At 38.2% G+C, this 72,089-nt stretch overlaps 2 protein-coding genes across 3 annotated transcripts in view; both read right to left on the bottom strand.

The window, feature by feature from the left end:
• Window positions 1-23,014: 23,014 nt before the first annotated feature.
• Window positions 23,015-57,079, bottom strand: EPM2A (EPM2A glucan phosphatase, laforin). Its single transcript, XM_014893143.2, has 4 exons — window positions 56,818-57,079; window positions 45,361-45,535; window positions 26,310-26,551; window positions 23,015-24,878 (listed from the first exon to the last, which is right to left on the bottom strand). The coding sequence occupies exons 1-4, from the start codon at window positions 57,077-57,079 to the stop codon at window positions 24,598-24,600; spliced, it is 960 nt and encodes a 319-aa protein (XP_014748629.1). The 3' UTR covers window positions 23,015-24,597.
• A 13,985-nt stretch (window positions 57,080-71,064) lies between these two features.
• The window catches only part of FBXO30 (F-box protein 30), a 17,113-nt gene continuing 16,088 nt past the window's right edge, over window positions 71,065-72,089 (bottom strand). For both annotated transcript variants that reach the window (XM_014893142.2, XM_014893139.2), the window contains one exon: window positions 71,065-72,089. This exon is cut by the window's right edge and continues 1,896 nt beyond it. The gene's annotated coding sequence lies outside the window, so the exon portion shown is untranslated.

Below are 72,089 nucleotides of genomic sequence, written 5' to 3'. Positions count from 1 at the left end.
TGAAAAATATGTGTCCATGGGACACATACTTCCTATTAAATTTTAAAATTTTATTAAATTTTAACATGTAAGACTGAGGGGAAACAAAATCCCTTTTGATGATTAAGGACATTGTGGCATACAATTCTGCCCCTACCTTGGAAGCACCTTTTCACACTTCTTGTCAGAAGCAGTGGCTCTAACATGGGAATTGAATAGGTTTGGTAAATTATTAAAAAACCTTGGCTATTAACTAAGGGATATGGACGATTTTGCTTTAATATTTTTTAATGTAGCTATCAAAAGACTGAAATGGCTTTTGAGTTTTGGTTGGACTACAAAGTAGGCAGTGGCTCTCCCTTTAAACACATTATAAAATGCAGAGTTCACTTAGCTCACTATCTCAGCTCCTGCAGTGAAAGGGCAAATAAGGCAAGAAGCTTCCCTTTGCAGCTCTTCCAAACCTGTCTTGCAGAGTTTGTATCCAGGCCTTCATTTGGAATACAACTGGTCAAGCAAGACACCTAAGTTTTGCTGCTCTTGAGGTGTCACACCCACATAGTAGCACAGCCCGGATTTGGAAGGCTCCTCTTTGCGACTCAATGCTGTTCATTATTCCCTTATTGTCTGCCCAGCTCAGCATATACAAACTGCAAATAAACAATGAGACAAAAAGATGAATTCTGGGACCAAGAAATGTCTATTTTTCCAGAACTTATGGATTTTATCCAGCAGCAAGCTCTGAGGCTGCATGATCATTGTTCCCTTGAAACAGCAACACATAGTTCTTCACTCCTGCCTGATTTATTGCCCACAAATATGAGCCTGTGTACAGGTCTTGTCATCTGATACACTTGTTTTAGTAGTCCATATAATATGAATTGACTACCAGAAAATGCATATTTGTTTCACAGCCAAGATGAAATACAAAATATATTTCCAACTCCACCATTTTTTCCCCCTAAATATTATATTTATTAATATATTAAGCCAAATGCTATTACTCTTACTGAAGTCAGTGGGATTAGTTGGGCTAAGGAATGCTTTCATTTACATGAGGTTATCAATGTATGTTTTTGTGACCAGACTAAATTTAGGAGAGATATTTTAGCAGCATCAGACAGAGCAAAGCAAGAGATGAAAGATGACAGAAGGTGATGCTGCTGGGTGGCACAGAAGCAGCAGGAGGGGCAGAAAGCATGGGAGAGCTAAAGACCCTTAAAAACTATCCTTCAGGTGTCTCCCTAGGCCCCACATCACTCAGGCTTTAATGATCACCAGTTATTCTGGTCACTTCAACTACCTTTTCTGCAATATCCTGGCTGTAAATCAAGCATGACAACAGCAGTCCATTTTGGCTGGTTGTCATTACATCAAATGAATGATGCATTCAAATAATAGGATGAGCAACCCAAGAAGTCCACAAGGAAAACAACATTTCTCCCTTTAGCCCAGCACTTATGTGGAGTGAAGGAAGCAACAGAAGAAAAATACTAAGACCTTTCCTTTGAAAATGGAGTCAGAGACAGAGATTCAGGAGAATGCTGTGTTTGTCTCAGGGAAACTGATGTTCACAGGAGCTGTCACACCATGGTTGTCAGAAAACATCCAAAAGTATCAGCTGAGGACTGCTCAGAGCTTAGGAACAAGGCTGGTCTAAAAGTAAACTGGTCAGAAAGCTGAACCCCACTCAACCACCCCAACTCCCAGTTTGGAGTTACAATTTACTGAAGAGATTACAACAAATACATCAATACAGAAAAAAACCCTGATTTTAACCCCCAGCATCAGAGCACAACCTGGCTCCTGCTGGTCAGAATGATGGTCACACCCTGGGGAACATTCTGGTCCTCTAAATCCATCAAGGGGTGATGTCTCTAGTCCCCAAACCCAACGATTTATATATGCTTGTAGTCAGGTGGAAATGCTTAGTACCTTCCCCAGGGCAGAGAGTTCCACAATGGAGATGTAACACTGTGAATCATAAGATATTTTAGGAGTCCCTAATGGTGCTTGGATTAGACATGAGTTCTTCATGGTGGTGAACCAGCAACTAGTGAGAGACAAACTGACTCCCATCATAGTTGTTGAATGTATTAATGCTAAAGAGATCTTTGTTTCAAAAACATCAACATGCACAAAAGCAAGAATAAAAGAACCAACACCAAATCACCTGCTGCTCAGTTCCTCAGAAGTTAAAAGCCAGTAGCTGAAATTTTTAAATCTTTTGCACCAACATCTAATTAGTAAACGTCTCCGAGGCATTGATATGAATAACAATTTTAACTTCAAACACCAAACTATTTTTCTGTTGTTTGATTTCTGGAGGATGTAAAAGCCTGAGAGAGAGAGAGCACCAGGTAACACAGGGGAGCCAAGGTGCTGCTACAGTTCTGAGAACCTGAGGCTGAGATTAAGAAAAGAAAAAGAACAAGCTCACATGAAAGTGAGAACACATAGAAAAATGAGACATGTAGCTTTCAGTTTTAAAGAACACAAGCCTTGTTTCTGGCGCCAGCATTTTTGCTTTCTTTCCTGGGACACCCAGAGGTAGCCCTGACACAGGCAAATTTCTCTTAATTCTAGAAGGTGCCTTGTACAAGATTAAAATTTGAAGAGGTCTAAAATTTTAAAAACCATTTGTGCAAAGTTTGTTCTCTTTTGGGATCTGACCAGGTAAAAGATCTGGCCCAGCAATCAGGAAGGATCTGTTCCAAGGTATGTTTACAGACATTGTTGTGTTGGGTTTTTGTGTTGTATTTCTTTTACTGTTTGTTTGTTTGTTTGTTTTTTAAATGCCAGATATAATTGAAAAAATAGCAAATAACAGTAGGAGACACCTTCTTGATTTTAGTCTTCTCAGTTTTCCTTGTTTTAGGAGAGCAGAGGAACCATTTATCTCCAGGAGCCCTGTGTTCTGGCACCTATGGTTCCAGAGAATGCAATTTAGTAACCTACTGGTGCAGGACAAGTTATTGTACTGGTGTGAACAAATTAATAGAGAAAAATTTAAAGTCATTGCAGGGTACTTTTACTAAGAGAGTTATTGCATAGAGCAAGGAATTACATCATCCACTAGCAACAAGTAAAAAATTGGATGTAAATACATAGGAAATATGGTTTTGAATATATACACATATTTATATTTAACAAGGAAAGTGTTATATATGTAGCAGGGAAATTACACTACTATTTTTCCAACAAGAAAACCAAGCTCAGAGCCTACAAGAAGTTTATATTGTGTAGAGTTTTTATACTGTTATATATACTGTGAGAATAGAAGAACAATCACATTCCACAGGAAGGGTCCAAGCCAGTAGGTTGGTTGTGTGTTTATACTACCTAAGCCTCTATAGTTGGGGCATGCAAATGCTATAAAAATTTGCTGGAGTTTTAAATGCCTTGCTGAATAAAAATGAAAAAAGCTACAGAAAATCAAGCTCAACCTGCGAATGTTTCCCATAAACTTGTTGATAAAAGCCATTTGCTGGCAAAGCTGAAGAAAAATGTTTCTGCCTGGTTTAGGCAATCTGTGGGGAATTCAACAGTGAAGCTGAATGCCAGGTATTTACTTGAGGTCCTAAATTAGCACAGAAGTAGCAAGAGAAAATATTTGAATTTCAAATTCTGTTTTAAGCACCTAAAGTGTAGTCTTGATACCTGGGTGACAGATATAGCTGTCACTCTGGTGAGCTGGGAGTGATGAAGGACCACGTCCTTCTCTGTCATTGCACTGGCAAGAGTCAGGGTGATCATTTGTAGGACAGATACTGGGACTCAGGGAGCTTGGACAATTAGTTTTCCCTCTCATGGGTCCTGGCATCATCCCTCAATGCACCCACGAAGCAATCTGACTGCAAGGATGCCCAAACTATTAACATCTAGATAGTTTTAAAATCTCAGGTTCACCATCATCCCCTCTTGCATTTTATTTCTGTTGAATTTAAGGGGTTTTTCTCTCTTTCTTACCTTTTCCTTTTTTGTTTTTCTTTTTCCCGTTTCAAACTTAACAAAGACAGGCCAATCATTCATGATTCCTGATTAATCCAAGTGTTCACTAGGAAAGACTTTGCAGCAGCCTGATAGAGAAGGTGTGATGAATTAAGAGCCTATCTTTTGAAAAACTTCACTGAATCTGACACTAAAGAGAAAACTTTTTCCAAAGAAATTTTACTTTTCTTAATTTGTCTGTTTAACTTTCACCAGTATTCATATAGGTCTCTGGAAAAAGGAAGATGGAAAGTGATTGATGTCCCTGTGACGGGATGCCCAGATCCACAAGAACTTTGGATCTGATCTTGCATTGATCCCAGGTTGATTCCCTCTTGAGGTAAGGGAACAGGATTTTATTTTGTGTTCTATTTTCTTTTTTTCACTTTCCTTATTTTCTGGTGCAAAGAAGACAATATAATCTTTTCACAATCCTGAGAAGTTTCCTTCTTTCTAGGTGTTCTTATCTGCTATAAGCATTACGTGCTTACCTATGTCAACTTTTTATCATTTTAAATCGTGGTTTCAATTCAATGAAACACTCAAGTGTTGAAATGCCATCATGTGCTAATCAGCCAACCACTTGTGTTAGAAATTCCTTCACTGAACACTAGTAGCCAAACCAACAAACAGAAAATAAATTTTTGCTAAGGCAGTAAGTTGCTTTTCACCTTGCTATTAAAATACAGCTAAAAAGCAGTGGTAAAGAATGGTAATAAAATTACATTTTTCATAGTATTTCAGGATATTTATGCTGATAAATTTTAACTCTGAAATTTCAAGATGCTTGAAATTTTTCATTAAATCTTAGAGGACTGACAGTACCATCTTTTCACTTGGAATGGCCAAAATCAGAAAATGTTTCTGAAAGGTACTATTTAATTTATTTTCTTCTATTTTAATATTCCAGGTATCTCATTTCTATGGAAAGGACTTCAATTAAAAGTCTGTCTTCTTTCCTAATTATAAAAATAAAACGATCAAGAGCACAGAAAAATGCAGCCCTGAACCCTCTTGTTCAGTGGTGAGATACATGGTTTTTATTTGCCTTAACATTCTCAGCATGAATGGTTGGAGTCATTTAATGATGGTGATCAATGAAATACTTCTATCCACTTGATATTTGAAGGAATTAGGATGTGGAAATTAAAATTTACAGGAAATTAGAATTTATCAGAAATTTAGAATGAGAACAGAAATTAAACCAGACATATTCCAAGTTTTGTATCTCAAACTCACAAGCCCAGACAGAAAGAAAAGCATTCACAAGGAAATCACCATGCTAAGTCCCATTGTCTTGGTTTTACTCTGTGACACTGAGAAGATCAATTGCTCCCTGTTTCCAGCACACTTCCTCTCTTTCTACCTTGCCCCTTCTTCAGTCAGTATCTCCTGCCAGGTGCCACCCAAATAACATCCTCCATCTTCTTTAGCAACTTCCTTCCGGAAATAGAAGTAGATTGCAATAAAATACTAAGTCAAAAAGTGCTTAAAGGACTTTGGGTCACAAAGGACATGAAACAACTCTAACCTCACTTGTGTGAGTGATGCTTAAGAAATCAATAGCTCTCCACCAGAACAAAATAGATACCACTGAGGAAGACACTTAGTGATCCCCCTTTATCTTGCTCTTGCTGTGCATCAGTTAGCTATACAACCCCTGGCATCCACTTCTCTTTGCCCTTTTCAAGAGGAGCACAGATCTCAAGACACTTTTGAGAGGCATTATTAGCTCTGTTTCAAAAGAAATGGAAGAAATTAATTTTGGGTAGTTCTTGTTAGATTTATTAAATAGCTTGATTTTTTCCTTACACTGAATTTTTTTTAATAGCTTTCGTTTGCCCCCTTTTCCGAGCAGAGCAACTGAATTCATTCACAGTCCACTCACCTGAAGCAAAAAGCCTGGTTCTTTTCATAGCACTTTGTCTTGTTTTAAAGCCAATTGTTTGCTTCTGCCAACTTTTAATTGCACAGAAAACTTGACACCTGTGAGTGTGAAAGGAGGTTTTCTATCATTATGTGTGATGGCTGCTCTGCTCTGTTGGTGATTATTCATTTACCTCTGATGTTTGCGGCTCTTGGCGGCTGCTGCTACAAAACTTGCAGCAGTTCAGTCATTCACAGAATCATTTGTTTTCTGTTCTAGGAAAACATCAGCATCTTAATGCAATTTAGTTTTCTGATTAATGAGAGAAGTAAACCCATACGTTTTTCTAGTTTACATCTATTTTATTCAATAAGCTACAGTTGTAGGTATTCAAGAATATTTGAATTGAAAGCACACTGTGAAATTTTAATCCTCTTGTGGAAAAGAAAACATTTTAGCTGACTAGTCTCACTTTTTCCTATCATCTACTACAGGAAACAGAGATATTAGGGAAATAAATTTTGCAATAATCAAGTCAGCTAGGCAAAGCAGTGTTTTATTTCCATGTGCTCACAGTGACCCACAAGGAGGCAGCTGGTTTTTATCTGCCATGAGCAGTAGGTCTGTCATCGGGGAATATAAATCCTGATGTCCTCTTTGTGAATCCCAAGGCTATGCCCAAAACAGAGACTAAAATTCACATTTCCCAACTAGTCTTTTGTAAAAGTCCATTTAGACAAATAGTCTTTTTCTATAAAGACTTTGGAATTAAATTATCTCTTAGTTAAGTGTGAAACAGGTCAGAGTCAGTCCTAGTACTCACTGAGGCAGTGCCATGAATATAAGTGGATAGATACGTATTTACAGAATATGCATTTGATCCAGTCAGTACCAGTGAAAGGTATGAGACTGTAGTTAAACTGGGATCCTAACACTCTATGAACCTGGATGATGGTTTGAAGCTGTAAGAGGGACCCATCACCCCACCTTTGGTTTTAGCAGACAGCTTTTCACTTAAAGGGAAGATAATTTCTTTAAGCCTTAAAGACAATGCTTTTTGCTTGAATTTTTAGCAGGAAGAACTTAACTGCCTCTTATTGAATAAGTAATGATTCAATACATCTTAATCAGAGTATGTGTCCTTCAGAGACTGAAGGTGCTGGGAAATTTCACCCGCAGCCCACTTGTAACACCAGTTTAACGAAGTTCAGCATTTGTTTGGTACTGTAAAAAATGTAGATACATTTCATCATCATCTCCCTTATGCTTCCTCTGAAGGATATAGAGTTACCAGCCCAGACCTTTCTGGTAAAAATAGGTATCAAATGTATAATTTCTCACAGCCATTATTACTTACCATTTACCACCTCTCTTCTTGCATGGTCTGATACAGTGTGGGAATGGGTTTATATTGTCTTCCTACACAACTTTCATAGACCTTATCCTCTTTGACCCCGTTTTTCCATGGCAATGGAAATACCCATTCAAGTGCAAACTCTACTGCAAAGGTTTTAGAATTAGTGGTTGAAAGATAACTCAGTTTTCAATTATTTGTTTGTCTTGCTGTGAATGGTAGAAGATGTCAGGGTACCATGGATATGGTCACCATTAACTTCTGAGTCCAAAGTGCTGCAATAGAATCTGAGAGCTCAGCAGCCCAAAACTTTCTCTGAAAAATAGTTCTGTATAGTGAAGAAAAAAGGCTTGAGCTTCAGCTAGGGAGAGTAATACATTTGCTTCTGGGTGAAAATTTTCATCCTGTAAATTGTCCCCAGGACTAATTCTGTGAGTATGAATAAGAGGTTTAAAAATACAAATTTTGTCATGCAAGTGAATAATGTGTCACTGGCCTTCCATCAGCTTTACTGCTGTTAGCGGCCCTCATATGGGTCTTGCTGATATGCAATGTAAGGTTTGGGTGACTTTGAGTATAGTTTCCTAAAAGGCTAGATAATTTTGTGCAATCATTAACCACCTCTTGCTGCTTGGCACACTGAAATAATAAGGGTAATTGAATATCACACTTCTGGGTGTATGCTAATTGCCTGCAGGGCTCTGGAAGGATGTTTCATCCCTGTACACCACACAGCATAATTGGATAGGTAATAGGCTTTATGGGAGCCTTCCACCTTCCTCAAGAATATCAGTGCAGAAGACAAAATGTCAAGTTAGATGAACAGATGATTTAATACAGTCTGGCAAGCCCTCTGCTCCTATGGTGCTGTGGTGAGCAGCTGATTGCAGGATATGCATCTGCCATTGTGTAATGAGGTCCTGAGCATCCTAAGTCACTATTTTTAACCTGAAACATCAGCAACAGCCCCAAACTTCTCAACATGCTAATTTCGATGGAAAACTCCATTTAAAGCAATGCTCAGTTGTGAATTAAAATTTATTTGTGCTTAAATAAGAATGAGGAGTGACTGTTCCTGGTTTTATAAACACACCATCCCCTGAATCCTTTTAATCTTCTCTGTGTGCTGCTGGATGTCAGGTAATGGAGAGGCACAGTGTGAGTTCAATTAGTTTAAAATCTTATCATTGTAATTGGGAAGGATGAGCTGTACTATCTTGCCAAATAGGACTCGACACTTTGAAGTTATTTACTAATTTTTTATATTCTTCCAAATGCAATTAATTGCATAACCATCAGAAGTTAATATTAATTAATTAACAGGGTTCCTACATAATTGTATGTGATAGACATGCCCAAATGAGTCGTTTGAGATTACTGGAAAGTAGGGAGGGGGATTGCTACCATGAATACCAGATCTCCTTGGCAGACTTACTCACCTATAAATGATGCTCAGGTATGATTAGGAAAATTAGGCCTGTGCTGAAGATAACTCTAGAGAATGCACTGCCACACACATGGCCTCAACGTAGAGATGCAGCATATAATTAAATCAGAATAACCTTGGTGAAATCAGGACTCTCGAAAAACTGTCTACAAGAATGACCTCACTACTTTAATCTGCCTTAAACAGCATTTCACTGACTTCAACAAATTTCTGTCTTCAAACTCTTTTTTACTAGCTGAATATCCTTCCCTACAATTTCAGCTAACTGAGGCTGAAAACTTTCTATGTAACAAGGTATTTCCTCTGGAGTTGCTCACCAAGTACCCCTGCCTGTTCTTGCCAGCATGCTGTTGCTCTGCTTTCTTCCCTTCAACCACCAAAATAGCTACCTCCCAACAAAATCAGGGACATTGAAGCGGTGCTTCAGAGCTGCTGTGCTGGCTGTCGTGTTTTCTTGCAGACAACAATGTGGAAAATACATAAAATTATACCACTGACCATCCAGTTGCTGAATTAAAGTCCCAGAGCACTGTTGCTATTCTGCCGTTAGAAGTGCCACTGTTTATAGCAGCTCTAAACCCTGAATGCCTGTGCTTATCTCAGGTGCTGAACTGTGTTATTAGCTAGAAGAGGCTGTTATGATCCTGACCACTTTCCTGGCTTTGTGTTCATTGTGTGTTAGCAGAGTACTGCTGTAACGATCAAACTTTCCTGGAGCAGGAATTCATTTGATGCTCCTGACATGGGCTGTCTGGGGAGCCTGTGTTTCAGCAGGATGAGTGTGTGAATGGGGCTCCATCAATAGTGATTTTTTGCAAGGACATTGAGCACCTCTGAGAGTCAGAAAGCATGTACTACCAAAATGAATTCAGAATAAACTAGAAATTTGTGGGTTTTGATCAAAATACTAGCTATAGGGTATGACAGGCAGATCAGATACCTTGCACATGATAGCTGTAATACAAACAGGTTTGAAGCAGGTAAGGGATGAGCTGAAGTGAAATTTATTGTCAGAAAATTATTTCAGTTTAATATTCATTTTTTAGCTACACTTTCATGTGAAGGTCCCCTGCTGTTTCTGCTGGATTCTGCTTTGCTTCTGTCCTTCACAATGGGACAGGGTTGTTATACACAATTAAACACATAGTAAATTTGTGCTCCAGAGACTGTGGAAGCTGTACTTCAACAGAGGGTGAAGACAGAGCAGATGGACAGAAGGTGAAGTGCTGTCAGTTTGTTGGGTTTGAAGATGTCACAAAAATGCAAACAGGACCTGTAGTTTATAAGAGAAAATAATGTCCTGACAGCCTGATGAAAGACTAACTCAGAAACCCTCATTCCCCAAAAAGTTAAGATCAGCTAAGATTGATATGGCTGCACTGTCAAGTGTTTCGTCCTTTTTATCCTTTTTTTAAAATTTTTTTTTTATGAGAAACCAGACCAATCTAATCTGAATGAGCAAAGTCACCTTCCCTGGTGCTCCATTTAATTTTCCTCAAGCAATAGAAATGAAAATGAAAATTCCATTTCAAAAACATGAAAAGAGGAATATTCTCATGAAGGTAGAAAAAAATCTTCAACAGCCCCACAAGAAAAACTTTAAAACTGTCACTCACATCCCTAAAAAATGAAGCCCTACAAAACAGGATGTTCAAACCCATATGTGGGTGTCACATTTTTTTTCCTCACAGACCTCATAGAAACTGCAGTGGCTTAAAAATTCAATTAATGCATAGCAAGGGAACACTTGAGAATGGAAGGAGAGAAGGAAGACAGAGATGAAGTCAGGTTAATTTGGAAGACACTTCCAGAAAAGTATACAAACACTGTTCTGGAACTCCCGGTTCTGCACATTAGTCAGTAATGAAAGAAGGTGCTGATGCCCAGATCAGCATTTAAACCTGTAATACTTTTGACAAAGTCATTTTTTTAGATTTATTCTGTACTTACTGTTTTTCACACTGTATCTGTTTCACATGCACTTGTCCCTATTTCTTACAGACCAGATGTTGCACATCTGAAGCAGTGCCAAGTCCCATGAGATCAAATAAGCTTTTAACCTTAACCAAAAAGAAGGATATTGGTATGTTTTCGTGTGTTAATCTTTGAGATCACCTGTGGCAGGGTATGAATTTCCTAGTCCCAGTGGAAGTGACTCTTCACCTCACCAGTTCTAGCCCAGCCAGAAGCAATGAATTGTGTATCTGCTCCCCTGTCCATTTGCTGATCTGCCCTTTGTGTATATATTACAGCAAAGATTTCCAGTCAGCCAGCTCAATATTTTTCTATGAATTAACTATGAAATGATACAACTAAAGGGTAGTATGCCAAGGAATGACCAATTCAAGCACGGCAAATATTGACTGAAACAGAATATTTCAAAGTATGAGTAGCTCACTTTTTGGATTTTTACATAAGCACCTCAGACATACTCATCATTTACATTCTCAAAATTTCCACCTGCTTTACAGCCATGCCTCCACACCCAGCAGCAAGAGAAGTTCATACCACTGTCTGCTTTATAGATAGAGAACTGAAAAAATTGAACCTGCCCAAAATCATTGGAAAAAAAAATTGTTTCTACGGGTACATGTTTTTACCCAGATACAGAGAAGTAAAAGAAACAATGGAAATAAATCCTGCAGTGCTGAGATGAGTGACCTGAAATCTCCTGGGAGAGAGGATGAGCAAGGATGGAGGAAGCTGGTTCTCACACCACGAGGTGCCCTGAGGACACAGAGGACTGGCAGAGTCTGCTGCACTGTCAAGTGAGATCAAGACAAAGGCACTTTTAGGGGGATCTCTCAGGATCTTGCATCTCTCACAGCAAAGTATTTTCCCTGCAAATTGTTATTGGAGCTGCCTGAGGTCTCTTGTCAAAATGTCCCCATTAGAGGTTAATCATAGAAATTACGTGATATATGAGGTAAACTGTAGGGGAGGTTTGTCCTTCCCCCATTTCACAGAAACTTATGGATATCATAATGTGTGAAAGAATAGGATAAGAGAACGCACTTTTTTTTTGGAGTATCTTATGGGGAAGTAGAAGAAAATAAATTTTAAGAAAATTTGCCTGTTAGAGCACAGCTACATGCAGGGTAAATGCCTGCTTTTTACCAAGTGCAAAAGCATTATGATACAGGATAGAAGGACAGGCCCATGGAAAAGGCAAATTAATCACCAGAGAAGGCAGTATTAAAGGATCTGCTGTGGATTCCTATATTTCCATACATATTTCATGTATGTCTGTCAGTCAGCAAGACACAGAACAAAATAAAACCCCAATAAGCAGCAATCTCTGTTAGGCTCATGTGCGGACAGATTTTGATGAGTATGTGGGGGACTTTTTATTAGGATTCTTTGAACATTAGGGGCTGTAAATCTAGACTCTGTTTTTTCTCCTACTTTCTTGGGGATGATGGGAACATTTTGACAGAGTTGCTAAACCACACACACACACACACTCCTGAGTGTTCTCTTACAGTTTCTTCTCCCGGTGTATTTTGCCTCACTTTCCAGGTGTCTCATTTCCTTTCCAACCTGGTTTCTCCAGCTACCCTGTTTCTATACAATTAAACAGCAGTTGATCTTTGTGTTTTGCTCTGCCTGTCTGCCCAGATAGGTGGTGGGGCATCTGGCAGGCAGGCAGGAGGTCTGGGCTCTCCACGGCCCTCTGAATCATGCTGGCAGGTGGCTGAGCAGGACTTCAGCACAATGCCCCGATCACATTTTGTGGTAACTCTCAAAACCTTGCTCATATAAGGAGGCTATTGTGTGGGGTTTTTAAAGCATGAGTCTGTCTCTGTTTTTGTGCCCAGCTGCAAGAGCTGACATTGCTGTAAACTCTGCTGGAGGCTGATCCCCATAAGCCATGCTGTGCTGAGCCAGGGGCTCTCTGCCGTGGCTTTGCTCTGCTTTCCTCCCTTCCATTCCCCCTGAGCTGCCCCAGGCCAGGAGTCTGGATTGCCAGAATCCACACCACCACTGCGATGGGCACTGGCCAGCCCGGGCCCAGAGTACCTAAAAATTGTCCATAGCTCAGAGGGAGAGAGGCCAGTCTGCTCTAAGGCTGCCCTCAAACGTGATCCTCTCGCACACGGGCACTTCCCTGCAGCAGGGCACGTCCTATCTGTGCACAGCAGAGCTCTCCCAGATTGCACTGAACTCCCACAGCAACCAAAAAGGCATCCCTCACCTTGACACCCATTTTCAGGTCAAGATTATGTATGTCCCATTTTTCATTAATATATTTCCTGAGGGAATTCAGCCTAGTTCAGAATTCCCCCACTGTGGCACAAGCTGTTTGAGACTGGTAGGTGAAGGCTGTTGGAATGGCTGTAAAGGCACAAGTCCTTTCTCTTTCCTTTTCTTTTTTCCCCACAAAGATACCCTTGTTAGAAAACCACCAGTAAACTGGTGTTTTCTATGACTGCTCTCCAACCTAGCAAATAGTTTTTCTCATTAAATTATTATTTAAATGATTTTGCCACTTGGGGAAAAGAAGAAGAAGACAACAGGAAAATCAAATTCTTTACAATATAAATCTAAAGTGGTTCTCCATTCCAAGTACAGCTTTTGCTGGCAGTACATGGGTGTCTTATATGGGCTAAGAATGGGAAGAAAGTAAACAATGGGAAGAAATTAAACATTTCTCCTTTGGTGAGGGAGCACACAAACTTTCCTCTTTTTTTTTTTCACTAGAAAATGTCAGAAGTTGTTGAATAAAACAGTGATTGCACATACACACTTTTTTTTGTCTCTTACAATGGATGACAGCCAAAGAAGGAGCTGAGACCCAAAAACCTCCTTAGACTCTGGGGTGATGATGGTGGTGCCAGCATAGAGCATTTCCAGACCTTGTATACATCAGCTACCAGGGTGGGATTTACAGCATTGCAGATTCCTTAGTGAGTTGAGGCTTCAGGGTACAAATACTGAATGTTGGTCTCTTGGTGCTGATGCGAACATATGATACTTCTCTCATTTCTTCTGAAACACCTGATATTATAGTGGCATTTTTGTCATAATAACTTTCTTCTAAGAATGCTTTCTTTGGAAGTGAGCATAAAAATTGCTTTACCAATATGTTCTAGGCCAGGCTGCAGCATGGTGGGATCAAGTCACCCAATTCCGCCCAGCATGATGCCAGAATGCAGAACAGAATTCAAGTTTCATTGGGCCAGAGAGGGAAGGCACAACAGAAATGCTGATGGTGGGATCTGGAGACCAGGATGCTCATGGTTGACAAGGAGCCCAGTAGTGTCCTTCCTGCTCTCCAGGATGTTTTTGATTTGTTAAAGCCAACATAAATTCAAGAGAAATTTCCTTCACGTGCTATGCAGCTCAGCATCTAGGGGCAAATCCTGGGAGACATAGCTGTGAAACACTTTGGGCAGAAAAGTGGATTAAGCCTACAGTCCCATTTTCCAGGCCAGTATTTTAAGCCCTGAACAATTGCAATGAACACTACAGCTGTCACCCTTGTCCCACCAACAAACAATCAGGAGTCAGCAAATTCATTACAAATAAGACGTGTCTCCACCAGGGATGATGCTGTGCCCTATATCTCAGGCAGGTTGAGGTGTTTATCATAAGTTCTCCCATGTTAGGGACAAGTAACAGATTTGCCTCTGACCTCTGATTTTCTATTCAGTATCTCTGGTGACTCTGTCAGCATGCAGGTGGCATACAGGGGCTGAGACACCAAATAATATAGCTTCATCTGGTCCAGAAAAGCCTTAAATCTTATGTGGTTTGATGAAGTTTTTAGCTGGTAATTTAAATAAAAATTATTAATAAACTTTTTGATGTCTACTCTGTGGCTGGGCTGTAACAACTACAGGTGACACACTCAGAAGTAAATCCTTGGGGAAAGTGATGGGGAAAAGGACTTTATGAGGCATTAGTCATAAACATGAGGACCCTCTTCCCTTTAAGTTATCCTCCATTACTTCTAGGTCTTTCATCTGTGCATATATGCATCAGAATTTTTGCAAATAAAATAAATCACTAGAATTACATTAGCACAAGCACCAGCAGAGCCACACAAGCAATGCTAGTGTAATGATTGCTTCCACTTGGTTGTTTAAGTACCTAGAAACAGAATTTGGTGCTCACAGGAGTTTTACATCTTCAGACTCTGTGAGATGGCCAGAAGAGTGCAGGGACTCATTTCCTTCTTTGTGCTGGTAGTCTCTGACCATGGCAGAGAACACATGGAAAGCAAAGGTAAGGAAGAGTTAAAAGAATGAAAGTTATGTGGGAATGGAATGCACACCTCTTTAATAACGTAAGAAACCAGAGGGGTTTTGAGGCAGCAGGTAACAAATAGGGATAAGGGGGAAAAGTTTGTCCAAAGGAAAGCAGAGGTTTAGAAGGGACGTTTTAAACCTCTACACCTAAATGAAGGTTTGGAGCAGGGAGTTCTTTAAAGCAGAACAGAATTAGTGTAGCTCAGCTCCACAGCAATGCTGTCAGAGCTGTCAGGCTCAGCAAAGCATTTGCAGGTGAGATAGTGTTTAGGTTTGGGCCAAGGTTTTGTTAATTCCCAGTGGAGTTCATCAAGTGCTTAATTATTCAGTTATGTGTGTGCTTAATAGAGCACGTGTCCTCAGATGGAAAAAGTGGAGAACAGATTAATTACACTCTGACTCTTCCAGTATGAAAACTTGGGGATATGAAATGCACTGCAAAACAAACAAAATAATGTGGTTATTCATCCAGCATGTAGGAGACTTGTGGAGTTTCTTGCCAGGGGCTGCTGGAATACTTGAAGCTTATGCACCCTGAAGACAGCACAAGGACTTGAATAGAGATATATTCTAGATTATTGAACAGAGAAATTACATCAGCTCTGGAAATATCCTGAGTTACAAATGCTCAGAGCCTGGGGGCAGCAAAGTACCTTTGATGTTTGCTCTGGTCTGACCCTGCCCTCGGCTTTGCTTTCATCCACCCCACCATCTGAGTGGGGTGTTGGGCTGGGGGAATCATCAGTGTGACCTCATGTCACTGCTCTGTGCATCTGTAGCCTCTGGGAGAACAACTTCATTAGCCTGACTTTAGAAGGACTGATGAAAAATCCTGCTCAGGTGTAGGATCTAGATTCTTCAGTGGGGAGATTTCTATCTAATTGCTATTATTTCTGCAAACCTCTTGTAAGTGATTCAGAGCCATGAAGAATCCTCACATATTTTTGTGTTTCTCTCCACTGAATAAAAGCACTATGAAGAAACACAGGTGAAAAGAAGCAGCTGTGGCACCAAAATATATCTAGCATTGCTCTGTTTTCTGGCAAGCCTGGAATGAACAGTTGCCAAGATAGAGTACAGAAGCCCATGGAGAAAAAAAATGCCAAAAATAAAAAAAAATTTCCTCAAAATTTCTGTATTATAAGTTGTTTCAAGTGGGAGGAGTAGCAGGGGCAGAAAGTAAGCAGAAAAGTACAGAAGTAAATGTGTACAGACTAGAGAAAAATGATGCTCATGCAAAATACAACAGCAATATTGCTGAAAAATGCAGACCATCACCAAGACACTGCAGAGCTTAGTTGCATTTCCAGCCACTGTGTATCTGACATGCACATGTCCATCCTTTTAATTTGCAGTCTTGAAAACTGATCTTGGGTAGCTTTGCTCTTCATTTTATTTGTGTTCCAGGGAGGCATGTGGCACATGAACACAGATACTTGGAAAAGTCTGTTGGTGTGCATGACAGATATTGTTTGCATAAAGAAGTTCCAACATTTATTATCACCCAATATCTTGAAAAATGAAGTGATTTCACTTTGCCACCTTACACAGTTTGTTTGAGTCACAGACTCATGTAATGAGAGTGTCCTCATCCTCAAACTCGGCATTTTCTGGAGGCATTTTAGTTGCAGCAATGAATCAGTTTTTAATTTGTTCCATCAAACATCACAGTGGAGAATGCAACCAAGCTCTTGGGCACCAAGTGTAAAGTATTCAATTTGAAATGCCTGTGACTGTTCTGGTACTTAAATTTCCACAAGCTGTGTTTATTTTGTTAGATCAGTTTGTATCTAAAGGACGTGTGACCTGAACGAAGCCTTTCAGAGCACAGGAGGAGAATCAGCTGATCATCTGCCCAAGTCCAGTGCTGAAAAGGGAAAGATACACTGATATGTATAGGTATGTTTCCTCTTTGACTTTAACAAGTTTTTCTAAATGATTTTCTCTCCTGCCTTGCCAAATGAAAAACATAATAACAGATTCTGGTAACTACTGCATTTCTCGTCAAGGTTTGTTTTACAGATGTGGGGGTTTTAACAAAAAATTTTAACACAGTCAACCTTGGGTCTTCATAGCAACACAAAAATATTGCCTATATAATCTGTGCTATCCAAGAATATATTTTAATCACGAATATAAGACAGTTATAAGTATATAATATAGACAGTTGAGTGAAAAGGAGATAATTCTATGTTTAGTAATACCCCAATAAACCAGACTTAAAACCACAGAAATTACCTTATTGATATCATTTCCATCAATTTCTGATACAGTTTTTGGGTGAGTTGCTTTTTTTTTTTCTTTTTAAATCAGAATGTCACTGAAGGATACCTTGAAATTACAGCTATTCAGAAAAGCAAAATCAAACCGTGTTTATAGCTAAAATTAAATTACTGATTTTAGCTCCATAAGCAGGAATACACAAATGCCAGAGCTCAGCATTTTCTAAAGTGTACTCAAGTCATGTTCCCAGCAATCAAGAGAGACCTAATCAGATTTTTTCCTCTCGAAAATAATGATCTTGGCAGATTTTGTTAAACAGCTTGCCAGGCTTTGTCGTTCCCAAGGGTGTTGTGTGCTTGTGGTGATTGCTGGGTACTGAGATGCATTTCTGCCTCACTGCTGCATTTCCTCAGTCCCCGTGCCTGTGTCTTACAGCTGAATGAGGTATGAAATCAGAGTGAGGATGGGAGGCTGCGGCTCTGCTGCCCCCAGGGAATAGGCTCAGCCCTGAGCCTCTGCCCTGGAATGTGGCTCCTTCCCCCCACTCCCGGTTCACACAGATCTCCGTGTTCCCCCTCCCTGCCCCCAGCCTGTGTTGCCAGCCTCACTTTCTCTCCTGCTTCTTCTCAGGTGACATGAGAGCTCGGGAAGGAAGGAAAGCTACCTGGCCACTTATCCTAGTAGACTGCTCATTCCTTCAGTTCACACATTTTCCTACTCCAGTTTCTCCATCTTCCTCTGCTGGGCTAGTATATCTATTTTCTGCCTTACAAGACGTTTTGCACTCCAAAAATTGCTGCAAAACACTGCATTTATTTTACTGTATAGGAAGAGTGAAAGACTTCAGAAATTAAGAGCAGAACTTTCTGCTTTAGTTGCCCATAGCTGAATAGCTAAATTAAACTTAATTAAAAAACAAACAAACTAAAACCACCTCACAAATGAGTTTTTCAGTAGTTCTGAGGATATCCTACAATAATTATCTTCATCACTGTTTCAGGAGGACACTTGGATGGATAAGACATCAAAAGAACTACACCTAGATGACAGCATCTGTTCATGCATCCTTGTTCCAGGTGAGTAAGACACCTCAGGTGGGAAGAAGGCATCATCAGAGTCCTGGTTCTTATTGCTAGACCCTGAGCTGCCTGTGAGTGCCATCCAACTGCAATATTCACACATGTGACAGGAAAGTATATGGGGGTCATGGACATGTAACTCTCAGTGAAATTTAAGGTGGTCATTTAGACTGTGTTAACATGGAGTTCCAAAGTACCTGAAATACTGATGAGTCTGATCAAGTGCTTACAGCACCCCTCAGCCACTGGGAACAGCAGTTCTCCTGTTTAGCTACTGGTAGAGGACTGAGGTTAAGCATCCTTTTTGTCATGTTAAGAAACAGAAATAATTCAAGAAGAGAGATTAAATAATCCATTTCACCTCTAGAGTCCGGCTGGTGTCAGGATTTCCCATTCTGGCTCTCTGGCTATAAACACAGGTGTTGCAGGGTGGGAGATGTCTGAGAGGCTTGCCTATTTCAGCAAGACACATGTGAAGAGAAAGACTCAATCGAGATGTGTTTTTCTTTAGACTTCCATCTGGAGCTATAATTTAAGCATGTTTTAAGTGGTGCCCTTCCCATTAGCTCTTCTAAAGCATAGCCTCATCGATCCTATTTCCAAAGCACACGTCTCTACGGTAAGGATTTATGTGACTGCCAAACCACAGGGCACCAGCAACCATTTTTATGGTCAGGAAGCTTCACCAGCTTGAGAGCACTGCATGAGTTAATTGCCCAAGAGCAGATATCCAAGTGGTCTGTGTTCTTCAAAGCTTACTCTTCCACATTTCTTTTTTTATACAGTTAAATATTGCAAACTGCATTTTAAGCCTAAACACAGTCTTTCATTCTTAACCTCTGTGTTTTTGCATTTTATTGAATTTTTGAAGATTGGATTAATTTTCAGCATTTAATTTGTTGCAGTGACTTTGGGCTGGCTGCCCAACTTAACCATGGCTGCTACTCTTGGATGATGGCCTGACCATTAATTATTTCCCTGCTGAAACTGCATTACCACAAAATAAATTTTGTTATAATGACATTAACTAAAGGCCACAGAAACCTGTCCAGCATTAGAAATTTCTTCTTGGAAGTTCTTTTATGCTTTTTCCTCACATTATCTAAATCCAGAATGAGATAGCATTTAATATTTTACCAGCTTATGAATAAACAGGACTTCTATTCTTCTTGATGTAAATATAACAACACCAGCACTGAAGTAATTATCAAATCACAAACATTATCATGAAATCTTTGTAAATTCAATCTCCCGAATAAGACAACACATTTAAGCACAAAAAGATTGAATCATGTCAGATTAAGTTAGTTACCATCTTTAGTTTACAGTGTATAACAGTTCTTACTTCATAAGACAAGCCTCAGTATGTAAAAAGGGTTAGATAAAATACTCATTACTCATTCTTAAAAATATGGAAATTTTTAGCTACAAAATTAAAAAGTGAACCATTAGGACTGTAATGAAAGACCTTGAGGTGAAAGGAAGAGCAAGAGGAAAACATGTATTATTAAAAATGAGCACCCCATAGGTTCACTGTTAGCACAACTGAAATGCCAACTATGTATTTTGGTTACTTGTATCAAAATCCTGCAATTATGCTAATATATGGTAACTCATTGCCCTTGAAAATACTGCTTTCCTCTAATAATTTAGGAAGGAGATCAATTATGAAGTCATGTGGTTTAGTCTTACTGTTGTTGATGTCACTCAGTTGCTGAAAAACAAAAATTATTAATTCCTTTCCACTTCTACCATTCCTAGTCTGCTCCATCAGAACAGCCCATTACCCTTTACATTATATTCGTGTGGAAAATAAACCACAATTTTTTTCCAGCAGAATACGTTTAAAGAAATATCTGCAGAGGTGATTTACCACTGAGAATGTAAACAGAGTTGGAGACATTCAGCTGCATTAATCCAATCCCATTTTAGCTAACACCAGCCTGATGTTCATTATCTCTCCAGAAGGCAACTCTTGCTCGCCAAATATATGCTTTTCGAGCTTCTAAGTATTTTCTCATGGTTTTCTGCTGCACATTTTCTTTTTAAAGAATAATTTCTTTTTTAGCTTCATCATTGGTTTGAAACATCTCACTGCAATTTAATTATGAAGAATAAAAGGAGTAGCAGAGTAATACATGTACAGCAAATGTATTTGGCTACTTTAGATTTTTTTTTCCTTAAATACAGACCAGTAAATTCAGTGGGTTTTATAGATTAGAACTCAAAAAGGCCATCATGATAGGTAATGCAATAAGTCTTACTTTTTGCATTCTTGTTTTAAATAGGGAATTTTATTTCCTGCTCCTGAACAATTTAGTTTACCATTGCCCAAGTGGGCTTGACTGGCAGTCTCAAATTTTAATTTCATTCCAGAGCAGAGAGACTGTTTTGCACACGATTTTGTGCAGCACATACAACTCAGCTGCCAGGTTTGAGACTTTTCAACCATAGAGAACAGCCTGGTATAAAACCTGCAGCCAGAGCTTTGTTGTGCTTGATGCTGTACACAGAGGGAAAGATCATAAACTTACAACATAAGTAAAGGGACCAAAGTTCAAAGTGTAGAATAGCAAGTAAGGAGTAAGGGAGAAAGGAAGGTATTCAATAGTCACACCAGCCACACTAATTCCCTTTCATCAGCTTGCATCATAAATCGAAAAATGTCCTGCAGAAGACTGTCACTAATACTTTTGTGATGTCCAAAGGAAAAATATTCATGAAATTATATCCTCAAAGCCCAACCCATCCCTCAAGGGGCTGTGCTTCTTACAAAATTACTGGTGAGAGAAGTGCCAATCTCCTTCATGTGCATAGCCCTGGGAAAGAATATATACTATTGTTTGGCCTTATAATGATATTGAAATACTCTAACTACCTGGAGTTATAAATGTTCCTATTTCAAGCAGCAAATTCTACTTTTTTCTTTAATTCAATGGAGATAAAAACATGGCTCTAACAGGGCAGAGAACACTGATGCTCCCAGCATAACAGCCATGTTCCCCAACTGATGCTCTCCACTGATGAGTTATCAAAACATTTTTACCTGGTTCCCATTATCACAGGCTTCTTTGGCCCCCTCCAAAATAACCATTACTGTCTATCTGATTCTAATTCTTTTTATAGGAGCTGTTTTTCTCTAAATTTTGTAGTGCTTTAGGATTAAAGTAGCAAGGAAATTTACAAGACCCTGTCTTGATCCTTTCATTCTAATTACATCAAGAGGGTAGCTACTGTGGAAAGAGCTAATGATCCATAATGATCCAATCAGCAAAAAACACACTACAAATTGGAATTCTAATATATAATCTCTAGATGCAGATTTATTATCTAATTGTACATTGAAGAAATAAAATATTTTATGAGATTGATTTTTCTGTTGCTGTAGTCTCTTGCAATGATCACTTTAACATTTAAGTTCCTAGTTGCCTTCCACGGAAAAGGTTTTGAATGAATGTTGCTTGGCAGTGGCCTTCCTTGACAAAGGCAGGAAGGTAGCAATGAGGGAAAGAGAGGATGCTACAAACAGGTGCAAAGGGACTGCAAGCCCCAGGATCCTCCTGGGGTCTCTCTGCATTCTTTCCTAACATGATGTTGTCAAGTTGCTTTCATGCAGTTCATGAGCTAATGCAATCTCTATGATATGTAATCCCAAGCAGTTCAGCAGAGGAGAAAACTGAAGTGGCAATAAACAATGAATCAAAAACCCCTTGCTGAAATGACAGTAAACAATAAATTAACAGCCTGCTAGGGCATCACTGAATCTGTGACTCCTGTGTCGTATGAATTCCTGCCCTAAAAATGAAACATCAGTCTGCTTCCATCTTCCTTTCAGGAAAGGGAATGAAATCTTGAAACCAGAGGACAAAGTCTAACAAACCCACAGGAAAGGAGATACGATGGAAAAAAAAATTGCAATGGAAAAAATCCGGAAAATTTGGAAATGAAATGACTACAATGAAATGGACTGAGATGACAGGAGGGGCAGTGCAATGGACCAAAACTTGCTAAAAATACTCCAGATAAACTGCTAAATCACAGAAGAAAGGTAAAGAGTGTAGAGAAGATGCTAAGGAAAAGAAATGCAAAAAAAAAATAAAGGGAAAATTCCAAAATCAAGTGAAAACACTAATAGTGAATGGGATGACAAGAAGTGCAGGGAAATGCACCAAAGCTTGCCCCAGATAATCATCATTGAAAGAGCAAGATTTAATTCCCTTTCCTGAAAGGAAAAAAAAATATGTATATGTGTATATATATGTTACCTGTGGAACAAGAATCAAATCTACAAGTATTGGCCCCAGAATTTATTACAAGTTGCATCTGGAGGAAAGGGCTGTCTGTCAGGGATGCTTGGAAACACTTTTTAAGCTTGCAGTTTCAAATAAATGTCAGCAGGAATTTAAAACTTAAGCGAGTTGTATTCTCTACTTCTTATGCCATTCTCGTTCTCTCAGTGCCTGATTTTGAGGAGAACATGGTAGCAAAACCTCACCAATTTTACTTTAAACTCAGTCAAAAGGAGGTAACTCCTGGGCAGGCAGCTGTAGCCCAACAGCCAGACAGGAGCACTCACCTCCCTCTGCTTTCTGCACTGGGCTAGGAGAAGAAACACCTATTTTTGTCTTTGAGGGTACCAGAGGCGCCACATGATCCACACACCTTTGCTATGCTGTTTTTTGAGATTTCTTATCAAACTGACACAGCATACCAGACAAGACATGGGCTGTTACCATTAAAGTAATATACTTCTAGATAGAAATGCTGGTCATGACCCTTTTTGTTATTTGTGAAATTGAGAGACAAAGACACGACAAAATGGGCTGCTGGAATAGTAATTCTGTCTTTATTTAACAGAGAACTTTTCTCATCCATTTTCTAAACAGGCAGTGCTATTTCAAAAAATCAGAAATGAAGTCATGATCAAAACCACACACAGAATAACTTAAATAAATATTTTTCTTCTTAAGATGATTGAAGTATAGGATAAATAAAATGTATTATTTTGGACATTCTCCATAAACAGTTCATATGTAACAGTTTCTCCATTAAGTATTCAGAAAATCAATATTTAGCTCTTAAACTACTCTGTCACTGACTGCATCTTTAGAGGAACAAGTTGGCTGGAAAAAATGAGATTTCACTGAAGAATAAACCTATAGAAATCATGCTTCTTAATGTTTATGCATCCTTAATCTTCTCTTCTCTCTTGAACTCAACCTACAGCAAATTGGTTTTATCTGAGCGGGACTGGGAGCTGTTTGTGCTACTGCTTAGTTTAGCAAAGGGACCAAGCATCAATAGAAAACATTAGGAATCATCCACAAAGCTAACACTGAGGCTAAGCTCCTGACAAACCATCCTCTGCCGAGTTGCTCTCTGCTCTTATGAGGAATGTATTCATTCAGCCCAGAGACAGCCCAGCATTAGCTTCAATCAGCTAAACCTAACACACACTCACCGCTTGCACAAGGAGAGGCTTTTGCTGTATTGAAGATACTAAACTGGGTCAACAGTCCAGAGGCTGTGGTGCCAGTCATGCACATTGCTTATCACACAATTCCTTTAGGTCCTGTCTTAACCTTCTGTCTTACTATTCAGACTGACCTAAGGGAGCCCCTGTACAACAGTGCATGGACCAGAGCAGCAAAACACAGCTTCAACTCAGAGAACTCACTGCCTAGGATAGTGTAACAGTGGTCCTGCCCCACAACAAAGCAAGGCTGCCACAGCTGGAGCTGTGTCCTCTCTTCATATCACAGCCCAGCACAACCCCAATGTCATAAAATAATACAGCTGGAGCTCATATTATTTAACATTAACTAGATGGACAAAGAGCAAATCTTAGTTCACTGCATTAGGTATTAATTTTATGTTTTTAAACACTGAGTTGAAGAATCAGTTTCCTTCTGGTCTTTCTCATCAATACAACTTGACTACAGAATTACTACAAAACACTGAAACAATCTAATGTCCGCTTAAAATAACTGAGTAGCGTTGGTGAAGATCTCCTCCATCCTAACCTGAACTTTAATCCAGTCAATCTTTGTATTTTTTTCTTGTCGCTGAAATATTGCCAACTCTATTTAATCTCACATCTTATTTAGTGTCTACCCTAAAACCTCAGTTCCTGTAGGCAAGTAGTTAAAAGGAAAATCTGGTTTCACTTTGCTGAGTTTCTAGGTCTCAAAATTGCTCCAAAAGGCTTGAAAACAGGAATCATGTCATGTTTAAAGAAAGCAAATAAAAAACACTCTAAGGCACTTTTAAAACAAAATTCTCATCACTTTTACAAGAAGTTCATAATCTGAAGAGGTGAGGTGGGTGCCTGAGTCACAGAAATTTTTAACTCCTTGGGGTTGAAATGTAAGGATTCCTCTTCACCCTCCTTTCCCTCTTCTGCTTTTCTATTCTTGTATTTGGCACGAGGAACGAAGATGCCCAAACTTCTGGTAGAAATCATCTTCAGCACGATTCAGAGCTTCCTCGTCTATGTAGACAGCTGGTCTGCGGGCAGCCAAGAAGTACTGCACTTTGCGCAGGCTCCATCCCAGCACGTACTTCAGCCAGCCACTCACTGCGGCTGTGGACCTGCCCACGCCAGCATTGCAGTGAACATACACAGTGTGTCCATTCTGCAGCAGCCCGTGCAGGAGGCAGACAGCCTGTGGCAACATCTGTATTCTTCCTAAGGTTAAAAACAAGGCACGTTCATTTCCGCTGGACAAAGTTAGTTCATGGCTGCAATCCTGCCTGTACAGACTGATGAATTGTGAAATATAATGGCAAACCTGACATATTCCACGTTTTTCTTTCTTTTTTCAAACGACCTTCTAGGCTAACTTGTTTTTTTTCTAGTAATATAGAATCAGATTACACAAAACTGTAAAATGCCCCAAGTCTTCTCTAAATATACATTCTTATAACATCAGATGTGTGTGGCATGTTCATTTTCAAAGGAACTGAGACAACTCAGCACATTAAAGAGAACAGCACAAAGTGTTAAAGTTAGCAGCCAAAAATTATTTTTTTTTAAATATCAGAGGTTTGTGAAGGAATTTACATACTGCTGATTTCCAAAACATTGTAATGAAGGCCATCAATTCAGTAAGTGAGGGAGGAAGAGCAGAAGAACATTTTATTGTACACCTTAAAACTGTTATGATTTCATAGTGTACAAAGCATACAGGTAAACAACACAGAATAGCCTTTCTCACTCCCAAAAGGATGAATATATCATATTTTCTGACACTTTTCTTCTGGCTATCTTGGGAACCAGAGCTGCAAACAGCAGAGCCCAGGTCTTCCTCATGGCACATATAAACACTGACATTAAGTCCTTTGAAATCCCTGTTTTGAGGTCTCCTGTATTCCCTGATGTCCTATTGCTGATATGGCAGTTATCTATTTGGGGTAGTGGTATTTCACTGCATTGAAAACACTCTCTTCTGCTGGCAGGCTGCTCAGTTCAAAATACACTCCGTTTCTAACCTTCTGGCTGGAAACAAGACTTTGAACTGAGCATTCCAACCAAGGACTTAAAATACTAGTAATTGATGTTACAGTTCAGGTGCTGTGAATATTTTCAATTAATTGCAAACTATTATATAAATGTCTCTATGGAGTCTCTGTATCATCAGGCTGGGATATTACAGTAAAGAAATAAAATAAATAAAAATTTAAAGAAATAGTGTTTGCTGGGAAGGCAACAGCAGACACATAGCAGTGTCTCTCCATTTTTAATCAGCAAAGGTAGCAAGTTGTCCTGCTCTGCAAACTTGCAGTCTTCCACCTACACAGCATATTTTCATTATATAGGCTGAACTCAAGCTGAAAGTAAAAATAGTCAAGCAGTTAGTGATGTCAGATGGCTTTAAACTCTAATACACATAATATTGCCAGACACAAAGTACTTCAGATGGCCTCTCTGCCTACAAGAAAATATGAATAATTTGTTAAAGACAGCACACAAAGAAACTATACCTTGTGTGCCAACTATATTTTCATGCAAAATGTACACAGAATTCCTCCTCCCTCACCAACTGTCATGAAAGTGACATATTAGTAACTCCAAGTGTTTGTTGCTATTAATTTACTGCAAGAGTGGCATAAGCATTACCTTCAGTGCTCATGTCTGCAGTTGGCAGCCAGACATAGGCAAGACCCTCTTCCTTATACAGTTTCATGAGGATTTCGGGGCTCATGGGTTCTGGGTAGCGGTTGCAGCCCCAGGAATTTTGAACAATGTCAGATTCAGTCTGGAAGTTCATCACAGCTGTAACACCCAGCTCATGCTTCAGCTTGATTGTCACGTGCTCCACCTGCCGAGGGCAACTTCCCAGCCAGATGTTTGGCAGAATCCTAGCATTGAGAAAACATTGCAGTGGGATTGATTAAAATATCTTAAGGAGACTGCCAAGTTCATCAGTGTTCCAGTTCCAAACCTGCTGGACATCATCACACAAACACTGCTAAGCACAGACTTTTCATGTCAGGCAGTAACAAACTTCTTGTTTCATTACAACTTATTTTGTTACAGTTGAATTGGTGATGTCTGATGCTGGGGATCAAGCTCTTTACTACCACAAAGAGCCAGATGAACTGAGAAAAAATTTCAGAGCATAATTATAGCACAGGTCTCCAAGGCACCATTCACCGCCAAGCTTGCAGTAGAAGCTTACTAACATCAGGGATTAGAATAAGAAAACTGAAAACTTCAGAGTTTCTTCACTGTGAAGTGTGCAATTTGCACACACCCACACATCCCTACACACACAACCAGTACAAAAAAAAAAAAAAGAAAAAAAGAGAGAAATAAAACCAACCAACCAAAAAAAAACCCTAAAGAATTCACATGATCCAGAACTGCATTACTTTAGTAATAAGTCAAACATAAAGAAGTCTTCCAACTCTTTAGCTGCCACTATAATGAGGGAAGTAGGAAAAAAAGCATTTTGAACTACCCTTCTGTGATGCAACTTAAAAATTAATGAGTAATTTTCTTCTAATTTTTCTCTGATCTCTTTGAGTCTAGCGGGAATCAAATACAGAATTACAATACATGTTAGCTTCCCTCAAGGCCTCAAGGGCCAGAAATTTTTCAGGAAAACAAGAGGTTTATGTAGGATGGGAAAGTACCAGAAATATGGTTGTTTATCTAAATCAAACTTCAAGACTTCTATGGTTTTCCCATTGCTAATTATCATAAAACTATTGTATACTTCAACAGATGTTGACATTATAAACTGAGTATTAAGAACTAGTTTCAAATGAGAGGTTTTAATATGCACACACAATTAAAATGATGGCATCTACAATGGATTATTCAGATGCTCAAATTATTAGTGATCTCCTTTAATTTCTTGATGCTTCCATTAACTTAAATTTTGAATGGGCAATCCACAAACTAAACAAAATATCCCTGCATTTAACATAAACTTTGCAAATCTTATTAACTGCAAAAAATTTGTAACACTATTAACTGCAAACTTAGCAAACACTATTAAATGTAAATCTACAACAAAAGCAAGATCCTCAAAAATAAAATGTCTGCCATGAACGTCCTATGATCTTTTCCAGTTTAAACCTCAGCAACAAATAAGCTTCATGTTTTTTCAGGAGTCTATAAACCACTCTTAAATCATCAGGTAGCTATTTCCATTTTACTGTCACAATAATAAGTATTAAGTAATAAGCATTTAATTAAGACCTGAAATTGACTGTAATTATTAAATCCTGCTATAATAGTACTGCAATATTATCAAAAAAAGAAATTCAGATCCAGAAAGCACTAATTATTATTGTTTCCTGTTTGTAAGCTGCATCCATGGTGAGTTGCATACACAAACACAGCCTTGGCCTTAACAGCCCCTGTTTCAATGGGACAAAACACTTAATCTCAATATATGGTAACTGAGACCAATTTAAACAAATATATTACATCACAAATAACCATTTCAACCATATTCCAACAGTGAGATAACTTGAAAAGATTTGACTTAGTTGTTGTTTCACATACATGTTCAAGAATTGCCCCAAATCCAAAATAACCAGCTCAAGCATTCTCACTGATCAGAGGGAAGGGCAAAGGTGCACTGCAACAACTGCTTCATTGCCGCCCTTCCCAAGTACCAGCCCCATAGCAGCCCCCATCCTAGCCTGAGCAAGTGACTGCTGTCAGGATTCTGCCACAGGAACCTGCCACAATGATTAGAGCATTTCAGGGTGCTGAATGTAAGCTACAGTGCTCTAACAGATGCTGACAAATGGCTGGAGAGGAGCAACGCTCACAAAACTCCATTCCCAGGACAGAGAAATGGCAATATCACTAAAACCTTGTGACAATATGAGGATATTATTTCAAGAAGAACATTATTACCCTCCCTTGAAAGGCTTTCCTGGTGACTCATACATATGTAATTCACTTGATACTTTGTGAAACATCTAATGCACTAAATTACCTTGAAGGGAGAAGAAAATATGTGTTTTCTAGGATTTGATTGAATTAAAAGTGAATAAAGCATTCCTGAGATAAATAAAATTCTAGGTAGTACTCTTGCTTACTGATAAACAAATGCTTTATAATTTTTTCCTCCAATGATTTTTTAATGGGTGAACATCACAGCTCTGCTACCTGCAAGGCCCCTGGCATATAGACCATTTGTTTATTTTGTTCTTGCATCGTAGCAGGTCTTGTATATGACAAGACGTTTGTATTGCACAACACCAATTGCTTTTACTGAACAATCTGAAGAGTTTACCAAATTTTTATCACTTTCTTTCCCCATAATTAATTAAACTAATGGAGGCATACAGAGAATGACCTAAGAGATGTATTTAGGACAGGCAATTCTTGTGAATTAATTTTATGATCAGGTCCAAAGTTTAACCTTTGAGAGGATCAAGATGTAGCCTTGACCTTGGTCTACAAGCCCCTTATTTGCAATTCTTGGTCTTCCTGGCCAGGGCTTAACCACTCTTTTAGCATGCAGAAAACAGTACTGCAGAGCTGTCCTATCAGCCAATTTATGTAAAAGTTCTAGGATAATCCTACTGCATAGTACCTATATTTCTATTTGGCTTTATCCAGTTCAAACTTTACCTTCTGACATCAGAAGGAAGGAATAAAAGGGGTTAGTGCATGTGTGAGTACAGAGACTAATGGAGAGTTCAGCAGCTAGATTTTATATATTGATTTTTTTGATAGCCCTACTGAGGGCTTCATTATGCTGAGGATCAGGAAAACATACATATTGTACCAAGCAAGAATGTAGTAATTTCATTTTTTACATCTCTTTCTTTAATGATATAACTTTTAGTTTTCCTTTTCCATGTGGTCCTTCTTTAAGTTGCCACTGAACTTCAGTAGGTAGCCAGATTTTAGCCACAAGACTATTTGGCATGGAAAAGAGAGCTCTTTTACATTCCCCTCTAAATTGTCAAGTTATAGTGCTCTGAGCTCTCTGACAGCCACTGCTCTCCAGCTCACATGTGGGTGTATTCCAGCAGCAGATTATGTGATCCCTAACCACATCGAAAAACATTATGAAGTTATTAGTGATCAATAGACCCTTAATCTTTTCAGCCGAACCTCTTTGATGTTCCCAAAATATCAAAACAGGATGGTGTTTTAGCAAAATACTACTTGACTTTTTGCTTTAATATAAAAATGACACTTTTTAATTGTACATCTTTACTCTCTGCATCAAGGATAATAAACCATGTTTGGCTCCAGAAGACATGGTCAATTCAGTCAGAGACAGTTTATCAATGAAGAAATCACCTAGAGTGATTTAAACATCAATGATATTTTGCAATCTTCTGAGATTAAGACTTGTAGATTGTCTATAAACCCTTTCTTTATAGATACTTTCTGTCAGCTACTTTCAGCTTTCCCTACACTTCAGTTCTCCACCAGTGATATGGATACAATATTTACCTACCTTTTAGGGGTCCAACGGATGAATTAATGGGAGAAGCTTGAGGCTGTGGTAACAAGGACTAAATATTAGGCAAATGTTATTCCGTTTATTTTTACAGAGCCCAGACCGAAGGCTGACATATTTAAAACCTGCTTTTTGACTTATAAACTGAGAAAACCAACAATTATTTATCATTACCACAGAGTAAATATGGAACACCCTGCAAACACTTGTACGCTTCCAGCACACTTAAATTATTTTTAATGATCTAGACATATATTGTGTTTGTTGGCTTCCCCCCAGGACTCTGCACAGTCTAGATTAAAATATAACATTCAGAGTGAATGCATCTAAAATAGGAAATGCATTCCATTTAATCAATGCATATGCAAATGGTCTTCCCATCCCTAAGGAGAAAATGAGTCTGAGGCAATGAAAAATTAGCACTGTGAAACTTTAATGCTGCAGACTGATTTTCAGGCTGGTTCACAAAGCATGACACACGATACCTCTCAATCTTAGTACAGTACAAAATCAGGCCAGCAACTGCAACTGTAGGGATTTGATTCCCAGGGAAGGTGACCTGATCTAGGGGAAGACACCAGGTTACTGCATCAGGCAGTCAGTTCCTCCTTCATGACACCAATGTCTACTCTGCTTCTTCAGCAGCTCCTTTTTTACTTTTTCTAATACTGCTTTGAGACAAACAGATCCTAAAATGCTGAGCTGCAAGCTGGGATAACTCAGGTGCTGCTCCCAGATCTGAGCAATCATCAGTGTTCTAGGAGGAGGCATCTTAGAATCTACCCTAAAATCAATCAAACCTCTAAGGATCACAGTTCTTATAGAAAAGAATAGGATTTGGCACTTTAGGGACATATTTCATCAGAATATCTATCAGGTACTGACAGATGTCCTTTTATCCTGATAGTTGCCAGCTTTAATCAAAAGAGAGGACTTTGCCAACCTAAGGAAAAATAGAAGGGTGTTTGTCATTGGTTATTGGCAACAGTGATCCATCAACTATGCCATGTGTTTATATCAGTGATATTTTTGACCAAGGTTCAGTCTATTATTTTAAATGAAAAGTGATGGATTGAATCATCCCTCAGTACCAGGTCAAGGTGTAGCCTGTGTTAAAGCTTGGACTCCACTTTTCTACTTCCTTAGATACCATTAAGCATCTGAGGACAGTGACATAAGTACCAATATATACATATAAAAAACTAGAACAATTTAACTGAAACAGCAAACAAAATATTGATTAAATTGACTCTGTCCTCCCTCAGGTCTCTTATTTCCTAAAGGTTTAGTATGCAACCACAGCTACATGAAACTTGCAGTAAAACCTACTTTGCATTCCCAGAAGAGCAACATATATAATTCAGTCAATTTACCTTCAGCATTTTGTGTTGCTTCTAGGCATACAGAGTGGTTTTTTGCACCAATGTAGTGCTATTACCCTGGTACCAGCACATGCAAGCAGCCCAAAGGGAATATAGGCCTGAAGTACAACTCAGTTACAGATGATTTTTGCAGCACTTGAACTACTAGAGACTGTTTCAAATTACACTGCATTCCTATTTCCTTCCCTGATGGCACTGCAGTAGGAACTCATTCAGAATTTTTTTATAAGGTGGATTTTTAATGGAAAATTATGATCTGTCAGAACCAAAAGCTTCATAGAAACTTTCAACTTTCAGCCAAATTCAAACTAGTTCAGAGACCAGATGTCTGTTCCCTGTCTCATCTGACACTTTAAAAAAGAGATTTCCAGAAGTATTGCCTTTGGCATATTCAAAATGAGAATACAGGAAATCCTACCAGCTATAGCTGAGACGCTCTTTCATCTTTTCTGTATCCTCTGCCTTGTGACAAGGCACATCACTTTAAATGGCAATACCACTGGATTATGATGACCCAGAATTATCATCCTTCATGTGCTCCTTCTTTTGCCTGTGGCATCCTTCTAACATTATATAGCAGCTTATTTGTAGGTCTGTGTGTGCCTTCCCTGAAGTACCAAATTAGACATCTCTCTTCCAGGCTTTCCTTGTTCTTTCCACTGAACCTGTGACGGTGACAACTTCCTAAAAATCAGATGAGGTTCCTGTACTTTTGTCAGAGCAATCTAGAAACATTACTTAGATTGCTGTCTAATGTCTTGAAATGCATTCAGAGAAGGATTTTCAAACGACTGGATTCTGTTCTCCAGTGGAAGATCTGAGTTCAAATATTCAAATGTTCAAATATTCTTTGATATGTAGAAAACACAGTGATTACTATCCTCACCTCGGAAAAAAAATTCTTTAGTCTAATATGAATAGTGTAGTCACAGGTCATACAGACACCTTCTTGTAACCACAATGGACACTAAGAACAGATTATTTCCTTCCAATCTGTAAAATCCTTTAACTTATCTCTAAGTTACTAACATACTCCAATACAGCTTTGCATTCTCCACACATACACATACACAGGCTTCTCACATATTCAAAGCATCTGATCAGTCTTGTTTGCCTTTGGACTCTCTCTCTTTTTGAATATGTTATGCCCAGTACTGAAAAGAGTACACTTCTGAGAAGAACCAAAGATTACTTACTTCTTATGCTTCAAAGGCTTTATCCCTCTTTATAGTTCCCTGGCAGTTCTTCTACAGCATGTCATTGCTGACCTATATTCAACATGGGATTCCTTTTTCAACTTAAGATCTTTCCAAACAGAGGAACCTACTCAAGGAGAGACCAAAGTTTGCCCAAACCATTATTAGTTTCAATTTCCAGTGGTGTCAAATTAAAATAAATGAATATGCAGCAAAGGAGCAGATGAGATTCACAGTTGATGAGTGCATCTCAGCAGTATGTCTTGGAATAACTAATTTCGCATACATGTGTTTTAAGCTAACTATAATCAAATAGAAAGGAAACATAGAAACATAGAAAGTATCACTACTGCTGGTAGTGATACTTGGTGAAAGCATTGCTTTATAAAGAGGTCAAAGTGGAAATATGAGCCTGTACCAAGAACTGAACTGAAAGTAACAGAAAATTTATAGTAATGGTCTAAAAATCACTGATCCTATTCTACACACTCAAACTTTGAAGTTTTTACTAATATTTTATTGTATCAAGAAAGATACAGAAAAATGAAAATATTCAAAATACAGTCGATTCCAGCTATTTCTTGTGAAAATACTTCTCAAATGAGGGCAGACTAAGAATTGAACATTCTTAAGAGGGAATTTAACTACTGTTTAAAGACAATATATATGAGAAGGGCAAACCAACTTGCTTTATATAAATAAAAGACATAAGGAATATCAAATTCCATATAACTTCACCTATAAAGTAACTACCAAGAGGTGAGAAAAATTGCAACATTTTAAAAATAATTTTTTTAGTCTTGTATCTTCCTCCAAAATAGACAGCATGGGCAGATATCAAAACACAGGAGTCCCTTGTTTGATCTTGTCCAGGAATTCTGGTTTCACTAAAGTCTGTTCAAATAAAGGACAGAAAAAATCTCTCAGCAAAATGCCTCCTTACCAATGAAATGATAATGTAGAACTGAGGGATTACAACACTGACATTTCACTGCATATTGCATAGGGCACAAGGGTAAATGGCTGTGGTCTTAATGCCTTCTCCTGCTGATTTACTGATAAAGTCTCCCTGCAGAATTCAAACTGATGGACCCTTCATGGTGAGAGGCCTGACTTAAGCAGGATTGACTGGGAACAGTCAGATGCACTTGATTTCCCAGCACAGAGTCAAGCAGTAGTGGCCAGAGCAGGAGAGCAAGGTTGATGATGCTATGGTCTAACTCCAAGATAGAATAAACAGGCTTAATAAGATCACTTTTATCAAGAAAGATTAAATAAATGGCCATAACCTTAGCAGAAGCCACCAGAGAAGAGCACTGATTAATGATAAAACTATATCCTACTAAAACGACACAGCTGCAGACCTTGTAGAAACTACATATATTCTTGAAAAAAAATTGCTCTTACCTAAATGTCAAATGTAGAAGGAGCACAAGTCATTGCTTATAAATTTGTACTGCTTTACCACTGAAAGACTGCAGTTTATTGGGAAGTTAAGAATTCTACCTCGGGGCTTTAAATGAGGAGAATTAAACAGACTAAAATGTAGTTCCAAGGTGGTTTTTTTTACTTCTCCTTCTTATTTGGAACTCTGATGAAAAGCAATTAAGGTCTGGCAAATTTTCTTCTTAGATGTAATTTGAACTACTTATCTAGCCTCTCACATGGGAGCAGACTTGGAATGTAGAAGTAGAAACACCTGCCTTTATCACTTTAGAACAACTTTGTCAGCTTAGCAATATGCAAAGTTTCTCAAGCCCTTAAATTCTGAGTCTTATGCTTAATAGTATTTTATTTATTCCATGTTCACAAATCTGTGGCATAAAACTACCTCATTTACTGATATGCCAAGCAAATAAGCCATTAAGGTTTGACCTCATGCTGACAATGTGCTAAAAGTAAAGCAGGTAAGAATAATATCAAACCTGTAACAGAAATACGGTATTACCCAGACATCCAGCTACAAAATGGTTCCAGTGTTGCACTGCCCTCAGGTTCTGCTGTATAAGGAAAAGATTTCCATAGCATCAGCTTGATGGTACAAAAGGGTACAAAAGATTACCTTCACTTTATCCACCAAACTGCTCTCGCAACAGGTGCCACGGTGCACTCTTCAGGTGATGAGACACTGAGAAACCATGTCCATGCCTAAGCACAGCACAGCTCTTCTCATTCACAACCTTCCGGTGCATTCTGTAGGCTGTGTGGGTTTCAGGATTGTCCTGGCTTTGAATTCACCAGGGATACAGAATAAAAGGATCCACGTGAGAAAAATTAAAGTCACATAAGCCTTTGGTCTAGACAGATCCACAAAATTTTCTCTTTATGGCAAATTTTCCCCTTCCACAGCAATCCCAAACATTCCCTTGCAAGGAGCATAAGAGCTTTATTAGAAGAAACTCACAAAAAACACCTCATAAGAACAGATGCAGAGATTGAGGACATTCCTAACATCCTATTCCCTGCCACAGCAGGAAACTTATTTGATGAAAACATGTAGATAACTAGAAAGTAAACCACATCTCAGACTGCAAAAATGACAATAAAACTTGGATAAGCAGTAGCACTATGCTTGAAAGTCACAAAATAATCCTTCTGTTTCATTCAATACTGGTAGACCATCATCAGGAAAAATAGGATGAAGGAAGAGAAACACCTGGAGAGCCCAGCAGAGAGTGCAAGAACAATCAGAGTTCTAGAAGACAAGTTTTCAGAAAAAAGACTGAAAGATCCAAGAACTAATATCAGAATTAACATAGTGAGATATTCCAAAGTCAACTACTCTGCTTCTGGGAAAAAAGGAGTTTCCAAGCATATATTGAAGGGCTATAGAAGGGCAGGATACTAATTTGTTCTCCAAGTCTTCTGTGGAGAGAACAAGAAGAAATTAACTTAAATTGCACTAGGAAGACTTAAATTGAGATTAGTAAAGCTTTTTAATGGTTGGAATAGTGAGGTAATTGAATGGGAGAGTAACAGGCCTATAGAGTCTCATCACTAAGATGAGATCATATTTTAGATCAGGCTGGATAAACCTGAAATGATTTAAATGTAATTGAGATTAAGTTGGGGCAAGGAAATGGACTGGATACTTTCTGAGGTCTCTTTGAGCCTATGATCTATGATATTATAATCATAAACTGTAATTTCCATTTCTGGTACACTACGTATATTCATTTATCAAGCTCCATCTTGAAATAATTTAGGTTCCTTGTCCTTTCTGCCCTATTTGAAAGGTCATGCCAGAATTCAGACATCATTCCTTTGATGACAGAAACCTTGTTCTAATTTGCACTCTAAATTCATTCAGAAGCAATTAATATAAATTTGATCTTAAAGAAGGTTCAATTTCAATAATTCTTCTTCCCACTATGTAGTAATTCCTGAATAGCTTTTACAAATAGTAATAGATCCTCTTTCTTAGTCGTCATTAAACTATGTTGTCTATCCCAGGCACCAGAAGTAGTCAAACTCTGGTTGCACAGAGTTTCTTTCAAGCCAATTTATTTTGCTTCAACTTTAGTGGCATAAAAGCTACACATCCTGTGGAAAATACTCTCATTCATTGCATATTTGTTCTCCAGACACAATAATGGATCAAATTTATCTAATTATGTCTCTAAACTATGCTCACATACTCCAGTAAGTTCAGTGGAATTGCTGTTATCAACCTTGCAGTACATTCAAATCTATGCAGTGACAAGACTCACAACATAAATCCTTCTCCCTTCTTCATTTCATTCCATTAAAAAGCTTAAAGCAAATTAATTTATCTCATATACATTTTTTATAATCTATTTTGTCTCTAGTCTAGATATGATCTAAAGTAATGTGGTCACACAAGACTTTATGTACATAGCCAGAACTGAAATGTGGAAGATTAAATGTTATTCCCCCTATATTCAAAGTGAAATGTTTTGTCACATTTTTCTGCGCATTTCTACTGTGAAGATAAGACAGTAATGAATCACAAGCGCATCAATGCCTTGTAGGACAGGGTGTCCAGATCTACCCTTAAAGGACTTTGCCAGAATTTATTTTCAAACATACACACAGGGTTTCAACTGATGCCTAAGGAGCACACTGTATGCAGCAGAAAGAAGGATCTGCCTTTGTAAGGAATGACTCTTCTTGTACTTTCATTTTTTAAACATTCTCTGAAAGCAGACAGTGTGCCAATTACAAAAAAACAGCCTGAGAAGAGAGTCAGGTTCCAAGGCTTGTACTGAACGACCTGGAAAGGACTCCTCCATTGGCTTGTGAGCATTAATGCCTAAATGCTCCAATTACAGAATCTTGTCTCATGCAACCATGGTTGCCAATGGTTACTTCCTACATATGTCTCTGTTAGACTGCCAACATTCCCATTTGTTTTGAATTAGAACAAATACCCGGAAACACAAGAACAACAGGCTGTTAAATTCAGCCAGACTGCAATAAGCCATGAATCTCTTGGCATTAGGAATGAGAATTTCTAACATTAATGCTTAGCAATGGGAATGAAGCCACTGCTGGCCCCTGTAAATTAAATCATCTCAACAAAATTGCCTTAAACTGCTACAAATGAACTTTAAGTTAGTGCCCAAGAAGATTCAGGAATCATTGGTAAAAATACATTTTGTCTTCTTTCAGAGTTTACCTATTAGCAGCTGCTTAGGAGTCTAGATTGGAGAAACTATAAAGGATAAATCCAATTTTCAAAATGTAGCATTTCAGATCCAATGGAAATACAGTCCAATGCTTCAGAAACAAGTACAAGTACATATTCATGCAAATTGCATAATTGCAAAGCACAGATTATTGCTAGGTGGCCTTGTGATCCACATGGCACCATATGTGCATATACAAAATAATGGAATCTCTCAGAACTCAAAACAGTCAGAGAAAGATGCATATTCATCCCTTGTGGTACCAAACAACCTTGATGAGCTCTGTATGCGTGTTCATTCCAATTTATCCAGCATTTCTAAACCCACATCAGTTCATTTATTTGAATTTTAAAGAGAGACAGATACATACTAGAATAGCACAGGCTGGGGGACAACATCTTAGAAATGTGGAGAAAAATTGAATTAATGCCTCACCATAGTCAGCTATATAAACATCTAAAATAAAGTGTTCTCACAGCAAAGTCAAATTAAAGGAACAACACGTGTATAATACTACCATAACAAAATTGTCAGAAACCTTCATTTTAGCTAGTGTACTTGGTTACTATATTTTAAAGATAAGATTAATAACCCTGGTGGATGAGTAGCCAACATCAAAAGTTGAGGCTGGGATGGTAATGGAGTTACTGAGAGGCCCCAGAAGAACCTATGTGTGTCTTTTTAACACAAAACTATCAAGTACAGTGGAATGTATCAAAGAAGTCTTGGATGACAAAATAGGAAAAAATCATGAGAGTGAAATTTATGAACAATCAATGCTGCAGTTTTTATTGGAGCTCAATTACTGCCATGAATTACCAGGGATTCTCTATTTGTTTTTTTCTTTCAGATTTCTTTCTTTTCCTAGCAGTATCATTATACCTGCTTGGATATTGAAATTTCAAGCATTTGAACAAATATATTGAAGTGATCTACTGTTATTAAAGTTCGTCTAAATGTGTTTACATTATCAGCTGAAGCTTGACTTTGTAAATTTGTTAAACATACTGGATAGCCTTATTACCAAGACTACAGATATATTTGAGAAACCTTTTCCTCCTTTTATCTCACCAGATTGAAGTAACTCATTTTTACAAGGAAGCTGAGAAATTCAGTCTTCTGCAGTGAAAGCAGCATTTAACATCCTTTGGGACTGGTCTGCACACAGCCAACCCTTCAAGCTGGCAGCCAGACCACAGAAAGAAGGAACATTGCAGAAATTATTTTGTTAGGGAAGCTGCATATCCTTCTTATCAGATGATCACCTTGAGAAAATGAAGGCACTGAATATATCTGTTCTAAAGAGCTTTTAAAAAGCAGTCCTGGAGAAGTTAGTTAAACTAAAAAATAATAATTAAAAAAGAAAAGGTTTTAGTAGCCCACCAACATCTACCCCCATGTACTAGTGCCCAGAATCCAGCCCCTGAACTGAATGAGAGTCATAGAGTCTCCTTGCTGACTCACAGCTGATGGATGGGAGGGAAGAGGAGGGAAGGAACGGGGAGAAAGGGAAAACGTAAGCAAGCACCTATTTAATTATTGATTTTATATATATTCCACATTTTCTTGTATCTGTATTTTGCCTTTATCCTCGTCTTGATGCTTAAAATCATATATTCTGTTACTAGGCTTTTCACATCAAAGAAAAAAGACATTTCATTTTAACTTATAAACCATGCTGTCTACTGAACCAATAAAGAGGAAATCCACATTTCTAAAAGCTTAGCAATGTCTATGACATTTGACTCAATTTTTATCACAGTTCATGGGAGGACACACATTAAACTTCTGAACAACAGCAGGGATTATGTACCTGACTCCCTGAAATTAAATTTCCCAAAGTACAAGCATTAAAGGAGGGAACAGGAGATTTTCAGTTCAGCCTCTTAATATGTTCCCTGGGAAGACAAATGCAGTTCATTTCTTTGTTGGTTTTTTTTTTCTCACAGAGAGAAAATTATATATGAGAAAACAGCAACAATTTTATAATCTCTACTCTTGGGAAATAAAATACTTACGTTTCTGAGAAACACTTCAAAGGAACTAGAGCTATATTCCAGTTTCCTTTCTAATAAAAAAAAATGTTATCCTTTAAGTAGGACTCTCCATATTTTCATATGGAGGCACATTTTTAAAATTATCTTGTAAATATCTAGAGCATTTAAGCATGAAAACTTGAATTTACTCAGCTTTTACAAAAATTATTGAAGATGGAGGTAGAATTCATAACTTAATAACTACGGCTTGCTAATGTTTCAAACGAAGTATCTTTAATGATTTTCCCATTTCATTTTAAATAACCATGCAGTTGTTTATTTCAGATTTTTTGACTTTCAGATCACCTGTTTCAGAAATATAGTATATACTGAGCAAGTAAGTAAACACCAAACCAGCTGGTGGTAATAAAACATCTGATAGCATCACTTTTCACATTTGGGGACTAAAAACTCTGTTGCTCTTAGACTTTTTTTCTGTAAGAGTCAGCCTCAGGCTGGCTGGGCCAATCTGCCCTAGCAGCTGTGCCTGCAAAAAAATCAAAGGATGGGGAGGCAGAGAGGGTTTACTCTGCAAACACACATCCCTGGTTCAACAGGTTCACCAGGTGTAACTCATGGAGTTGCGTTAGTGAAGTTTTTCCAACAGCAACCAGCAATCTGAATTCACTCCTTCCTGGTAAGCTAAATAGCAATAAGGATGTGTACACAATCTCTGCTTTTCAGAAAGAGTTCTGCTATCTTTTGATAAACTGTATTAAGAAATGCCAGCAATTACCCAGCACCTAATAAATGCATGTAAAAGCTAGGAGGAAATAAATATCTGCAAGACAACTGGAACATCATCTTCAAAGAGAGAGTGATGCTGCCCCTTTCTTGTCATCCCAGCTGTGAGCTAAATTGCCCAGGATTTCACAATCTCAGTCAATTTCATTCACAGCCAGCAACAGCAGCAAATTGCTTTCCAATGGAGACAGAACTTTACTCCCTCGCTGACAGCCTGAATGTTAAAGAGTAAAGAGGCAGGAAAAAGGGCTGAAAACCCTCAGAAGAAATATGGACAAGCGGCAGGGAGACACAGTAAAACACAGAGGGAAATTAGAAGGAACAATAGTTTCTACTCCCTAACAGTGATACCCCACATAAAATTCATACTTACTGGACTATCAACATTTTTCTGTTATATCCCACAGAGAAAAATAGAATTGCATTTACTCCTCCAGGTCTTTCCATGGAGGGTTCCCAATCTTCCTTCTGTTCTTTTTCTCCCAGAATGACACAGAATTGTTGGGAGTGATGTAGAAAAAAAAATGAAGACACACAAAGGACAAAAAACAGAATTAACCTTTAAACCATTCTATAAAAGGTGATTCCCACTGGTAAGTAAACAATGGTTCCAGTTTTTATTAGTTTCAGGCTGCAGCTCAGTACAATAAAACAATATTCAAAGGAGTAGTCAGATATCCTAGTTTATGGGATAAACATATCAAAAAATGTGCTTAGAATATTTTCATTACTTAATGTATAAAATTACCAAACAACTTTACAGTTAGAGCCCCAAGTTCTGAAATCAAAGGATGAACTCTTATTGATGTTAAGTCCTTTTGATCAGGACTATTTTACTAGAATACAACCAATGAATTTTGTTCCAGAGCTCATTATTTCTTATTCTTTTCTCTAATATCACGAGCATTCTCTAGGCACAGGGGACAGTTAACTCTCAGATTTTAATGTTAATTATGGTAATCTTTGTAGATCACCTCTTTTCTTAATTCATAATGTAGGCATAAAATATCAGTGCAGCTTTCTATTGCAGTAGCCCAGGTCACTGCCCTCTAGGGAGTTTTTGTGACAGCTTATTCTTTAAAGCCTTTTTTATAATTCAGTAATAAAAAATAACTAAGAATTACATTTAAAACAAAAAGGTATTTTATTTTGTGAATTAATTACAACCAGTAAAAATAGAAATTAAAGACTAAAAAAAAGTGCTCTCTCTTGTATTTTTTTCAAGGTAATTCTAATTTCATATTGAACCAAATACACTCAACCAACTTCTTGTTTTCCACCTAATTAAAGATGCATATCAATCAAGTAAATGCTCATCTTTCCCATAGAAAGAAATTCTGTGCTAAATCAGCAAAATACTGCTCTAGTGCCTCCAAAAGGTAAAAAAGAAGCATCTCTATTTTGGCCTGGATCATTCTTCATTCACTCACCTATCTACATTAACAGGAATACACATCTATGTGACTCTCCTGATCATTTCCATTCAACACCTAACTTAGGCTATAAACTATATTACTGGCACTGTTGTGGGAAACTGTTTTACCCACAAGCCATAAAACATTTGTAAATACTACATCGTACGTTGTGTTTTATTTGCAACCACTGAGAAACAAAAATAACATTTCCAAGTATTGGAGTCAATTTTCTTTTATCATTACCCTAATTTCGTCTTAGAGAAAAAAACACTGATGATAGCAACACCTCTGTCAACTTCCCAATCGCTCCATAAACATGAAATATTAGTATTTAATGACCTATATATATATATAAAATATTTTTTTTCGCCAGAAAAGGTACTAAAGAAATCTGTATGTCAACAAATTGTTGTCAGGACCCAAGGCTACTTTCATGTAGTGACTTCCCTGATTGTGGATTGCTAGTTCTGCATTTTCCTCCAAAATGTTTAACAGCCATACAATACCACAGTTCTAGATTAGCTATGATTATTGTCTCAGGAATTCACTTATGCATTCCAGTTTATCTGCATTTTACATACAAAACATGTAAAAATTATTTTCTTTTGTCAGATTTAAGAAATATGACTCACAAAAAGCACACACCTAAAATTAGTCTGAAAATAGGAAACTAACTAGATGGCTTTTCCTTTCAGAGATATTCATTTCCATAGCACCTAATTCTGCCAACAAGCATCATTGTCTTCAACATACTATTTAAGGATTTTGTAATTTCAGGTGTCACTCCCTCTTTTGCTCTTATGTAATGCCTTTCTTTCTGAGAAATGCAGATGTTTTTATATAAATAATAAGGTATACTTACTTATAATAAGGTTTATATATATATATACCTTATAATATAAGTTATACTTAAGGTATATATGTACAAAATAGGAACTTCCACCTTTCACAAATGGAACTGAAACAGGGATAATATGGCCCAGATTAACAAATTTTCTGAAGTCATCTTCTCCCAGAAAAGACTACAATAACTCTAATTTACTTTGGAAAATTACTGCATTCTAAGTGAATTCTCCTGCAATTTGAAGCCATCTTATTGCAGTAATATCTAACACAAAAGAGAAACTGATTGGTTTGTTTTGTTTTTGTTGTTCTTTTTGGTTTTTTTCCCCCTGAATCAGATTTTGGTTAAAGGTATCATTACATCTCCAAACCAAGTGAATACTAATGCCATGGAGGTGTCAGTCATGACTCGTAGCTGTGGGAAAGCTCAATTTCACATTTAGAATAAATTAGTTCAAATCCTGCTGTGCTTAAAAACCACATGATATACTCTCCTACCTGAATGACCAACACAAAATGAGTTCTCTAAATAGAAGTATAAATGTAAGTTTACTAAATTATGAGTAATATATCTATATTAAATAAGAAAAATCTGATTCCTCAGAGCGTTGTTGTTAGCCTCAGCCAGAAGCAGGCTCTTCTCATCCTGCTGCAGCCCATTTAAAGCAGAAGCTCGTGTTTTATGAAGAAGCAAGATGGCAGCAAAGCTCAGAGCAACTGTTTGTAATTGTGATTCAACAGAGGATAAATAAAATCATTGCTAAGGCTCATATGAGAAGCCCCTTTGACAGAGGAAAACCTTCCTTTCTAATTAAGTCACACATGGCAGCTCTATTAAGTGGACTAACATAGAGGATGGGCTCACATCAAAAGTTTTCATTGATGAATCACTTCTTTCCAGCCTCCACCACCCTGTAAAGATCTTACAAATGGTGACAGGACTCAGAATTTGTGGTCATAATGCTCCCACTGCTGCCTTCACTACAGCATGGAAAAAAGTAATCTTAGCAGGAAAACCATGATCTGCTCATACTCTGAGATTTAACTGTAAAAGCAGAGGGACTGTCTTTTTGCTTCTGTTTGCTTTGTTGCTTTTTTGCTTTGGGGAGGATAGGGGGCATATAGGTATTTTTTAAAATGTATTTATTAGATTAATCATAGTACACCTCTGAATCAATAAATCCATTGCAAAATAAAGGCATTTCTATCAGCTCACTTCAGCTGCTTTGCCAACAACAACAACAAAATCTAAAATAGCTAGTATTTTTTGGGCTGCTTTATTATAACCAGCAGAATGGTGAATCCACCCCCAACTGTTAATAATTAAAAAAACATTTAGGCGGAATATCTTCAAAGTATTAGAAGTAATTATGTGACACGAGTATGTTACAGAGTATGCTTACTTAATATAGCTCAAAGAAATGAGATAAGAATTACTAAGATGTAGATATAAGGTTGCCTTTCAAGGAAGGTACGTGTGTGTGAGAAAGGAATGAAGGAGAAGATCCTCATCTGCAAAAGACTACATAGCTCAGAAAATTTTCTTCAAATATTCTCTAGCAGTATCTGCAGCTTTTTACCTAATCTTTGAAACACGTAGTCATGCAGATAAGGCAGCATTAAATGGATCACTGCTGCCTCTGGAAAGGAAGATAACTTAGCCTTTGGTACTTAGATATTCACTTTCTGACAGCTGTTCTTCTCTCTCAAGAAATTTCTCTGCCAAACAAAGATTATTTGGGATTGACAAATCTGTACTTTGGAATAAACAAGATCTTTACTCTGATAGGATGCTGGAAACAGATGTTTAAGATCCACATAACAGTGTAATCTATCAGGTGTACAATGTAACTTGAGGAGGTCTCAGGGAAAAGGTCCCACTAATACCTACATGTGCCTGACAGTGTTTATGAATCCATGCTATTCCAAAAGATACCAAGGGGAAGAAATCTTTCCCTCACACACTGCAAGTCTAATGAGGAAAAGACAATTCCTCTTCCCACCCTGTGAGAGGGTGGAGATAAAGAGAACAAAGAGGAGACAAGATGGTGAGTTTGGTGTAGCTGATAAAGTGGTCTGGAAAACTTCACACAAAACAATGCTAAGCCTAATGGAAGTATACGGTGGTTTGATTTCCTTAAAAAATGCATATCCCTTTGGGATAACTAACTGCTCTGTAATGCTTGTGGCAGATCAGGACTGCCAGCATTCACACAACTATTATCAACTCACAAACATCCTGCTGTATCATTGACTGGAGATGGGGAAAAAAGCTACACAGGGTCCCAAATTCCTCAGTGCCACTTTGTTAACCACCAGTGCTCAGCCTTTTGTTCTAAATACAGCTTGTCCTTTACCTGCAGCCCTAAAGGGTGGATGCCCTCCTTGACCTTTACTGTCTCCTAATACAAGCCAGGATGCTTCACCGGTAGGACAGTGGACTCAAGCGAACACTACGGAGTATAAACATTTTAAGGCTTGTCTAAGTTTTATTACTTTGTTAAATACATGCCCAGAACTGGAAGTCATCAAAAGCAGTTGTCACTAATTGCAGTGGCTACCATACGAGTGACAACATATCACCAGTAAGTTCTGGTGCTGGATTATATTATTTTTGTTTCCCAGGACATATTCTTCAGTACAATTATCCCAAACGAAACATATAACATACATGCAATTTTACACGTGTGTATAGACAAGCATTTGAAAATGACTATCCAAAAATTGCCACAAAACTTTTTCAGATGTGATGTAACATAACAGACCTGTACAGGGTACAGGTATCCTTGAATTTAGGATCTGCTAAGCTGATACTTAATTGCAAAGAGGTTCTGAATCTTTGTTAAAGTTTACTGTTACATACATACAAACATTCACTACTCAAATGCAGTTTTCAGATATGCCAGTTAAGGTTTTCTGTTTGAAACATCTGACACCAGCCAAGCGCTGCACATTTTTACCTGGAGTAATGGATAGCTTGATGTCCTGCAATATTAAAATAGAAATCGGTTGTGTGTTTCATCTCATCAGTATGTCCAGAGACTTCAATCCAGTGTGCTATTGGGAGGCAGTAAACTCCATCTACTATGTTGCTCTGGTTGAAAACAGAACTTCTATCATGGTGGGGCCCATTACCTAGAACAGAAGAAAGGACAGTTGCAGGATCTGCATCTGGATAATCTTAAAAAAAAAACTGTGGGGAGATTTGAACTGAGCGTTCAAGGCCAGGAGTGGTGCTTCCTGCTTCTTCAAACTGGATTATTAACAACTGAAATAGTGGCAACAGAAGCACTGCCAAAAAGTGAATGTTCAGCACTAAAATAAAATTTTGTAGATTATTTTTGTAAATGTATTTTAATTTAATTATTTACTTTAAAACCCCCACAATATTAAAAACTCCTACATCACTTAAAATTTAAGGAATAATTAATGTAATTTAAATTCCTCATTTGATGTCTCACAGTATGTGACCTCAGTGTTTCATATTCTTGCTCAGTGACCTCTCTCTAGGGTATCAATCTTGCTGTGTCTCAGACATGCCACGGCAACCTGACCTCGGTTCAGGCTGACTTCTATGGACGTTGCCAAGATATAGGGAAGACCTCAGAGAAAGTTCAGAGGACAGGCATGTATGCTCAGAAAGGTAAACCACAAAAAAAGAAGGACTGGTTACAGGATTTGTTACCAGCTTAAGGATTCAAGAGGAAAAACATCAATGTGGAAAGGCATCAAAGCCCAGAGAAGGTGGCAGACAGCAACCTCGAAACAAGGCAGACTTGTTTAAAGGGGCAAAGAAGGGTGGCCCTCTTCCACCTCATTCACAACTGCCTGGCCAGCAAGGACTCTTCAGATTCCTGTTGCAGACCAGACACATACAGGTATCTAGCCAAGGAGTTCATTAAACCCTCTCTGTCTTTTACATTTGCGGACTGACCAACACTCACTTTGTTGTCTTCAAATGCATGTCTCACTTTGGGAGTCTGTTCATACACAGCAGAAGTTGCCCAAAGTGACCCACAGAGAGGCGGTCACAATTGCAATGGTGAATGACTACAACTACCTTAAATGGCCTACTTTAAAGTAAGATACTTTTTCTTACGATTTTCCTCTAATATTCATTACCCCCTCTTCTCTTACAGCAGTGATGTGAGCTTTAGTCACAGACCCGGTTTTTAATACCATGCCAGAGTAAGTAACTTGAACTGAAATGGGTCGTGTCATCAATCAAAAGGTTATCTGGCCTCCAAAAATACAGTACATATACATTCTCCCCACCCCCACCATTTTTACATACTTACTGTAATACTAATTGCCATGTAGGAATAATTATCGTGCAGATCAGAAGTGACCTAGTCTATGGCTTGCTTAAGCCTGTTACACTTATACATTATTAATGATGTTAAAATATTTCTGAGAAAAATTATGCCCAAAGGAATATCTTCAATTTCACATTGCATGTAAATTCATGACCAGTTTTAAGCATCACAGCTAGGGAAATTTGCTAGAGCAAGAGCATTTTGGGAGATATATTAATGCAATGATTAGAGAGTAAGAATAACATTTAAGAGGAAAGCTCAAACCATCTCCTTATTTCCAGATGACATGCAGGCCATTTTATCATAATTGTGAAGTATTATTATTTACCAAATGAAAAATAAAATATGAGGCGGAAAACTATTTTCTCTTTCACACTGCTGAGCAGTTATGCATGGCAGTTTTTATTATTATTTTGATTATGAATAAGGTAAGCAAGATCAGTAGAGTTTCAGAAGCTACATATCTTGCCACTGGATTTTTATCTCACGTTCCTAATTATTTACATATTCTTACCACTTTTAAACAATATGAGAAGACAACAGCATACATCAACAAATACAACAGTGTAACACAATCTATGGATGTTTATAACTTTTAATTAATGACTTCATGCATTCAGCAAAACACAGCCACGAACAGCACATCTTGCCTTCCCCATTCTACTCTCCCAACAACTGTTTGCAGTGATGCACATCACTGTGGCCATGCCCTGCCATCACAAGGCTGTGTCTGACCCTGACCCCCACATGCTCACGGATCCATGTCCTGTCCCAGCCTCAGGCTGTCCCCAGGGAGATGCTTGATGCTCAGGGCTGGAGCTGCCCTCGTGCCCCTGGCTGCCTGCTCCTGACTGTCAGTCCCATGGGGCGTCCCTGCAGTCCCCAGGGAGCTGCCAGCCCTCACTGCACCCTTTGGCAGTTTTGAACTCTATGTTCTCAGGATTTCTGGCTTTTTTGCTACTCCCAGCCCTGTGTTTCCTTGTACGCAGGTACCCACCATGTGCTTCCTACTGCCCCATTTCCAACTGCTGCTGCTTGAGGTGTGTGCACTTCTGCTACCTGCCAGTTTTACAGATCATCATCCTTCTCCCTTCTTGTCCCTTTTTTGCCTTCCTTCCTTCTCTATAACCTTCCTCCTTCTCTCTGCCTTCTTAAGTGCTGCAACCTCCTTGCCTTGTAACCTTATCACCTTCACCATCATTAATTCCTTTAAATAGCCTACAACCACATACAAAAATGGGGACTAGAGTAAGCTGCCATCCGATGTTTATTTTATTTTTCCCTCAAACAGGTTTGGTCAAATCTCATTCTGAAACACTTTCTTCTGTAATCAATATTTATGCTGTTGATTTTTCTGCACCACTCAGCCTCAGCCTTCCTGCTGTGGCTTACAGTCAAACCTAAATCTTAAAAGGTACGGTTCTGGTTTGCCTTCAATTTTAGGTAAACAGGAGCAGCTTATGTTCATATCATATTTCATGAGAATTGCCTAGCTCTTTACTACTCCTTATGTTGTATACTGATCTGTGAATTAAACAACTTTCCTACTGAAATAAGACATCTGTGCAACAGATTGTACATCAACATATTTTCAACATATACATATATATTCACATACAATATAGCTTCACACAGGAAGGAGAGAGTGCTATCATCTTCAATAAATACTAATTTAGGGAACAGTATGATCAAAGTGGATTTGTGTTCAGAAAGCTGAATTCATTACACTTCTTAAGGGAACTATGAAAATCTGCAATTACCAAAAAAGATCAGGTTTCACTACCCAGGTAACATCCACATGATTACACAAGTGCTTCTCACCAGTTTGTTTCACAACATACATTTAAGAAGTTTTGAAATGAGAAAAAATTGTTTTACCAGTCCACATCATGCTTCTGTTAGCACAATTTGTCACAGGAAATCCACAATATTTTGGATGCCATAAGACAACAATGCAATTTTTATAGTATTTCTACTTTTCTGCTCCCAGAGACAATAATAAAGCTAAGAACATCAAATGTTTCATTCAACTCCTCATATTTGAAAAAAAGGAAAACAAACACAAATGTCCTTTGAGAAAGGGCTCACACAATAGCAAATATATGGTTTTACAGCTAAACCTACTTCTATATCAGTATTCTTCTTCATCTTGTTTTTATTCATATTCCAAGTGGCAAAACATAGATTTAATTATTTATCTTTGGGAAGCCAATACACAATAAACGGAAAACATGTAAAATTCAACTATAAAAAGGGATAAGTTAAATATTTAAATAGTACTGATCTTCATTTTGGAAGAGTTTATTAGAATATACATGTCCTAGTTTAACTTCTAGGATAGCTTTTTTTTTTCCTTTAATAAGGTCCATATTTTTTATTTAAAATCTATCTTTGTGATTCTTCACAGCAAAAATGCTTATCTGAAAGAAAAAGATTAAAATAAGTTCATAGGAATTAAATTATAGTTTTTCATTGCTTTTGCACTTGTTGCTTTGTACTGCAGATGGTTTTGCACAAAATCCACTGACAAAGGGAATTGCTGGAGAGCTGAGACTAGAAGAGGATGTTCTGAAATTCAATCTAAGGAGGCGTGACCACAAAACACAGAAAAACCTGCAAGTACTACTTTATTACAGCTGTACTGTAGGGATGAAAGAAGTATAATCCAACAGTTTGCCAACAGCACAGACTCACCTTGACACAGAAGAGAGCTACACACAGATTGCACAAAAGAGTAATTACCAGCTTGATCTTAACAGATAATAAACAAAATATGGGTCAATGAAATTTCTTTTCACCATTAAGAGTGGTGGACAAAAAACACATGAATAAATGAAAAAAATAAGACTGCCTCTCCCACTCTCACTGCAGAGCTCCTTGCAGCAAAGGCTCTGCTCAGCCACTGCTCTCCCAGTTACCAGCTTGTTGCACACCTTGCTCAAAATTTAATTTTTTCTGCTCTGTATTGTGTAAGGGAAGGTATGCAGGAACTCTAGGGCACAACAGCAGCCATAAAGGCACTGGGTATCTCATCCCTACCTTAGCCTGACCCTAAAACACAGATATGCAACTTCCAAACCTCCAAACCCCCAGTAAGGGGAGGGCGTTTCTCAGTTCACTGCTTCCTCTTTAAAAACCACAGGGCTACTTCGATAACCTTAGAGAAACACATTAACAAACTAACTAACCAACCCACAAACCACAAGTAGCCAGGTAATTTTCAGATCACCTACTCACAAATCAGTCAGAGCACAAACTAACTCCTATAGTCTTTGTCATAAATTTTGCATGAACCAGCACACTCTGTCAATTCAAAATTTTAACTATGTCTAAATATTTTAAGTAATTCCATTTGCTGTATGAAATGAGGTCCTTTAACAAGGTAAATGAGTATCTTAAGTTCATGCTTAGAAATTCCCCTGGAAGAGTTTAATATTATAAGCACTCTGCAGGCAGATAAACAGGGAGGGGTCAAGGAATAAAAGTCTTTAAAAATATATATAGTAGTAGAACAGGAAGTAAAGAAAACATAGCCCAAAAAATTCTCCTCTCCAAAATAAAGCATTTTAAAGAATAAATTTTTGCTAGCTTGCTTATCTTTTATACCAAAATTACAACAAAGAAGTCTCAAGTCCTATTTTGGATACAATTCTCAGTTATCTGAATGTGCTACTGCAGTCTTTTTATCACACATCACTCTAACTGAACTTCCTTCAGTACACTCACAATATTCAAATTTACTTACCCTTCACACCAGATTGTCACAAAAGTCTCCCTGTTGCCTGTGAACAAAATTCAATCTCTGCTGTTTTGAAATAGGATCTGTCTCAATCTTGCCAAGACTGAATTGCTATTGATCTTTAAAAAACAGAGGTAGTGGAGGCTGAATTCCCCTCATTGGAACTGAGCAAAGTCAAGTTTTTGAGAGTTTGAGTCTGACACAGGCTCTGGAGTCCCACCTTCCTCAAGTCTCAGCAAAGCCCTCAGTAGCAGCCCTTTATTTTTACAGCTCAGACAAACAGCTCCAATTCTGTATGCCATGTATGAAGCCTTACTCGTATGCTTATGAAAAACATACCTTGATTTTTAATGCCATTTTTTTCTGCTGTCAGTAAATCATCTTCCCCTTAGGTTCTGTAAGTGACAGATTAATTTATTGTTTTACTTAAATACTTAGTATTAATGTAAGGCAAAATTGTTACTTTGTGACACCTAGGTTTTGTAACTCCTTCTTAACTGGTTTGATTTTCAGAAATTTGCAAGCCAAGTAGAGATACCCAAAAAGAAGAAAAATATTTGTATCATACACCACATGCTTATATTCTACCAGACTTAAAGCAGACTGTTTCAACTTCTCTTTTGGTAGAATGGCTACATAGAACCATGGAAAAAAGTTTTAATTCTATTAAAATCCAGGCTGAATTTGAGACTTTTTAGTCTATTCATATATCCTAAGAAAATTCTTTGATGGAATTGTATCTTGAAATTATGCCAGAATTAAAACAAAATAGTTAACAAGAAAGCCATTCTCAACACTTAATGCTGTTAATCACCATGGCTTTTTTTTTTCTTTTCTTATTTTTAATCAGATATAAGAAAATCAGAATTTTCAAAGGCAACTTTCAAAACATGTTTTCTCTCTACAGGTTTGTTCAGGCTTAGGTGTTTTTCAGTGGGAACTTCTACCATACTGAGATTTTCACCAAATGTCTGTTTAATGATGAAGTCAGAGAAAATCAACTAAAAGGAAATTTCCCTCATGTAAAAGACAGTTTCTTTTCTGACAGATGGTAGAAATAAGACTAAAGGAAATACAAATGAGAGAAAAATGGCTGATAGCAACAAAATGTACAATCAAATACAGTCTTCCCATTTGCTTTGACATTCTCTACTGTACTGTCTACTATTGTTGCTACTTTTTATCACACTGGAAGAAAAGGCAGGAACCCAGTGATTCTGTGTGATCCTGTGAGATACTGTGTGAAATGAATTACATCAAAAGAGCAACCACAGCAACACCTTAACCAAAGCATCATCCCAGTTACTTATCCCTTCTCAGTGTTTCTTGCCATTGAAAATCAGTTGTTGAGCCCTACTGCATGCTACCACCACTTGGAAGTGAGGGACAGGAAAAATGGTAAGTACAGGATTTGCATAAACAATGCATTTTTGTAAATTTGCCATTATAACCACAAAGGCTTTAATTTGACTCTCACAGAAATCAGAACTGGCCTCTGATTATCTCTGTAGGTAGGAAAATACATGCCTGCTAAAGTCAGAGGAATGCAAGTATATGTATTTATTTTTATTCTTGTAATTTTGCAGTTTCACATAGGCCACTCTACATTGTTTTACTGATGTCTGGTTGTCTGCTCAGTATAAGCTGCTTAATGCTGATAAGCATTAAGAAAATAATGAGAATCCTGCTGCCATTTAATTGCACCAAAATGCATGCTATGTATGTCTTGAAGGGGTTGAAGAACAAAACACCAGGAGCTATTGCACTTTGTAACCAAAGTTTCTTTCCATTCATTAAAGAAGTATTGGTTTGAAGAATTCAAAGTTATCCACTTTTAGTCATTAAGTTTTGTCACATCTGAAAGGTTTTAAGGTATTTAACTCTGTCCAGAAAGGAATAGCTTTGCAGGAACAAAATGCCTATAATGCACAATTATTCAACTATCACATAACTTGTGTTTTATGTTCATTTCTAGTCACTACCTACTTCAGAACAAGACTGGGATTGGGAAAATAAGTAAAACCCTGGATTATTTTCAAAAGCAGAACAGATTACACTAAATACTAATGAAACATGCAAGTAGCTGCAAGATGCTAGGCAGCCACTGGCAATACACAGGGAATATGGCACCACCCAGTGGGAACAGCACTACATGAAATATCTGCATTAAACGAGCCATGAAGAAATATAACTCTTCAGGGTTTGCTGGGGTTGTTTGTTTTTAATAATAGAACTGCTACCTATTTTGGGGATCTGTAGATTAGCATTGGAGAAAAAAAAGAAAAAAAACCATGGATCTCAGTTACAGAAATTAACATTGTATCCAACGGTACTTCTTAGTATGGCCTCAAAAGACTTTTTATTTTGGGTATCCTGCTAAGGCTTAGCCCCAGGATTTTTCATTCTCTTACAATCTCTCCAGTGCAAATGGCAACTACACCCTACCTCCTAATAGTGCCTTAAAGAATCTCCTCCTTTTAAGAAATTATACCTGTTTTGTTCAAAGAGCTGAAGCCAAAAGTGAGATTGCTTGAAGTTTCAACACATTTTAAAAATGAAAATTTAACGTGCTTAAATATCATCGACGTATTCAACCAATTGGGTGCTCAACCCTTGAAACCTATGATTAGAATTGATTTCTGATATTTTCACTGATCGTGTTACAATGATGTGAAAACCTTTACTACTCCATAAATGTACTGATCTCTTGGTTTATACAAACTCACAGGAGCATGAATTGGAAATGTTGGAAGGCCAACATATGACAGGCTGAATAACATAATTGTTTCTAAATTGCACTGTATTGTATTGTTTTGTCTTACAAAAGATACACCTCCTTTTCTCTCCTCCTCCCTCCCCAAAATTAGAGATGGGGTTTTTTTGGAAGGATTAAGGTTCTGCTCACCTGAACAAATTACTAGAATATCAACTGACCCTGCTTTTGAGCTTCCACTGGTGATACTCTATCTGTCAAGCTTCAAACAAACTCCATCTACACCAAATTAAGAGCTACACAAAAATCACAGAATAACAAAATGGTTTGGGTTGGAAATTGCCTTAAAGATCATCCAGTTCCAACCCTCCCCCCTCTTCCCCAGGCAGGGACACGTTTCAGTAGACAGGCTGCTCAGGGCTCCATCCAACCTGACCTTCAACACTTCAAGGAAGGGGCATCCACAGTTTCTCTCAGCAACAAAGGATCAACATTTTACAATACAAGCTTATGTACGTACTACAAGCTTAGGTAGGATTTTGTGTAACTTATTTCTCACCTTCCCAAAAATACAAAGTGTCAGCAGCTTGTATTCCATCATCTCAAAATAGTTTGGGGCATAGTCCTAGTGAATTCCCTGTCCTTTTATGCTGCATATTTCTTGATTAATACCTACAGTTTATTTAGATTAAAGTAAGGGGATAAAGACACAGATAAGTGTTCCATCATAAACTCACAAAAACAAATTGAAGTATAAGTTTCATCTTGTATTTATTTAGTTTTGACAGTAGGCACAAAATACTTTTAGTTTCCGAGTTGAGAGATGTTTACATCCAGTTTTGAAGAATCAACATCAAAAACAAAGTACACAGACACAGGCGCAGCTGGGGGAAAAAAGGTACATACATTAATTTAGTTTTTTTTCTAAACCTATTCCCAGATCCTAAAGCTCAGCATAACCAACCTGTTTCCACAGATACCACAGCACATCACAAACCCTCCTGGACAGCTTTCACAGCAGGTAAGCAAGTGCCAACCCTGAAGAAACCCCACACAGCTCCTGTGACCTGAGCCAGAAACGCTCAATGGCTTTAAGTGACAGGTCCTGGGTACACACCAGCAACATCTCCCTGGGACAGCAGAGGCAAGTATCTGATTCTTCAGGAGCACAGGGGAGTCTCACTTCCCACTTCACCCTCCTAGGGAGGAGAACTTGTTCCCTCCAGGCACCAGCAACAACCAGCCAATCTCACACAGGCCAAGCCTTGCTGAAAGCTTCCAACCAAAAGCCACAGAACACTGGCCTGTGAATTTGACTCTTCTAGCCCACAGAAATAAGTACCCTCACTTTTATCTTTCAGTTTCCCCACAGCATTGCAGCATTGGAATGGCTGCAATTTGTACTCAAAATATATGATACAGTAAGTACTATGCTATTATAAAAACCATATGCACTGCCAATGGAACTCTTACACACATACATGACTTAATAAAAGAACTGAAGTAACTTTCTTAAATACAGTACATGATTTCAACATCCAGTATATGTAAACATCTGACATCCATAACTGGACTAGAGTTTCTCTGGTTACAGATGAATGCCTCAACTTAGAAACTTAGAGCAAGTATCATTCTGCACTTTCCTCTTAAACTTGTCTTCAGAACTGCAGATGTTCTACAGGTGCTACATGTTTCCCAAAGCACATTTTATTTCTAAACACACAGGATACTAAAGAGACAATGCACAGCATTTTTTTAACACAAAAAAAATTTGTTTTTTCTTTAGGAAGGGAGTTGTCTTTTCATGCTGTGATTTTTTGGTAAGAATAAAGAGATGATAGCCAGAACTTTCATTGATCAACAGCTAAAAAGTAAAACCCAAAAAATATTAAAACAAATTAGATTTAAAAGAACTTCAAGTTTGCTCAGTTATTGGGTAAGAAAACATCCTTAGGCTCCCTTCATGAGGTTTAAGCAAGGTTGTGCTTTCCTGTAAGTATCAGTTGAGGAAAAAACAGTTGATATGAATGACTAATTAAAAACCTCTTCTACATTTAGATGATATGCCAGCTTGCTTTCTATCATTCCTGCTAAGCACTGAGCTCAAACTCCCAAGCATTCACAATGATAAGAACAAAATATCATCCAGGTTAATCCTAAAACTGCAAATCTGCCAAAACACAGTATGTTTATTACTCTGACTATAATTCCTAAAAGTGCTCCCTGGAACAGATAAGAATTTCAGCTACCGCTAAGTCCAAACCAGAGAATAACCATCAGCCTTACAACTACTGACTCTCGGTAGTTATTCTCTGCAATTTCTTTAAAATTCTAATTATTTCTAATTCTACTATTATTTCTATAATCTGCGTGGTGAGAACTGCTTTATATACCAGTATCATTGTCATATTATGTACAACTTGGCACCTTCAAAGAGACCCAATTCTGCTTCCTTTGACAGATGTAAAGATTTTTATTTCTTAAGTTCACTTTTCCTGCAATTCTGGAAGAGAAAAACATGGTTAAAACAGGCAGAATATACTATTTGTTTTAGCTACTAAACAAAACCATTACAACTGCATGATGTACATAGTCCTTCATGATGTAAACTTCTGTGAATGTAGCATTAATACAAAGTCTTTTATTAGCATAAAGAAAGACAAACAAATACAACAGTTATGACAACATGCATGTCTTAGTTTACATGACAGAAAGGCAGTTCAGAAGTGTGGTACATATTCTTAAAATGGGTGAAGAGCAACTGCTCTACAATGTGTTATTTTGGTACATGGATTATTATACTATGAGTTAAAAAAATATTCTCACAAATTACCAAGTGATCTGTCTTCCTTTCAGGTCAGATCCATTCCTCAGTAACAGGAGGCATATTCAGAGCTTTATTTGACTCAGCAGACAATTGTCTGAGTGTTCTCTTGTTTCTAAGATACTTAAATATACTAGAACAGCACATGGAAACTGACTAGAGTTAGTCAACGTTTGAAAACACAAAGCAGGAGGAAAACACGGTGGAAGTATTACTGAAACAGCAAGAATACTGGAAAAGCTGTATTTGAACTTCTCCCTGTGTTTTAGAGAAATCACAATAATAATATTTACCAGCCTGAAAATGCCATCATGACATTTCACCTTAGCGAAATAAAATAACCCACATCATAGTGCATACTAGGAAATCGTGAGTTCTGTACTTCTGGGGAAAGAAAGAAAAGAAAACAAAACATGATGACAATGGATGCCTAAAGTAAAGGGTGGGGGGAATGAAACTGTTTCAAGTAACTTTTACCAGCCTAGAAAGGCAGCCTCCTTCTGCATTCACCCGCCTCCATCACACGGTTAAAAAATACTTTTGTTTGCGAGAACCCACGTCGCGCCCCGACAGCCTGGGCGGCTCCAGCTGCAAGCACAGCTCAGGCCCCGCCGTGCCGGAGCCTCGGCAGCTCCCGGCTGGGCACGGCCCTGCCAGCGGGACACGGCGCGGCCGGCGGGACACGCTGGGGCCGCGCAGGGAGCGGGCGGGGCGCACAGCGGCCAGAGCCCTCCCTCAGCCGCCGGCGCTCGCACCGCCCCTCCCGGCCGGGCCGGCACGTCCTTGCGGCGGGAGCGCCGGGCTGCGAGGGGTCCCCTCCGTTACCTTCCCAGAGGAAGTGGCCGCCCTCCCGCCGCAGGAACTTGTACCAGAAGGGGCTGGCGGCGTCCTCGTCCGGCAGCGCCACCTCCGCCAGCCACAGCGCGGGCTCCTGGGCGGGCAGCGGGGCGCTCGGCCGCGCCCGCCTCATGGGCACGGCGCGCCGCGGGTCCCACTCGCCCAGCTCCGGCCGCGACCCGGCCACCAGCAGCTCCGCGCCGCCCTCCGTCACCCGGGCGGGCAGCACCACGCCGAAGCGGAACAGCATTTTACTGCCGCACTAAGGACGTGGTTCGACGAGGAGCTCTGCTGCTGCTGCAGCACGGCCGGGAGCACGGCCGCCGCTGGGGGGCTGCCCGGGCCCGCCCTTCCGCCAGCGCCGGGGCCGGACACCGCCCCAGACAGTGTCCATGCCCCGGACGGTGTCCATGCCCCGGACAGTGTCCATGCCCCGGACAGTGTCCATGCCCCGGACGGTGTCCCTGCCCCGATCACGGCCCCGGACACCGCCCCTGCTCCTTGGCCCCGCGGTGCCTCCTTCGGTCGGGGCTGTTCCCGGTGCCTTGTTTCGGGCGCTTGGCTGCCGCACGCACGTAGCCGAGGGAACTTCCCCTCGGAAAGCAGCGGCTGGGAGTTCAAACAACACCGACCCCCGATCGCCTCCTGAAGTGGAGATGGAAAATCCTCTCCGCAGCTAAACGCTAGCTCTCCTGGTTGCCAAAGGCTACGCGTCACGTATGCTGACTTTAACAAGGATTATTGCTGCATTAAAGAAGGAAGCCACCGCAATTACTCCCAAGAGCCCAGGCTTAATTTAGCGCAGCAAATGCATCATTAAAAACTGCCATACGTGCAGCTACAAACAAGGACTGGCTGCAAATAACGCTTTAGTGTTCATCATGTTTGTGTCTTCCCCGCTGACAGCCAGCCAGTCGTGGTGAGAAAAGAAATGTGAAATGCTGAGGGAGGTTAGAAAGCTTTTTAGAAAAAATCTGGAGTTCAATTCACGCGTTCTGTTTACAGCCAGAAGGGGAAAATTTGGCAACTCCTACGTGTAGCAATACTCAGGACTTAAAAAGACTGAGGAAGAGAATGCAATCCAACCATTTGTAGGGCGGTCCCTGCTTGAATACACCCATTTCAGAAGCTTTTAAGGACAGAAACAGAGGAGTAGTAACTTTATTTAGGTCAAGTTCTGGGAACAGGATGAAGGCCTTTCAATGAGTCAAAAGAAAGCCTGCCTCAAAAGATGGCTGTTTGTTTCCTTTATTCAGGGGTGATGACACTGAAGTGTATGTGCTGCCAAATTTATTTTTAAGAGTGCTTTAGCCAATTTTCACTGATACTTACTGAACTTGTGTAAGTGATATTCCACCACTTTTCCAGATATAACCAAAGCAAATGGAATTCTCGCTGTCTTCCATTTCTGCTGGCTTCACTGTAGCACTGTTGCCTTTGTGGAAGTGCAGTACATGTTATTCTTTGGTTTTGCTCAGCCTTACAGTCGAGCTACCCATGCCCTATCTCATAATTGTTTTTCAAATATCTATCTTTTTACCATACACTTTCATTTTAGCAGCATGGACGAGACAGAATGTAACAACTCTGAGGTTTTATCCTAAAGCTCAAGCATGACAGGAGTCCTAAAACAACCCCAGCATATTGTGTCTACATAAAACTATATGCTTCTGTTCATTCCAGTCACAGTCTCGGCTAAGAAACTTCAGGATCCAATAGTACATCTGATTGACAGTTTAGTCCCTGGCTGTTGTCTAAGCTGCAGTGTAAAGAAAAAACAGCAACATCCATCTTTGGACAAATCTGAACTGCTTTATGCCTGTAGATATTGAGTCCTCATCTTAGACCAGTCAGCTTTGTGGAACAATAAAAAATTGTTCTGTAGACTCTGATGTGTCAAGTAGTATCTTGAAAAATCATTCAGTCACTTTTTTCTCCTTAAGGATCTCCCTTAATCCATTTTATGCCACTCAATATTGTGTGTTAGATTAAGGTTAAAGATGACAGAAAGTAGACAGCTTGATTTCCTGTGGTTTCCTCAAAAGCCCTAGTTCAGATTAGGGTTAGGTGGAGAGATCGACAGGACGGGCTGAAAAACTGGATCTACTGATGGATCCTGCAAGAGCAAGATAAAAACTAGAAATGTAGATTGGCTTGGGATGTCCCATGGCTGGGGACATTGGTAACAGTGACAGTGAGCAGTTTATATTGGTGAAATTGCAGGCTGAATGGGGACTGTAGACAGGATAAAATTTATTAGCATTAGATCTGAGACTGAGGAGCTAAAGGTACTGTAAGGTTTGTTTTTAAGGTCAAGAAGCAAAGGCAAATGTATGTTTTTTCCCCCCTGTTAGATTTGCATGGCCTGTGATTTGTCATCTAAACTGGAATTTCAGCTGGAGTAAAGGCAGGGGAGGTGGGGTGGAGTTCCATTTACTGTTAGTATTTGGGATTGAAGGAGTTGATGAAGTACTTCCACAGTTGAGCCATTGCCATAACCCTAAATTTAGTTTTAAGTGTCACCCTAAGCCTCTTAAGGAATTAACAATAGTTTCCTTTGCCAAAATGACCTGTTATTCTAGTACTCCCTGGCCAGTTCTCTTCCCCTACAGTCCTTAACACTATTCTGAAACCTAAAAGCTTTCCCTATAATCCAGTCATCTTTTATAACCACAAATTAAACATGACTATTTCCTTTTTTTTTTTTTTCTGACTCTAGTAAATTCTCATTCCAACTTGGCAAGCCTTACAGTTCCCATCAAAAAGCTTTGGCACAAAGGGGCAAAACCCTAATAATCGAGTTGTTTTTAACTCTCACAATACTGTCAGTTGCTGATTCCTGTGGGAACAAACTACCATCTTAGTGGTCTGTCTGCATTGTAATAATAAACTCTGTGCATTTGTGCCCCTCACAGCTGCTTAGGATCTCTCAGTATACTTAACTTACAGCAGCCACTTGCCGAGTGGAAGCCTCGATTGACCTCAAATCGAACAGTGAACTAGCAACACAGTGAGGCTTAGTGCCAAGTTTATTTTAAAGCCTTCAGTTTATTGTTGCTGCTATCGTCCCAGGCATTTGCTAGAGCTGTTTCTAACTGGCAAAAACAGAAGAATTGTATGAAAAAAGAAAAGACAGCTCATTTTTACACAGCATTAGTGTGCAAGAAGGGACTCGAGAGATCAGTTTCTGCAAGCATCAGTTCCTTCATGGATTTCACCTAAATTGTACAATACACAGTAGCCTTATGTAATTTCCAGTGAATTAGCTGGTTTATTATCCAAAATTTGTACATGTCCTCACAGGAGTACTCACTGAGGCTGTGTACCAACTTAACACCAACCAACCATCAGTTATGCCTTCAAGTTTCTGCCTAATGGCTTTATCTGAAAGGATTCTAGGGAAAAGTCTGAATTTCCAGACTTTTCTAGAAATTCCAGAATTCCAGAAATGGGAGCTGTGACTTTATTTGCAGACGTGTAAAACACACTTAAAGGTATTTTTACTTGCTGTGCACTAAACTTTTGCAGAATCACAGTTCTAACTTTCTGCAGAAGTCTAATTTCTTATAGAGTCTCTTTCAGGGATAAAATTGTCGTGGTGTTTTTGTGAACCCAAGAGTTTTAAACCGCTTGCTACAGTCAGAAAACCTGAGCAAAGTATTGCTGGCTGAAATTTTAGTAAAGACAGTAGTTGAGAAGTTTGACAGTAAACAGCAGTTCAAAATTCAGCTTTCTAAGTTTAAAGTAATATTTTTCTTCACAATTTTCTTACTTGAAAAGTATCTACTAGGTATGGAGACAGCACACAGTTTTCTGATCAATGTGAGCTCTGCTAAAATGACAGATGAACTCAATAGTTCCACGTTGGGGTAGCCTGTGTCTGCAGTGTATGTGTTCTTTACCTTTCCTAACTTTTACCCCATAGCCCAGTCTGCAGCTTGGAACAGCTTTATCTGTTATTGCTGTACAGTGATCTCAGATGATAATATTTCCAAGTAGGGAAATCTGTAGTGAAGAGAGACAGTTTGAATAACAAAAACAAAACACAGATACAGAAAGATCTGGCTGGAGAAAGGAGGGGGTGTCCGTGATTGCAAGTTGTGGGTGATGTTTAGATTAGCAGTGCTCCTTCCTAGACTTGCCTTTCTTCCCTTTTTAGGTCATTTTCTTTCTTGTAAAGATACAGAGAAAGTGTTATTGCAATTTCCAAATGTTTCTGCTAATTATAGAAAAGAGAAAGGCAGCACATGGTACACAGTCTTCCTTGTAAAAAGGCAAACATTTATATAATGTGTAAGCTGATTTAGATGTATTAGTGATTTGGGTAAAATGTTCATTGCTGAAAAATTTAGACAGCCTGTATTTCTTCAAAGAGATTGAGCTAAATATAAAAGAAACCCTATTGTAGTGCAAATAATTTAAGACCACTGGTTTAACTGAAAGTTGATTATGTTGATAAATCTAATCAATCTGTGGACCCAGACCTAATTGAATTTTAACTGTCCCTCTCATATCAATTCTGATAGAACTATGCTCTCACCAATACTTCTAATTTGACAATGCAGCAGCCAAGAAATACCTTTGTTGACTGAAGACTGAAAGAAGACTAAGAGTTAAAGAACTTGTTAACAGATAAGCACTGCTATCCATAATTTTTAGTTTTGAGCTGTATCAGAGAAGTGACAACTGCATGAACCATTTTAGATGCTTATTGCTAGGAGCAACCTTTTATGCAGACTAAGCTACAGAAGTTCTGTCAGGACTGACCACTTCAGGAATTGTGTTGAGAAATTATTCTGTAACTATAGGACACTACAGGAGATGATTTCCACTTTTGCAGGGGAGTCTGTGTAGCATATTTTTAAAAAGTTTGTTGTTTTTAGAAGTAACTTGGCAGTATAAATAGACAATTACATTACATTACAGTAAACACTACAGAAATACATACAGGAATAACTCATCTGGTAGGTTTCTTTTTTCAACATCCAGTAAAGTCGTCTGCATCCTCCCTAGCCTCAATATGCCTTGGGAGCTGGAAAAAGTCCCAACATATTTCAGCACGGGGCCCTTTCAGGATGTCCTGTCAGCCTCACCAATGTCCAGAATATTGCAGTCCAGCACATGGCTCCCTTCCTGCCCAGAGTGAGCCACAGAGTTTTTGGAGGGATGCTCCAGCTCATCTGTGGTGCATTTGCACTGGGATGCTGTTACCTAAGCCAATCCAGAGTTCTGGTAGCCCTAGCAGGAGCATGGCTCTTCTGCCTGGCACAAAGGGATGAGGAAGGCCAAGTGCTTACTTGGAGATCAAAGTACCTGGAGCTTCTTGAGTGAAAAACAGTATGTAGCAGTAATCATTACAGTATTAGATCACTATAAGCTTCATTTTTGAAACTGGCCTGTTGCAACCAATGTTTTATCAAGTTTCTAATTAAAACATCTACGTAAGGGAAAAATGAAGTGTTTAGGCTATTTATAAACAAGACAGTGTAAAAAACAAATACTTGACTGTACGAAATAGCAAAACTTTACTTCATTAGTTAGGAGAATGCAATCTGACCCAAAACTTATATGCAATATGACAGATTAAGTAGAACAATGTGCCTGCCCTTTTTCTGTGGAGATTTAAATAATCCTTCCACTTTCAAAAGCTGATGCTCACAGATCCTAGTAACTGTGCTCCAGTCTAATGCACCCTCTGTACCTGTGTAGGGTTTCACTGTTCTTGTGATCCCCAGATAATTACTGATTGATAGAAAGTTCCTGTATGTTATACTCCTGGGGCCATTTTAACAAAAATTTAATTGCTTACTTTTCGTTATGCAGACTTTTTAATTGTAATTGTTTTATATATGACCAACAACATTTCAGGAAGTCACACATAGCATTAGATGTTGAGTAGAAGGTGAGAAAAGCAACCATGGAAAAGGAAGTTTAACAAGAAAACTTCCTTCTTAAGTATGTGCTTAAGCAATAGGTTTCTTGCTCTAAAACGGAATGGAATTTAATAAACAGCCTAAAAAAAATGCAAGTCTTGCTGAAAAGTCCAACTAGATTTTGCTAAGTTAGAAATAGTACCATTTTCTTGTATAATGATTAAACAGCTTTGGAACAAAAGCTGTTTGGAACAGTAAAGGGAAACCTTTACTGTTTTTTAAAAAAATAACCAAACACAAACTGAAATATATTATTCTTCAAGTCATGGCCCTATATCATAAAAGGGAACAGAAACAATTATTCTTTTAAGTATACAATTCTCAGTGTTTATTATATGCTCCTCATAGTACAAGAAATCAAACTTACTGGTGACTGACCCTACCAATCAATTTATTTTTCCAAATATATTTAAAAAGTAAAAAAACATAAAGCCTTTTTCTTAGACTGAAACTGGATCAAAAAATAAATCCAAAAGTTATCTTTAGATAAACACAATATTTTCAAGGTCTAGGAAAAGTGGCAGCAGAAAAAAAAAAATCATAAAGCAGCCTGCTCCCTACCCAACAGTCCCACCACATACAAAAAATATCACCAGCTAAATCTAATAAAACAGAGATTTAATGCTCAAGTGTATATAAAAGCATACAGAGTATCTACTCTCTTATCTTCTTTCCATATATGAATCTGTTGCTGTATCACTTCATCAATACAACACATTGCTGCTGCTTATCTTACTGGTTTCATGTATTTACCAAATTTTCCACCGCATATCTCTTTATTTTAAAGAAACCTTATTTTGGTTGATTTGGCAAGCTTCCCTGAATTCACTTACCTGGCACACAACTAATCCTTGCTAAGAAACAAACACTACCTTCATCCAGATATAAAGAAACCCTTGGAAATAGGAATTGCAGTCTAGAATGAGTGTAAACAGCCTGCAACTTAGCAACCTTCCACCGGCCATGGCAACAGCTTGCAGCCAAGAACCAGGAGATGTGTATGACATACTTTGCAGACTAGATCATAGACAGGGGACTCCTGCTACTTAATTTGGTATGTGTATATTGCTGTGTACCATAGTAACCTGTTTCCACTTGAGCTCAAGTTCTCACACAGATGCCTCCTCATTAGCGCAGCCATCCCTCAAGGTAATGCAACAGAAAGCACAGCAGAGCTGTACCTGGCCCCTAAGTCAGCAGCTGATCACTTTTCTTCACCTGTTTGAAAGAATAATGGATTTGAAGGTCAGCCCAAAACCTGGTCAGTCATTCAACAGTACTACAACAGCCCTTGAAGTACAGCACACACTTCAAATATTCTCCATGTAGAATTACAGTTGAATTACACATACATTGTCTTGAACAGCTGTAAGAACACTTGAATTTTCAAATGACATTATCTTTCTCAGTGCTTACTTTTTATTCCTTACTGCATGAAACTATAATTATGCAAGCTGTCTGAAACTTCTTACACCTGCACCCTCTAAAGTGGTTTTAAGTTTACTGGAAAATAGCACTGAGATCTAATTCTTTGAGATTCCTTCTTGGTTTACTTTTATACGTTAACTAATCTGCACCCTTCCATAAGCACAAATTCTCAAGCTAAGATAATTAAAGCTTAGTGCTATATAAAATATTGTTGACAAATACCTTTCCTATTCTGAGAGAAATCTAAGTAGAAAAGTTAACAGAGTCATATATTAACACCAGGTATTTATTTGATCAAAATTGCATATTTCTCAAGTATTACATTCATAACCTCAAATTCCAGGTAAGTGGAATTATTTTCTTAAATTATCAGAATTAGTTTTTTGCTTGATGGAAAATTCCTTGTCTGTGAAACTTGTAGAGTAAATCCTGATCTCTCACTTTTTAGGTTCCTGCCCATAAAAGAATGAAATAGGAGTTTTAAAAAATATATTTATAGAGGGATTGTTTGAACTAGTTCCAGGCAAACTTCTTCATGCAAGCACTTCTGAGTTCTTGTCAGCCAACTAACAATTCTTGGTAGCATGGAGCTCGTAGAATATAATGTTCCAAGTTCTCAAGAACATCTTATTTAAAGAACAGGTTTTTTACACTGCACACATTTATGAGTACTTTTATTTTATTACCAAATGCAGCTATCCTAGTGGCTAAAGTATTTCTAAGGAGAAAAAGGCAAGGGTAATAGAGCTGTTAAACTGGTATGATGGCCAGTCTGGATTGACAGGGGCAGCACAGTACAGAACTTGATGTGCCACTACTAGATTTCCTTTGGAAGCATCATATTTTAAATTATTTAAACTGAAAGCAACAATTAAGCTTCGTGTTTTCAGTTTGACTGTAAGTATGAATATGCAAATAAAATAACTTCTTTACCTTTATGATCAATGGTATTGTTAAGTGTTTGCTACCCTGAACTGCATTAAATTACACATAAAATACACTATCTTTCAGCATTTTGCAAAGACTGTGGTGTGATAACTCAATCTGTTGCTTCCATAATCAGAAATTCTGAGAGTATCACTTCTGGCTTGGTGAATTTGACCAGGGTTATTGCACAGTTCCTCCTGACCAGAACACGAGTGTAGGACATGAGGTACTGACTGTGGGTTCCAAGTATAACAGAACAGTTGTCTTACCTTTGCTTTCTGAACTGCCTCATTTCCAGGTGTACACACATTGCTTTCAAATGACATAAATTCTATCAATATAAAATAATGAGCTAAACTAATTGACAGGGTTTCCTTCAACACTCTTTGTAAAGAAATAGTGCTTGAATAGATTAGATTATGCACACAAGACAATTTAATATTTGCATGTTGATCTCCATGCTCTTTTAGTCACTGCCTCCAAAAGTAACTGAGCCAAGGTAGCATATTGTAACCACTCAATTATATCTACCGTCTAATGCTTTTCCTTTTAATATTTTTAAGGAGAGAGAGAAACCAGTATTCATATAATTCTGGTCTCCATGTCTTTGTAGGTAAAGTTAAACGAATCTTATTTAAATGAGGTTCTCTAACTGTGTTAAACAGTAAACCTCAGAAGATAGGATTGTTCCTTCTTTGTATTTAAAAAGCACAAAATAAAAAGCACTGACTGTCAATGCCTTCATTTGCATGTAGAAAGATTCAAAGTGACTAGCAAATCCATTCTTTTTTGGAAGTCAAAAGCTAAGACTTTACAAGAGGTAACAGATAAATCTATACTCTCCTTTATTACCACATAAATATTATATATATTTCATTTTCTGTGCTTTCAAGACCATCTATTTTAAGCCACCGGTATTTTACATAGGTGCAAGTTTTAAATTAAGACTTTATGAAACTAAAATTGCTGTTTATAAAGCTATGCAAAATGGTCTTTTACATACATAATTTACACTAGTATGACTGTGGATTAGAGGTCTCAGTGGGAACAGCCAGTGGGATATTACTGTTTTTGAACAATGCCAAAAAAAGTGCAGAAATCAAGAAAAAGGAAGTATTGCAAAGCTCTTCTCTGTCTGAACTACACAGACACCAAGAGAGACTGATCTTTTTTCTACTGCTTCCCTCAGCTGTTTTTTGCAAAGCTCTGTGGATTTCATTAAAGCTCACAAACCATCAGCTCAAAACGTAAAGGGGACTATTAAACTTCAGCAACTGATTTGGGTACTATATATATATTTTTTTTTTAATTGCAATTCTCTGCCCTTCAGAAATGCTTGCAAATACAACGGCTTTTTCTTTAGGGACACGTCATCAACTAGAGACCTATAAAAGGGAAAGCTACTGAATTGTTTCATGGCAATGGACTAGAGTAATGGATGAATGGCACATTATTACCTTGAAGGGCTTATTTCAGACCTGGAGAGTTAGTACTTTGGTTTAAAACTGAGATGTATTTTAAGCAGCAACCCGTGTGACCTGGATTAGAACAGCCTGAAAATTGCATGGAAGTCAAATGAATGCACTCATTTCCCCACAAACACCTCTTTAGGTAAATTTAGTAATAGTGTTGTCATATGGCAGAAGGTAAACATGTACAAACGTCTATGCCATGAATATGTGTAACACATAAACTAACAAACTTCAGAGTGTTCTACTGAGACAAAAAACATTCAAAAATCCGTGAAAAGTTGTTATTTACATAATAAATCCATCAGGTTGTTACTGGTAGTCTTTCCTAAGTTCTGTTAAGGTTTAAGTCCATACCACTAGAGAATGAGTGGTTTTATTTTACATTTATTATTCTGTATTTATTAATATTTGCTTTGCTGTAGCATTTCTTTGTTCAAACATTACTACCTGCATAAATTCAAGGTGTTAGAAACCAATTCATTTGATACATTGATCCAACTAAGCATAAAATTAATTCTACATGGATTCAAAGAATTACTATAGTCATACCTTTAGCATCTGGCTTCATTTAAATGTGACTATATCTATATGATCCATATAGCAATAAATAGTGACTTTTTTTCCCTTACACAAGTTGCATTGTGGGTAAGTTCACGACAAGAATTGCAATTACAAGCTGTGTGGTCACATGTATCTGGGGGCAGCTTACCCTTACTATGGGTGAGTTCCCAAATAATGATCTTCATGATAGTTTCAGCTTGAGCACAACTCTAAAACTTTACCACCATGGATGCAACCAGTCACTCTAATCTGGTCAAAATATGGAACAAAATCATGCTTATACCATCTTCATGCAACCATGAGGAACTTTGCTCAAGATCTGAAGCCCCATGTCATGCATCAGTTGGCCACTTGTTAACTTTTCCCCAAGCTCTACTCATTTACTTCATGAGTTCTTCTCACCAAGTACCACAGTTAACAGTAAGTGGTTCAATTCTTGTCAACCAAGAGTGGCTTAATGTTCAAACAGAATATTCCAAAGGCAGGCTGTACCCTACCTTTAGAGCTGTGGTAGGTAGATCCACCTGCAGCCCATGTGGGGTCCTTCACTGGCTGCAGAGCTGATAGCTGCTCCTCTGCAGTCCTCCCTGGGCTAGAGGAATGACCTGAGTTACCATGGCCTTTTCCACAGGTTGTAGGGGAATCTCTGTTCCCACATCAGGGACGTCCTACCCCGGATCCTTTGTGTCTGCAGTGCTGTTTCTCTTGCATTTTTGTCACTCTCCTCTCACAGCTGCTACATAGTGTTTTTCACACTCTCTTAAATGTCCATTCTTTTCTCATAGAGCTTCCTCCCTCTGGATGGTAAGATTAGCAAATCTAGGATCATTAAAGTTTCACTTGAAGATCAAAAGGACAGTAGAAAAGTGATATTGCCAATCATGCATCTTTTCTAAGTATGTTTTGTTTTGGCTTTGGTTTCCATTAAAAAGATGCACTTGCTTATCTACATGCAGATTTCCTTTGAACAAAATACAGAAACTGAGTTTTCTATTTACTTCCCAAGCTCTCCTAACAACCATTAATCAACACTGTTTATACATTAACAAAATATATCACTGAGAATTTTTCAGTTGTTGGGGTAGGTTTCTTTTTGGTGTGAGGTTTTTTTCCTCAGTTGGTTTGGTTCTAACCTTTAATATAAAGGCTTCTGTGTGTATTCAAAATGGCATCAGCTTAAAAATACGATTAAAAGTTCTAACTCCATTTAACTGATGTCAAAGACGCAAGTCACTCGGATAGAGTCTGTTTTAATCAAAAAACATAGAAGCAATTTTTGTTGTGTGCAATCCCATCAATTCAGTAGTCTTACTGCATTGTTAATTCAAGAGTATCCTACCCATCTGTATATTAAAAAACACATGCCCAGTGCCATACCTTATAAAAATCTTGCTTGTAAGTAAAGCCACCTTGCTTAGGCAACACGGCATCCAGTCATCCCTTCCTCTTCAAATACGCAATCACGTGAAACTCTGGACAGCTGATGCTCATAAACAGCTGTCAGAGTCCATAGCACTAATATTTTACCTTAACCAAGGTTCAAATCTCTTTAAGCAGCACACTATTTCCTGTTTGCTGCAAAGGCCTCCAGAATCACATGTGGAACGCAACTATATAATTAAAATACTAAAGAGAACACAATATTCAGAAGATTACACAACACATAACAATCAAACATTAACACTTCTGAACAAAGTCCAAGGTAGGTTCATGCCAGGTCGTTGATTGTTCATTTGCTAACCAGTCACATAATCAGATTAGTTTTGTTCTGTAGCCTACTCCTGTGCTATGAATACTAATGCAATCCAACTTTCATTTTACTAGCAGAATTGCCTCCATTTAAATCACAATAAACTTGAAGGTAGCTCTGCTGTTACTTACTTGAAAACATACATTAGAGGGAAAAAAAGACAAATGTTAAATGAAAAACATATATCAATCTATTTCTTCTGCTCCTCTCCTTAGCATCTTGTAAAATTCTCGGTTCAATATGGCATTATGATACTTTGAAACTGAAACAATTTTGTGAGGTCATTTAATCTTTTCCTACTGCTGTTTTCTTCCAGTTCATTCATTTTATGATTTAGATAAATATATAAATGCCAGCCCAGTTTAGGACTAAACTGAGAACCAGAACACCGAAATAATCTCAAGGAAAAAATGACATTTTTCAATTTATTGTAAAAATTTAGCCCTAATGGAATTCTAGCTTTCCTATATTTTGCAGTTCAACTTTGTATATGGTTTTTTTTTTCCTACTACCTGAGGCTGTATACCTACTGCTGCATGTGTCAAAATTTAGTCAAAATGACAGAGGTGGACTTTTGCCATCATACTGCATCTAATGATGACTAATGATGTTTTCTTGACTACCAGGTTATTAGCTAGCTATACTGAATGCTATTACTCTTGCTCCTTGCATTCCTTAACACATTTTTGGTCTCTTTTTCTGGCAAATATCAATAAAAACCAAGCAGATGGATGCTCTGTCTCTGAAGGTCCTTAATTTTCTACTATTCTTACCAAATATTGCCTCTGATAACCACCAGCATGTAGAATCTACATCAAGTATTCAGTAGAAGGGACTGCATTCAACTTAACTAATATTTGATTCAGGAATGTAAGCAGTGCTTGGAGGCAGTTTACAAGTAAAGCACATTAAAGCACAAGTAGCAGTAGGATAACTCCTGCTATTATGGAAAAACTGATAAATCACCACTGATACACAGCTACAAGTCAAACATGCACAAGTCAAACTCCCAGCACTCTCAGAGTCTCTCAGAACAAGTCTGTATATGCTGGGACCCAGTGCATGAGTTATTCTATCTCTTCATTCAGTTTCCCTCTCCAGTTTGGATTATTGCTTCAATATTCACCACGTGCCAAAATGTCACAGTATGAGACTCCCATTCTTCAAGCTCTGCTTTACATGCCATAACTTTTATAAATCCTATCTGAATACTACTTTTTTCCCCTCAGTGCTGTAAACAACTGCTAAGTTCTGCTCATCTGAGGATGATCAAAGCTGCCTAAACAGACATTCTGACTAAAGGAATTTAAATCTGATATTGCAGCAGGCATTGAACTGTCTACTGAACTTAAATCTCATTTTAGAAAATTACATGCAGCACAGAAGTTGTTTCAGTAATCTCAGAAAAACAACAGGCAAATCCTCTACAATACTTAAAGCATCAAGAAAGTTCAAGAAAAATATTTCCTTACACAGGAGAGTATCTAATCCAGTTATGGAGAGAGAAAACCAAAATGTGGTCTTTTTATAAAGTGAATCAGTCATAAGTTTTTAAGGTTGAACTTAGTGTACTATGGGTACCATTTTTATTTGTAAAGACTATTAGTATGCCAGTATTAACAAATGTCAGGTGAGCAGTCTTCTATTTTAATAATGTTTTATATTTTGCCATTCCCTAAGTCTGAAATACAACCATTATCTGAACACCCTAAATTTTTGTTTCTGTACTATTCTAACCAACAACTTTCAACAGAAAGCTTTACTCACGAAGCAACACACTTAAAATGTTCTTTGCAAACCAGCAGCATATCATATTGATCAGATCATCTTTCCAATTTATTATTCAGAAAAATCAATTAGAACAACCCAACAAGCTACAGTACGTGTCTTCAATGTTATGTACTCAAATCTTTAATTGTGGAAGGGAATCTATGCTGCATAATGGCCCAAGGCAATAGAAATGGGTAGATAATCTGAAAAGGAATGACCAATCTTCATACTGAAATGTGTATAAATATTAATCCCTTCCAAATTATGCAATGTTTGAATGTAAATAGTTTCCTTGGAGTACTTACTGGTAGCCTATAGGCAGACACTGAGTACCATGCTTGAACACCCAAAGGCTGGGGATGAGCTTTAAAGAAAATACAATCATACTAAAAGAGAAACTCCAAAAGTTTTATTAGGATTTCAACAGACATTGAAAAAAAAATATTGCATAATGATTGAAAACGTAATATTTTAAACAAAGTAGCAATGTGGTATCAAGTAAAAGAAAGACTGGAACAGCTGTCTATATATGCTGTACGGAACATGTACCAGGAAAGGGATATGACATTTTTTAAAATTCAAGGGCAAATGTGAACAGGTCACATTTTGATAGACTGACTATACACCATAGATGTTTTACAAACTGCATAGCAGTGTAAAAAAAAAAAAAAAAAAAAAGTTTTATCCTAAGTATACTGTATTCCTGCATTTGGAGCAGTTTACAAGGCAGAGATGTTGTTTACAAGATTGATATTTTAATAGCTCTGGATTCTCATAAAAAATAAACTAATTTAACAAAAAGAAGCCTGTATCTACATTTGAAAATAAAAGTGCATGTATTGAGAAATAGTGTTATTTCTTAAGAAGAGTACTTTAAAAATTCATTTTAATAGATCAACAACTGATGATACTTTAGATGCAGTTCTGCACTGTGCTACAAGCGAGGTTCTAACACCAGTTCCTCTAACTGAACATCCTCTTTTCCATAAGCACCAAGACACGTGCCTGCCTACTGTACTTACAGGGTTCTGGGGAATTACAAAGAGTACCAAAACCACCATACTGCTCCTAAGAAACACCAGTAACCCAAGACAGATGTTTTAAAGTAGATTTAGCCATAAATGCAAGCATTATCTCCTCAATTTTCCAGATCCTTCCAGTCACACAACTACTTTTAAACACTGGAGAACAGCAGCAAGGAGCCATTAGAGCTAAAAGACAAGAACTGATGAAAATCTGTCTCCTGCCTTGTACTGAAGAATTTGTGGGTAATGAGCATTTCAGTGCATTCAAAGAACCGGGCTGGGAGTGTAAGATTCCTACCTAAAACCCAGTTGGTATAGTCAGATCTGTACGTGAATCTAGGTTCTCCTTTCCAGATAACTGTGGTAACAGCTAAGAATTACTGCAAGTGTTGCT

The sequence above is a fragment of the Sturnus vulgaris genome, chromosome 3 (genome assembly GCF_052056855.1).
Source record: "Sturnus vulgaris isolate bStuVul1 chromosome 3, bStuVul1.hap1, whole genome shotgun sequence".
In the NCBI taxonomy this organism is placed as follows: Eukaryota; Metazoa; Chordata; class Aves; order Passeriformes; family Sturnidae; genus Sturnus; species Sturnus vulgaris.
The sequence above is the reverse complement of the archived record's forward strand: the minus strand, read 5'-3'. Positions and strand labels throughout refer to the sequence as shown.

What these genes read in the sequence shown, in the direction of transcription:
- EPM2A (XM_014893143.2), bottom strand. Translation starts at nt 57,079, where the DNA reads ATGCTGTTCCGCTTCGGCGTGGTGCTGCCCGCCCGGGTGACGGAGGGC. An exon ending in CGGCCACTTCCTCTGGGAAG is followed by an intron (nt 45,536 to 56,817) that starts GTAACGGAGGGG and finishes CTTCTGTTCTAG; the next exon opens with GTAATGGGCCCCACCATGAT. An exon ending in CAAGCTATCCATTACTCCAG is followed by an intron (nt 26,552 to 45,360) that starts GTAAAAATGTGC and finishes TCTCAATGCTAG; the next exon opens with GATTCTGCCAAACATCTGGC.